This window comes from Malus domestica, chromosome 15, assembly GCF_042453785.1.
Source record: "Malus domestica chromosome 15, GDT2T_hap1".
NCBI classification, from domain to species: domain Eukaryota; kingdom Viridiplantae; phylum Streptophyta; class Magnoliopsida; order Rosales; family Rosaceae; genus Malus; species Malus domestica.
The window spans coordinates 50,445,810-50,517,674 of NC_091675.1; the positions used below are offsets into that span (position 1 = coordinate 50,445,810).

The following is a 71,865-nucleotide window of genomic DNA, read 5'->3' on the forward strand; positions in this document are numbered from 1 at the left end:
TGATTTAAGTTGATTACTTGCGCCCTAAGTTACTTAAATTTCTTGTGATCAAAAGATTTTTCACAGATGGGTTAAGTCTGCATTAAAGTTCTTTTTCTTACCTTGTAAACGAGGACTTTTAGCTCATAATCTTGTATGTTCAAAACAAAGGGAGTCCAAGGCCCTTTAAACCATTTCCTTATTTCCAGTTTATCTTAATGAGATCAAGTTCATTAACTTAACCAGATTAGAATGCAAATGGACCTTCTTAAGTGAAAAACAGATGGAAATAACTTGAACATATACTAAAAAGTACATTAACTGATAGATTTACTAATTTAAAGTGCAAGCAAAGAGACTCAGGCAAGATTTCACCTTGTTAGACAAGGTTGAACCCATGGAAGAAAATATCGATAATATCGGCGATATATCGCCGATATTATCGAATTTTCGTTAACCCGATATTCTAAGTGGTATCCAAGGGGTTTTCGTCATAATTTCGCGATAATATCGATAATATCGCGATATTATCGATATTATCGCGATATTATCGATATTATCGCTAAATTATCGGAACTGTGGAAGTCGGAGACGAACGCCCGAGCTTCTACAGCTCCGGCCGACTGTAAAACAACCCCTAGACTCCGATCTAGGTATGAACATGAAATAGAAGACGAGAGGAACATTTTTATAACGTCCGTTTGCCGTGAAACGGCCGGAGGTGTTCGGAAAGTACGACGACACCGACGGCCTCGCCGGAGATGGGTGTGCCTATCCCGAGTCGATTTCATCCCAAAAACCTTGCAAAAAGACGAGATATAACTTCAATTTCACATCTAAGCTTCGATCTAGAACATAAAAAGAAAAACCCGAAGCTTACCTAACCGGAGAAATTGAAGGAACTCGCCGGAGCAGGTGCGATGGTGTGCATGTAGGTCTCGGTACAGAGAGAAAGGAGAGGTGTAGGTGGGTCTCGATGCAGAGAGAAAGGAGAGGTCTCGGTGCAGAGAGAAAGGAGAGGTGTAGGTGGGTCTCGGTGCAGAGAGAAAGGAGAGGTGTAAGGGAAAAGTTGATGGTTTTAATTGTCAAAACCATGGGCACTGATGGTTTTGATGGACTGGGAAGGATCTCAAATATATATTTTATATTGAAGCTTTTGTCCAAAATATATATATATATATATATATATATATATATATATATATATATTATATTGAAGCCATGGACCCAAAAGGGGTGGACGGGTGATGTGGTTTTGATGGACTGGAATCTCAAATATATATTTTATGTTGAAGCCATGGACCCAAGGTGGTGGACGGGTGAGGTGTGATGGTTTTAATAATGAAGATCACCCATTATGTGGGTTTTTTATATTATTAAAAGTTTAAGATATATATTATATATATATAAATGTTATATACATTATAAATTATTTAGATAATATTTTGTTTTTTTTTTTCAAGGCAAGCATATTATATATGTACATAAAACATTCTTCTATAAGAAATAACATATTAGTCAATAATTATTTACATTTGATATAGTAAATTTAATTAATTCATCAAAATATATAAGAAATTTACGTAAATTCATCTAGGCCGCCTAGGCGCTAGCCCGCCGCCCGACAAGCGTCTAGCGTTTTTTAGAACCTTGGTACTAAGTCACTCATGTATCTTACCATGCAATGTATACAGTGTAAAATATTGTACTAATTCATTATATATAAATGATTATGGTGTGTTTAAACTTCTTTCATTAATTACTACATATTTTCTACACTCACAATGTTTGCCAGCTCGCTATATAATCAACTTAAATCAGTTAAATCCATCATGCAATGCATTTCCTTCCAATTTTTTGTGATAAACTAATAGATAATTGACTAAATAAACATCCTGCAAAGTTTCAATAAAAATTTCCAAGTTTTTCTTACAATTTCCGTGGTTTCCATGTAATTTTTATCAATATCGATATTATCCCGATATTTCCATCGATATTTCCGTGTTAAAATTCGGACTACCGATATTACCGATATTTTCTTCCTTGGTCGAACCTCATGCAGCCACTTTCTTATGCTAAAATGGATGGATGGTAAATAAGTTTTACATGAGGCAACCAATACTACAACACTAGGGATGGTAGCAGAGCTTTTAAACTAGATAAAATATAGCTTTTCTAAGGAAACTCCTGTTAAAATGACTGAATCTAGGTTGATTTCAGCTTTCTAGATGCAAATATGGCTTGAAAGCAAAGTTTGTATGTTGTTTGTTTGATTGGTTGAGTGTCTTTGTCTATTTCTCCTTTTATAGGTGATTTGGCCCGATTGTCTGGGCTTTGTCCTGGCCTAGGGCTTTCAAAGGCAGTGAGTCATCATGTAAGTACACCTTTGTGCCATCAGAAAGTGTGTTTTAGCTAGTAGTGAACTGGTCTTTATCAGTTGTCACTTCGGTCCAAGGCACATGGCCTATGTCTTAGCTGAGAAGGCTTCAGTTTGTCTCTAGGCTTCAATGCTGGGCTTCGGGTAAATTCAATTTGTTTTGGCGCCTTCGGACTTTTCCTTATACAAGGCCTAATGTTTAAATATCAACCCAAATAGTGCCCATTTTAATCATTGTTAAGTCTGCAAACCGAGACATTAATAATGATTAAACATCAGCGGCATGCTTTTACTCTGGACTTGCACCACTTAATTAGTCGTTTCGAATAAACCTTTGCCCTAACCCATGATTTCTAACGTTAACTAACTGCTTACTATATAACCTTCACTTAAACCTCTCGGCCAAATACCTTAGCAATTCTTATTCTCCGAGCTTCTAGAATTCCCAGATTTTCCAGAATTCTCTTGCTCTTTGTTCTTTCTTGCTTTCTGCCTTCAACTATCTTCTACTTTCTTTTCAAAAACCATCCAATGGCACCCAAAACTGTTCATCCTAAATGCGAGTTTGGCGAAGGGATCGTCAACATGCGTTGCTTACACAATGGCCTTCTTCGTCATTGGGCAGGCCTGAACACCTCAATTTTCTTTGAAGATGGAGGAATAAACTCCTTCAACTTTCAAGAGTTATGGGACGTCATTCACGGGTTTTATCTCATTTGCTAAGAGTACCTTCAGCCCACTTTTAGCCACTACCAATGGAGATCAAGAGCATATGTACTTTCTTCTGTACTGGCTCAACAAGCATATCTTCCCTAATAAATCTAAAAGAGTGAAGTTGGAGTGGATCCCCTTGGTAGAAACCCACAATTCCTTTGACGACATGGCCACGGGGCATTTCCTTATCGTCCACCTCTAGCACCTCATTTTTTAGATGACCAGAGACAAGCCCTTTGAGACCAACCTCAACAAGCCAACCTAGATGGTCCAGTTGTGGCTGCAGTGGTACTTCCCCAAGCTTCGGGTACCCAACCTGGAGTTCCCCGAGGGAGTAGCTTTAGCTCGTATCTTGGCCGAGGTATCCCCAACCAATCACTTAACATTCTCCTGCCTTTATTTCTTCAGAGTTTGCCAGACTCGGGCAGACTTGGAGTGGGGTGCTTCTGTTTTGCAAAGATATCCATGGTTCTCAGACCAAATTTTCCAGGACGACTTTGGGGAAGATGCCAGCCCGCTATATAAGGAAACGTTTGTAGTGAGATCTAGTTTGGGGAGTATGCAGTGACCGCATAGGCTACAAGCGCGAGTTGGATGTCTACTACCCAAACTTTTGTGGTAGGCCATTTGGGTTCAGACAAGCCATCCCAATGCATTTCTTTGATTCTATGCACTATGGAACCTCCTACTGCCTCCGCTCTTCCTTAAAAGTCAAATTTTGGGCAGCCTGGCGCAGTCTTGAAGTGATGAGAAAGATCGCCTACAAGCCCATGACATTAAACTTTGAATGCACTGATTCCTTTGCCACTTGGTGGGAGGCCAAGTGGTCCAAGAAGTATAGAAGGGACATTAGGGAAGCCTATGACCGTCTTTTTGGATAAGTCTTCATCAAGTCTTACCCTAAATGAGCTTGAGAGCTGGAAGGAAATGGTTCATTAAAAGAACCAGCTTCTTCTAATAGGTATATCACATCGCCCTATCTTTCCATCTTATGATGATTTTATAATCTATTTTCCATTATCTTTTCCTTGGTTAACTTGATCTTACAGCCCAAGGTAACACTAAAGAAGTGGATGTCGGGCTGGATGAAGAAGTTGCAGATGTTTTGGTCGTCTAAGAGGCTGCGAGACAAGGTGTTGGGTCTAGTCATGCATCTGGAGATGGTGGGGATATCTCTGAGCTTTTGGAGATTCAAAGGCCGAGGCAGAGCTTGAAGTGGAGACTCGGGCGTCCCGGTGGGTAAGAATAATTGTGGTGGAAACTTCAGAGTCTGAACCTTAGGAGTAGCCTCAACCTCGACTTGCCTTGCCTGGTCCTTGGGCAACCCCCATAAGGAAGAGGACTAAAGCCCAAACCTCCAAAGCTTCTAAATCCTCCACTGCCCTTTCAATTGAGGAGGGCAGAAAGAAGCAAAAGTCTTCCAGTAAGTGACTTCAGCTTTTAATATTCTTTTAGACTTCAATTTTCATTTCTTAGTTGCAGTTTCAATTTATCTTAGGGCACGAGCTAAAACCTTTTTCTTTCTTGTAACTAGGACCTCCAGCAACCAAGAAACCTGCCCCTACTCCCAAAGAAGGACAGTCAGCTGAAGAAATGCAACTAGTGAACAGAGAAGTCCTTAATAAGATTCTCAATGATGTGAAGGTATAATTCTCATTCTCTAAGCCCGTAGTTATTCTCCAAAATCACTTTCTTCAATACTTGTACTGACCCTCTATTTGTTTTCTTCAAATAGTCTACTAGAGGTGAAGGGACCATCCAGCCCGAGACTTCTTCCCATCCTGCCCGAGTAGCGCAACTTTCTCCTCATCAGGCCAAGCCTACAAAGGTATACTTTTATTTTACTTCTGGCTAAGTTGGTAATCCTCCAAAATTCTGACAAACTTCTTAATCTTTTTTCTAAGCAAAGGTTGGGGCACCAGCTTCTCAAGTCGGGCAAAGCTTTACCTCCACTTCTTCTGCTCCTCCTATGGTGGTGATACCAACTTCTAAGTTCAACCTAATAACTAGGGAGATGTTTCATTATATTGAGGATGATAATGCCTCAGTCCGTATTTTCCCTTCTAAACTTTCTAAATTTCTCTTTAAAGTTCCCTTTACTTGTTACGTGTATTTTATTTTGCCTTTTTCCAGTCATCTCCAGTGCATGAGGCCGATCAACCACCACCAACCACTTTTGGGGAGCCAATAGTCCCTATGGTCTCAGAAGTGACTAGCCCGAGGGTTCCCTAGGTTGTTTCTCGGGCCAGCCAATTGGCTTCTTCCAAGACCACTATAACCACAAATGTCCCTCCTCCTTCTTCTTAGGGTACAGCTCAGGTATACAAGTCTTTTACCTTTGTCATTCACTTTATACAATGTGATTGGCTAACCCTTGTGTTTTTCTTTTGACTTGGTAGGTTTCTGGTGAAAGTTCGGGCAAGTTTCCTCCACCCTTAGTGAGCAAAGCTGATCTTCCTCGGCCTTCTAATGTAACAACACCACCTCCATCTCCTTTCCAAAACTCCAAGCTTAACTCAGGTATCCCAACTTTTCTTCTTCTGATTTTAGTTTTCTTCAATTTCAATTGCAGACCATCCTCCTAATTCATTTTTCCTTGGTTTGCAACAGGGTTCTGGCGAGGGCTCAAGCCAATCTCCTCCGCCCATGGTGCGCAAAGCAGCTCTTCCTAGGCCTTCCAAGGCTTCTGGGGTCACAGGGGATTTCCATCCCTCAGCCAAAGAAAATTGTTGTTGCTGCTACTTCTACCTCTAGGCCTTCTCCTTCGATTCCATTTGAAGCTGCTTCATTGTTGTTGCCTCTGGAGGTGTTGGAGTAATGCCTCCACCTCTAACATCTATTCCTGCAATAGCCTCTTTGCCCGAGCTCGGGAAAATCAGGACTAAGTTAAGGTCTCTGAGGCATCCCTACAAGCCCCATCTTCTCCAAAATGCACGCCAAGTCTTCAAGGAGGGGATGATGAGAGATTTCACAGCTTTCTTCAGCCTAAAGCCTCTCCAAGATGTTGAAAAGGCTTTAACTGAGCTCTACAAGCCTCAGTTAATGTCGAAGGTCCAATACGAGTCTTTTCTCAATTTCTTTGAGAACCTATGAGCATTGAGGGATCAATATCAGCAAGCGGAGTGGGCATACAATAGAGTGAAGTGTTATAAAGAAAAAAACACTTGGACTTCGGCCACACTTCAACAACTGGTAGAGGAAGGATCAGCCATGAAAGATAGGATCGTGGTGGTAGAGTCCGAGATTCAAAAGTTGGAGAAGTATCTTTCTACTTTAAAGGTTGAGAAGATGACCCTAGCAAGTTAACTTTACAAGAAAATTGAAGAAGTAAAGAAAGTGAACCAGGAAGTTGAAGACTCTGAAGCCCAACTAGCCAACAACAACATGTATTTTGAAGAACCTGGCAGGATTTTTACAATTATGCAAACATATCATTGTAGAATAGCTGCTCTGGCAAAAGATGTAAAACTGTTAGGCTAAGACTTTGTAACTTCCATTCTTGATGAAATGAAATGACTTTCTTTTTCATATCAACTTGTTATTTTGTTCTTTGAAGCTTAACTATGGTAAATGCATGAACTCACTTAAGCTTTCCTCAAAAGGTTTTAAACATCTTCAATATAGCAGTCTCTAACATCCCACAGGGTTGAGCGATATCTTTTAAAAAACTTAGCATTGATTGGATGTCTTTGCAAATTTCCTTCTAAATCTGCCACGTAATATCCTCCGTTATCCAACACTTGGTTGATGATGAAATGACCCTCCCAAGTAGGGCTCCATTTCCCAAAACCTCTAACTTAAGTTCCCAAGGGCAGAATTGCCTTCCACACTAACTCTCATTCCTTGACACATAGCTTGAATGTTTTCAGCTTTACTTTCTTATTATAAGCTCGGGCAACAACTTTCTTCCCTTCTTAAATCTTGTTCAAGGCTTCAATTCGGGCTACATCCAAATCTTCAACCCTTTGACACATAGCTTAAATGTATTCCTCACTATGTAGACCAAACTGGTTTTGAAGTTTGACCAAACTCACATTGATTTCCATAGGAAGCAAAGCATCTTGCCCGAAGGTTAAGGCATAAAGAGTAGTTCTAGTTCCTGCCCTTTTGGAAATTCTATAAGCCCACAAAGTGTCTCTTAACTTTTCATGCCATCTCTCTGGACTATCTGCCACCATCCTCTTAATAATATTCACCGAGACCTTATTGCTGGCCTATGCTTGACCATTTGATTGGGGGTAATAAAGACTTGACTAGATCATCTTTAACTTGAACTTGTTTGCAAATTCCTCTACTTCTTTCGAGATAAAAGATCGCTCACAGTCTGTCAATTGTCTTGGGCGCCCCATATATGTGTAAGATCTTGGTTTCAATGAACTTTTTAATAACAGCTGAAGTGATGGTATTCATAGTTGAAGCTTCTACCCATTTGGTGAAATAGTCTGTTGCCACAATTATGAAAGTGTGCCCCTTGCTAGAAGCTGGGTAAATTTGCCCGATGAAATCCATTGCCCATCATCTGAAAGGCCAAGGCGTCACTACTGGATTTAAAGGTACTGAGGATACATGTTGGACATGTCCATGCCTTTGGTATTCTTCACAACCTCAGGCATAAGCTTTACAATCTTTTTCCATGTGGGGCCAAAAGTAGCCATATCTTCTTAGAAACCACTTCATCTTGGTTCCAGCTTGGTGTGCTCCATAAATGCCTTCATGTATTTCGACCATCACTCTCATTGATTCTTCTAGGCCTAAGCACTTCAGCAGAAGTCTATCTGGAGTCTTTCTTAGTAGAGTTTTATCCCACATGACAAACTTAATTGCTTGTTGCCTAATCTTCTTACTTGTGGGGAAAGAATGATCATTCAAGTATTGGATGATAGGTGTTTTCCAATCTTCTATCTCAGGTTCTTTGGTTATACATCTAGGCTGAACCCTTTTTCAAAGATAGAAGAGATATTTCTCCTTTATACTTCCACATCCACCTCGAACCTTCATTCTTGGATTGGTGCACCAGAAGCCAACTGTTCCATCTCATTGGCAATTGAATTTGATTATTTGAGAATATGATTGACTGAAATCTTAGTGCCCCAATAACCAAATAGCTGAGTTGCTGCCAAATAATAACTTGCCATGGTGATGTGTCTGCACTTGTGGTCTCTATTTAGCTGATTGATCACCAACTCTGAATTGCCAAACACCTCAACTTCACTTGCCCCCAACTTTACCAAGATTTCCAAACCAATTATCAGTGCCTTATATTCTGCCCGATTGTAAGTAGTATCTTGATAATCCATAAGGAATGAATAATAATGTTGAACACCCTTGGGATCAATAATAATAATCCCGGCCCCAGTAGTATGTTGAGTACAAGATCCATTAAAATAAAACCTCCAATAAGTGATCCAAAGGCTGGTTATTCTTTTTACCTCTTGCTGAATCCATTTATCCTTGGCCGATGAGGCTTTGCTTGGTGAGATCCAAAGACTGGCCACTTCTAAAGTTCCTGGGATATTGACAGGTTCATCCTGTGATTCTTGGTGTTCAGCCAGGAAATCTGCGATCGCTTGCTTCTTTATTGCTCTCTAAGGCACATATTGAAAATTGAATTCTAAAAGTGCTAGAATCTATTTTCCAATTCTTCCTGTTAGCATTGGCTTTGATAACATATATTTGATTACATCAGTCTTGGCAATGATCCTCAACTTGCAGGTAGTGAAGTACAGAGCCAAACATAGCTTCTCAATTGGGGAATATCTTGTCTCTACCTCAGTAAGGATTCTACTGAGGTAGTATATTGCTTGCTCTTTCCCATCGTCATTGTTTTGAGCTAGCAAGCTTCATATTGATTTCTCAGAGGCAGAAATATAAAGCTTTAAAGGCTTCCCTCTCTGAGGTAGCATGAGCACTGGTGGAGAGGCCAAGTCTTTACTTTGTCAAGGCTTCCTGGTATTGTGGGCCCCACTCGAATTCTTCCTGGTTTTTCAACCTTAATAAAGGAGTCAAGGGCTGAATCTTGCCAGCCAAGTTAGCACTGAATCTCCTTAAGAAGTTGATATTTCCCAATAACCTTTGCAACTGCACTTTATTGGTAGGGGATGGTGACTCCATTATTGCCCGAACTTTATTTTTGTCTACCTCCACCCCCATTTGATGAATAAGGAATCCCACAAAGTTGCCCAATCTTACCCCAAATGCACATTTCTTAGGATTCATTTTCAACTTATGGGTCCTCATTCTTGCTAAGGCTTGTCTGAGATCTTCTAAGTATTTATCTTCAATTTTAGATTTCACCATAATATCATCAATGTACACTTTCATGCTATAGCCGATTAAGTCATGAAAAATGGCATTCATTGCTCTTTGATAGGTTGCACCAGCATTTTTGAGCCCGAATGGCATGACTACATATTCATAAGCTCTTATATGTCCTGGGCACCTAAAGGTTGTTTTATGAATATCTTTTTAGCCATTTTTATTTGATTAAAACCAGCATTCCCATCCATGAAAGATAGAACTTTGTGTTTTGTAATTGCATCTATGGATAGTCAGCCATGGGCATAAGGTATTTATCTTTAGGCGTGGCCTCATTAATGTTTCTATAGTCAACACAACATCAAACTGCATTAATTAGAGCTTTTAATACGGGTACAATGTTGGTCAACCATTCGACATTCTTTGACCTTTTCTTCTATCTCCTTTGACAATATTTTGGGAGCTTGATTCATAAGTTTTTATCCATCCTTAATAGGCATTCTGTGTTCTACTAAGGTAGAATCCAAACCTAGCATCTCAGTGCAATGCCAACCAAAACAATCTTTAAATTCATGTAAAATGCTCACTATCTTTGCCCGATCACCAGCTTCCAACAAGCCACTGAGTTGTATGGGCCTTGGATCCTCCTCAGTTCCCAAATTCATGGTTTCTAAGGGGTTTTGTACCTCTGGCGCTAGCTTAGGCTTGATGTACAAATTCAACTGACTATGGACTCTCAAGCACATCATCTGGCCAATCCAAGTCATATATACACTTAGCCATATGTATGGCTGCCTCTATCTCTTCTCCAAAAAACTCTTCTTCTTCTCTGCTCTGGCTACTTGAAGCTTCCCACTTTGCTTCATCTTTGGTCAAGCTCTCTCTTGCTTCTTTCTTTCTTTCCTATACACCAAGAATATTTTAATTAAGGACCTGACTATAACTACTTGGTCCTTCCTCTTTTGTTCTGACATCATTGGTGTTGGGGAGTTGGGACACTATGGGGTTTTTCCCGTGTCCTATTGATCCCTAGTGAGAGGCAATCCTTGTTCTAGAAGCTTTTGGGCCGTCACCTTAGTCATGCGGCTGTTCTCATCATCTCCTAGGCACTGCAAAATCCCAACATTGGGGTTGTAGAAGTTTACCTCTGCAACATTGGTTGTGGGGAGAAATGGCCATGACTCGACCTCCACCATCTCCCAAAATCCTGGTTCTTCACCTCTGAACTCATAGTAGATAGCAACTTGTTGGTGTAGAGTGGATGACACAAAAAGACTTTGGTGAATCCAATCTCTGCCAAACAATGCTCTATAAGTAGAACTTCTATTCACCACAAAGAAAGCAAACATGATTTGCTTGGACCCCAAGTCAACCTTTAAGGGCAATATCCTATGTGTTTTGGTAATGGATTTACAGAAACTGGAGATTGTCAGACCAGTGGGAATAAAATCTTCCTCATTTATACCCAATCTCTTCATTTGTTTAAATAGAATAATGTTGACCGCAACACCACCATTAATCAATACCCTTTTGAATGGTACTCTCTCCCGATGAGCAATCACATATATGGGTTTAAGATGGCTGGCTAGGGTCAAACTCAGGCTGCTGAAGACCATTATGTCTGAATATATCCTCTCGGGCTTTCTCCTTATGGGTTCGGGAAAACCTGTCATGCCTGACTCTCATTTCCCAACTTCTTCAACATTAACAAGTGCCATCATTAGTTCCGTCACCAAGTAATCATCCTCCATCGTGGTAGGCTAATCAAGTTCGGTGCAAAACATGGCATATAGAACATAAGTCATGTTTATGTGGAAGTTGCTAGGTCTAAATGAATCTTCCTTCTTTCCTCCAATTTGACATACAAACTCATCCATCCATGCTTGTGCATGTTCTGGCAACATTAACTCGGGCACCTCTTCCTCTACTGTTATGTCAAAATTGAGTAATTGTCCAGGTATTTGACAAGGTATATCTTCTAATAGAGGTGGGGGTATCCCAATCTTAGGGGAGATGGTCCCAAAACAAAGAGGTTCTGGCCTCCAACTTGGTGTATGCATCATCACTACACTTTCCTGAGCTCTCCTCAACACTTTGTATTTTCCTAGATGAAGATTATGGGGTACATGATCTCATTCTACCTCCATCTTACTATTAGCCGTCTCTATCTCATTCTTACTCTTCCATTAGAGTTGTCCTCATTGCGTAGCTTTTTCAAACTTGACATTCCTAGAGGCTTCTGAAATTGTGGGAATCTTTAATGAGTTCATGTGAGCCCTATGCTTCCTTTGGACCTTCTTGATCATAGATGGTCCCATTTCTCTAACAGGCTTGCCATCCCTCCCAACTATGTATCATTTACGACCTAGTCGAGTTAAATCCTTCTTAGTAACTTGGGGAATTGAATTCCTGGACTTTTATCTCCATCCTTATCTTGAACTACTATGATAACTCGGCTGGGGTGGTCTCACTTCTACCCATTTTGGCATCTTGACTTCTTTATCTTCATCTTCTTTAAAGACTTCGTAGTTTCTGAATACTTTGGACAAGCCTTTAGGTTCAGAGTCTCCACCCAACCTTTGAAATACATTCTTAGAGGTTTCCTTCTTTGTTGCCTTCATAAAACTTATGCGGGCATCTTGTTCCTCTTTTTGTCTTCTTTTGATTAACTCTCGATCAATGATTACTTTTAATGTTGGCACCTCTAACTCGCACTCACACTGGCACTCGCTACATAACATTACTCCTTAAACCACAACTATTTGTGGTCTGTTGGCCAACCTCCTAGCACCTTCAGATGGCCTAACTGCTTGCTTTCTTTCACTCATCTCTTCCCATGCAGCTTTTGCTATTCCTTTCTCTAACCAGTTAAAGTTGATCATATTAAATGGGGCTTCTGGGAAAAGATCTGTGTCAATCATCATATTCCCTTAGGGTTTCTCCAGCAACAACTTTCCTTTAACTATCAGGTCTTGGGTCCAATCCCTAAAATGTACACAGTTGGTGATAGAGTGATTAAAAGTGTAATGAAGCTTGCAATGTTTCCTTCCTCTCAATTCTTCTGGTTTATACATCTTTTTGGTGTTGTCGGGCACAATTACTCTTGCTCGCACCAACTCCTCATAGATCTCTGCTACCTTAGTTAAGTTAAATGAATAAGCCTTGTACTTAGGAGGCTTCATAGGCACGAATCATCCATCATTCATCACTACTTTTTGACCTTTAACTGACTCGACCAAACCCTTCACCATTAAAGGTTTGAAATGAGTGGTCATCTCGGCCGCACACAGCTCTATTCCCACTCCTCTATCATTTTCACTTTCTTCGATTTCAAGCCCTTCAAATTCCAACTGATGAATTGCAGCTTTGTTCTTATATAAGGGAGGCACCTTGGATGAGTGTTTCACTTTTTGTTCCTCAATCAACAATTTTTCATATTTTGTGGCCGTGATTACCAACTATTGTAGCTCATTGAATTACACATCATAAAACTTCTTTCTTAAAGGCATTCTTAATGTCTTCTGAGTAATGGATATAAGTTAGGCATGGTTGATAGGGAACTGGAATCTCATTATTATCCTTCTAAACCTTATCATGAAGTCTTCTGTAGACTCATGCTCATATCGCTTCACCTTAATTAGATCATTGATAGTCATCTCGGGCTCCACCCTATAAAACTGTTCATGGAAAGCCATCTCAATTTGCCCCTAGTTGGCAACGGAATTAGGGGGTAAAAGAAAGTACCATTGGGATGCTAAGCCAACCAACGAATTCCCAAACAACCTTAACTCGTAGTTAGGATTGTCTTCAAAGGCCACACAGTAGTTGGAAAACCTAAAGATGTGATCTCTAGAGAACACATTACAGTCATCTCCACTGAAAGTTGGGAACATGGGCATCTTGAAGTTGAGGGCAAAAGGGTTATGTTCATCAATATACTCGGGGTGGGCTTCTGGTAGGTGATCATGAACAACAAGCGAGCCTATGGTTGGGCATTCTGGACCACCATTTTCTCAGCTCAGCTAACTCATTTCTAAGTTGTTGATTAGCTGCATTGTTGTGTGGAGTGTAATGAAGTCTCCACTTCGTGCTACGATCATTGCCCGAGAAAGTCTTATTCTTTGGTTCAGGTTGTCTCTATCTGGCCTCTCCTCCCTTATTAGCCGATGGTGGTGGCCTATAAGGAAGGGGTTTGTCTGCAGTTGTGGGCTCGCTTTTCCTACTGGACTCTCCAACATGTTGATTAATTTCATACTTCCTCTTATCTTGCACAATCTGCCCCTTACTATCTAGTGAAAATAATAAAGGGTCGGGCAAATCTGTTTCCAGGATCTCTTCCACTTCTGGCTGACTGGTTCCAGGTTCCACCTTCTTTTTCCCCATATCTTTATTTTCCTTGAGCAAAGGAAATAAGGGAATAAGTTGTTCTTTCTAAGGACTTGCCTTTCTCATCATCTCCTTAGGATAACCATCTTTTGGGGTAGAGTGCTCTAGATCTAATCTCCTCTACAAGCTCTCTGTGAAAGAACAAAGTGTACTCACTTCTCCTCTGGTTTTCAAAGAAATCTTCTCCATACTTTTCAAACTTGCACCATGGTGGCTTGCAAGTCTTCGTTGGTCACCTTTTTCTCCTGACTTTTCAGATGAAGTCGGGCTTTCCAGAATAGGTGGTCCTCGTAAGGAGGGAAAATATTTTGGGTGATCTGTCATGTCTAATTTTTGTAAAAAGTAGGGTGGCCCATACTCTGTGTTCCACCTGAAGGTTCTCTCATTCCTTCTTCTTCTTGGCATACAAGAAAATGGATGGCGTGCCAAAACTAAGTTCGGGGCAAAGGTGGATGGCCACTTCGCATAGCTCCCCAGGGTGGATAACACTTGGTATGTTGTAGTCGGGCTCTTGCTATTTGGTGTGATACAAGAGAAGTTCACAGTTAGTTTGAAAGGTGCCTTTGTAGGGCCTTGAGGCTCGCAATCAAAACTAACAAAGTGCTAGGCGTGCCACTGTTATCTCAGTATAACAAATGTTGACATAGGTGTGATTTAAGTTCATTAATTATGCCCCAAGTTACTCAAACTTCGTGTTATTAAAGAATTACCACATATGGGTTAAATCTGCATTAAATTCTTTTTCTTGCCTTATAAATAAGAACTTTTAGTTCATAATCTTGTATGTTCGAAACGAAGGGAGTCCAAATCCCTTTAAACCATTTCCTCCTTTCCAATTTATTTTAATGAGATCAAGTTCATAACTTAACTAGATTTAAATGCAAATGGACCTTCTTAAGTGGAAAACAGATGGAACTAACTTGAACATATACTGAAAAGTACATTAAGCGACAGATCCACTAATTTAAAGTGCAAGCTAAGAGACTTGGGCAATATTTCACCTTGTCGGGTAAGGTCGAACCTCTTGCAACCACTTCTCTTTGAGTTTACAGGCGTTGTATGCTAAAAAGGATGGATGGTAAACAAGTTTTATATGAGGGAATTGATACTACAACATTAGGGAGGGTAGCAAAGCTTTTAATCTAGATAAAAGATAGCTTTTCTAAGGAAACTACTGTTAAAATGACTGAATCTAAGTTGATTTCAGCTTTCTAGATGCAAATCTGACTTAAGAACAGAGTTTGTATGTTGTTTGTTTGATTGGTTAAGTGTTTTTGTCTCTATTGTCTCTTCCTCCTTTTATAGGCGATTTGGCCTAACTGTCTGGGCTTTGTTCTTGGCCGAGGGCTCTTAGTGGCAGTGAGTCATCATGTAATTACACCTTTGTGCCATCAGAAAATGTTTTTTGGCTGGTAGTGAGTTGGTCTCTGTCAGTTGTCACTTTGGTCGTAGGCACATGGCCTATGTCTTAGCTGATAAGGCTTCAATTTGTCTCTGGGCTTCAATGCTGGGCTTCGGGTAAATTCAATTTGTTTTGGCGCCTTTGGGTTTTCCTTATACAAGGCCCAATGTTAAAATATCAACACAAACAATATGGTTTTGGTCTATGTGTGTTTTAGCAATGTTAGCATAAAGTTATAACTAAAATTATACACATGCGTCTGTATATAGGGGTAGATTTTGTAGAATATATATGTAGCAATCTATCACACACATGTAAAAATCTTATTCGGAGTCAACTGGTTATGATAAAGGTGAACTAATGTGTTGCAAATACAATTCATTTGGAGTTTGCATATGTGTAAAATCTACATCCTATAAATACGCAGAACTGCTCCAACACAATCGGGATTTGGTGCAATAGGTGAACAACCAACCCTCCAAGATAGATGGAAGTTGGCTACCATTGCATCCATATAAATGAATTTCCTGTCACAAAGAAAGTGTTCTACTTTTTGGGTCTATCAACATTGGAATATAAAGATCTCTAAGTGAGTAAAAGAGTTCTTTTGACAACCACGATGGTTCGAGAGGTAAGTCTATATCACATTGTGATTTTCTTTTTCTTTTTTTTTTGTCAAACAATAGATTTTGTCAAATTAGATGTTAGATTAATCACCAGCAGAAGTTTGAACCCACGCCGTCATGTAAGGGCTCAACATCTTTCCACCACTGTGGTAAAAGACCACTTGCATCACATTGTGATTTAGGGTAAAATGTTAATTCTTAGGTTAGTTCCAACAACTCATTGTAAGACTCTAAGAGTGCGTTTGTTGCACCCAACTATCTCAAATTAGACTAGTTTCAGGAACTAAGCTGGACTGGCTTAGACTAGACTAAGATGGACTAAATTAGTGAAGCATTTGGTGCAGTGTTGGACTAAGAAACTGGATAATTAACACTTAGGGTTAAATGTTAATTCTTAGGTTAGTTCCAACAACTCACTCTAAGACTGTAAGGGAGCGTTTGTTGCATGTTATCAAGTGCGATTGGCTTAAGTAGGATTACAACCCCATGTTTGATTCGTGTTTGAATTAGAGAAAATGAGATAGTCCCGTCTCTCCTGCATCGTCTGCAACTACGCGCTTCGTCACCCAAATCAACCTCATCGCCAACTCCGACACCTCGCCGACGCCTTGTGATAGAAAATTTTCTGCCTGCCAATCTCGAATGTGTAGAGAAAAAACCCGGAGATTACCATATTGAAATATAAAATATGAACAGAATATGAACAGACAGAAATCGCAGCCCAACATATCTTGAAGAGATTAAAGACGGTGGATATAAAGCATCTTGAAGACATTGGGGCGTTTACAATTGAATTCATCACTTCAAAAAGATGTTCAGCTGTGGCTCTATCAACAACTCGTTCCAGCCTTCTCCATATCCTTATCTGAACCATGCCTCGACATTGACCATACCTATCTTGCACAACAACTACAAACAAATTAATAACACATCTTCAAGAGATTGGAGTGTTTGCAATTGAATCGCGATAGATGGTTGGATTCCATTCAAGAGATTGGAGCGGTGGTTGGTATTTTTTAGAAGCAGACAAAGTAATTATTTTCGAAATACGGAGCAGAGAATAGCTTTTGTGTTAATGGAATGAAATAAAATGATATCTGAAAATGAGTAATTCCATTAACGCTATTCTCTATGCATTTTATGTCAACTATTTTTGTGTTGATTCCCTGCACGACAGCGTTGGTTCAAATTCCGTCGATGATTAATTTAACAAAATTTATCGTTTGACGAAAAAAAATTGTAAAAGTGAATAAAAAATAGAAAAATATTTTAATTTGCAATTTTAGTTCAATGTCGACACTAAAGTTAACAGACTGGTAATGATTTAAAATACCACTTTGACCTCCCAAAAACAGGAGTTTAAGTTTCATTATTATACTTTATGATATTGAAAAAAACATAAGTTGGATTTGAGACCTCACGTAGGTGTGAATACAAAAAATCGAGCATCAATCTAAGAAAGGAAAAGAAGGTAAACCGCGATTTTTTATGTTTTGATACAAAAGATAAAAGGGAAAAGAAAAAAAAAACAAATTCAAAATCTCGTGTGCAGAGCGGAAGCCAATTGAATTTACAACTAATGAGCAAATGACGGTTCACATACTTTGTTTGAATTCAACGATCCTCCATGGGAAAAAGGCGAGTCTTCTATGATGATTTCGAGCCCAATTAACACTTCATCAACATATTTTAATATGCATTTCTAAACCACGTCTTGGTACTGCAAATTGAACATATATATTAGATCCAACTGCAACCCCAGAAAAATGGAGCGATTCTCTATGCAACCAGTGACACCATGTGACAACTATTTAACGGACGGACGATGTACTATTTAAATTCATTACAATTAACGGATGGACATGTTTGAATCGATGTTTGGCCGGAACATAGCTTCAAGATTTGTTTCTCGATCTGCTGATTTCCTTCAACATCCAGCTCCCGAGTTCGGAGGATCGGTTGCTGGAAATCTCTTCAGCTTTTAAGGAAAAGGCAGAGCATAGATGTACTTGTTTGCACCGACTTCCATTTTATGTTGGTCGTATACGGTTTGATTACAATCATCTATGCATTTTATGTGTTAGTGTTTGCATTTTCAGGTATGCACACAAAAGGCGTAATTCCGCCGAAGACGCTTGACACTCATGGAATCTGTTCTTCCATACTTACAATCATGACCCAAAGGGAAACCAAAAATGAAATCTCAAAGAACTAGTCAAGAGAAACCAACTTACCCGCTTGTTTATCGAGTTTGAACTCCGCCAGTTTTTGTAACAAATCTTGTTTGAAATAATCAAGGAAGAAAAGCCAGTGCCAAAACTTGAATTTTTCTTCTGAGCTGAATCAAAACTTAAAAATTGAAAACAAAACGGCATCCCTCACCACCCTACAAGTAGGAGTTTCAGGAGAGCCATCCTTATATATAGGCCGTTCTTTGCTTGTCTGAAATAGGCAGCTCGTGAATCCCCATCAACATCCACGGTAATCTGCACGACATTCAGAGAAAATGGAAATTAAGAATACTGAAATTGATAAAAGGAGGTCTGCTAAAGGGTTTGAAATCATTTCATTATCACGTGATTACCTCGTCAAGTCTAGGCAGAGGGTGCATGACCACAGCGTGCGTCTGCATCACCTCTAACACACGACTATCCACAATGTATTTGCCTCGAGCTTCTTCATAGAGGTCAATTCTCTCTCCAAATCGTTCACGCTGAATGCGAGTTTGATACACAACATCACACTTAGAAGCAACTTCCATTAAGTCCGCACTTTCTTCCCACTGGATGTTCCTTGATGTCAAATAATCTTTTATATCATTCTGGAACAGGAAATATAAAAAAGATGAGACTCCAATATCTTAGATTCCTCATAGTCCCCCACACTTCCTGAATTACTAAGGTTTATATAAATCAAAAAAAGGAAAATACGCAAAATAATGCAAGAACGATTTTGGACTTTACCTTCATCTTTACCACGTCAGGAGAGACAAAGTAGATCTTCACATCGTTATACCTGGCGAGCAAGTATGCAAGTGAGCGCACTGTCCTTCCGTTAGCAAGATCTCCAACAAGTGCAACTTTAATGCCATCCAGTTTTCCTATCTCTCTTTCAATAGTATAGACATCTAAAAGAGCCTGTGGAAGCAAGAACAGAGCTTTTAACTCAACAGATTGTAGAACTTCTAACAGACAAACATAAAACTGACATTACAAAACCTCAGCATTTACGTTATAAAACCATAGTTCTGTACTTTTTATTTTTTAAATTCACAGTTTTCAGTTGGGAAGACTAAAAACAACGGCACAGAGTTCGCTAGTACGGGATAATGTACAAATGGAACAAACATCTGAGCAAGTCAATTATAAACGAATATCCCTCCCGAGGCTGGCCCACAAGAATCCATCTCAGGATTAGAACTTTGGTGTTTTAAGTTTTAACAATCCCTTATCTATCTTTTCGATAGTACGATTCCCTCTTCTGTAGTAAAAACTTGTCCGATACCTGAGTTGGGTGTTGTCCAGGACCATCTCCTGCGTTGATGACAGGAATGCCAGCAGTTGCAGCAGCTCTTTTGGCTGCACCGCTCTCAAAGTGCCGCATCACAATTATATCCGAGTAACCCTCAACAGTTCTTATAGTATCTGTAAGTCAATCAATCAATCAATCAATCAATCAATCCCCCATTACATCACGATTCACGACCAAATTGTAGCAAGTAAAAACCATCTCTAGTACGTGAACGGAAATGGAAGGAGATACGCAAACCTTCAAGGGTTTCTCCTTTAGCTGCCGAAGAGAACTCTCTTGCATTTTCAGTTGTCAAGACCTCGCCCCCTAACCGCCTCATTGCAGACTCAAAGGAAAGCCTAGTCCTCGTGGACGGCTCGTAGAAGAGAGTAGCCATAAGATAACCTTTCAGAATTTGGCTTCCTGGTGACTTCTTCTCAATCTTCTCCATCTCTCGTGCAACATCAAATATCGCTCCGAGAAGATCTCTGTCGAATTGCTGAGCCTCAATCACATCAGTAACTTGAAATTTCTTCCCCACCGAATAGGAGGAAGATGATTTGTCAACTTCCAATGCCCGGCACGAAACCGTCCCATTATTTTGTGACGATCTCTTGAGGTGCATTGGTTGTTTGTAGACAAAGTTGGAATAACTAGCGCATAACTTTGTGTTCTGAAACGACATGACCCCTTGGAACGAAGACGATGAAAATAGTGACGATGAAGCAGCCATCTCAATATCTACAAAATTTCAAGCCTCTGTAACAAGAAGAAACTGGAAAATTAACTTCCAATCATAAAGTATTCATTTTTTCTTCAGTGTTACTTAGCACTCAATGATACGAAAAATAAATGTACTTTTGAAGATCAAATCTAACCCCTAACTCTGAATGCTACGTACCATTAAAGCCGGACCCTAAATTAATAGAAAAAACAAAGACCCAACAAACCCAAAATTTACAGCGCGAAGAAATTTAAATAGGAAAAAGCACAATCTAAATACTCAAGAAAATGTTCATCATATGGTTATTACAATGAACAACGGATGAGAGTTTGGTACCTTATCCGAGGAGGCCCGTTAAACTGAAGATGAAATGAGAGGGGACAGTGGGTGGATTCTGGGGAGGAGGTTGGTGGAGTTGGCGTCGACCTCTGATCTGAGATTGTGGTGGCGGCGGCGGCACTGCTGCAGAGCTAAATAATGAGAGAGGGAGAGAGGGAGAGAGGGAGTTGGAGGAAGAGTGGTGCGTTTTGGGCTTTCTTACTTTAATTGAAACGCTGGGCTTCGATTTCGGTCTCCTCGTCTTGTGCTTGTGGTATTTTTTCGTGCGCCCTTTTCTTGTGGAGAAATAAAAAACTACTAAAATCAAGACACAAAATCTTGTAATTTATGAAGCCACTCAATTTATCGTCTTTTCACAAAATTCTCTGGTATTTTAAAATTTTCTTTAACATTTCTCATGTTTTACTTACATGATTTATAAGTAACTTAGACCATTCATTATATTGTTAATTAGTTTTATAGTAGAATACCAACTTATCCTAAAATTTTATTTTCTGCATCACACACACACAAAAATTCCCTACCGCCTTATTTTTCCTTGCATCTTCCTAATGTTCTCTGTAGTTAATGGAACATCATACCAATTTTATTGTAGATTCCTATCACATATGAATTTTCTCAAACCCTCTATATTGTAAACAGTATACACGAGTAATTCAAATAATCGTATTTTTACATAATATCAGACCACGTTGTACCTATACGAAGCCCAACAACCATATGTGCTTTATTCATGCATGTTGCAAATGGTACCATCGAATTGGAGTCCAACCTCCTCATTATTTGTCTTACTTCATGTAATCCTTATTGAAGAATTCAAATGAATGAAAGTCGTTAGGAGAAATTTTTTTAGTATGTCGATACACTATCTGCTATACTAAGTACAATAATATATTAGTTAAAAACTTCAAAAAAAATTTACAACTAATTGTAATATGACATCTTGAATACAAGATTATGTTTCTGACGTACTAAGAATATCTCAGTCGTTAGGACTTCAGCTTTTAAGTTTAATTGCAATTCCTATATTTATATTTTAGAGAAGCTAATTTTGTTGAAAATCAACTGACAGACGGACTTTCTTCGAATTGCGTTTGGCTTATTTCTCTTCCTCTGGTGTAAGGAATGCCTTGCACTTTGATAACCTTTGTGATGGTTGCCCTAGGGCATGGTCTAAAATATCTATAATATCCCGATATTTCCATCGAAATTTCCGCATTTTTGGAGTACCGATATTTTTTTGGACTACCGATATTTCCGATATCATCGATATTTTAGACCTTGCTAAGTCACTCATGTATCTTACCATGCAATGTATAAAGTGTAAAATATTGTACTAATTCATTATATATAAATGATTATGATGTGTTTAAGCTTCTTTCATTAATTACTACATATTTTCTACACTCACAATGTTTGCCAGCTCGCTATATAATCAACTTAAATCAGTTATATCTATCATGCAATGCATTTCTTTCCAATTTTTTATGATAAACTAATAGATAATTGACTAAATAAACATCCTGCAAAGTTTCAATAAAAATTTCCAAGTTTTTCTTACAATTTCCGTGGTTTTTATTTAATTTTTATTGATATCGATAATATTCCGATATTTCCATTGAAATTTCCATGTTTTTGGACTACCGATATTTCCGATATCATCGATATTTTATACCTTGCCCTAGGGCAGTCTATTTTATTTATTTTAATCTTTAAGAAGGAAAGATAACCAAGTGAAGAGAACAGGTGTCCTGACCATGGTGCTACATCTGAGCAAATGGCAAGTTGGAGCAGCACGCTAACTCATGCAGGAAGTTCCAAAAACCCTTCCATTCGTCACTACAAGAGCTTGCCATCAACACGTGACGTGCCCTCCTTGCATGTAATGATATTGTGAGTTGAAGTTGATCATCTCTGCCACTACCACTGCCCACTTTTTTATTTATTTCAAACTCATCAACTCCTCTCTCTCGATTTTATCTATTCCCATCTGAATTTGATCGACCACATTTCGGACCATCATCAGTTACCCAAAAACAAAAAAAGCAAAGCTGTTGTGTGTTTAATTAGGGTTAGTTAACGCTTTTTGCGAACCGAACCGATGGATTTGTTTAACTCGGTGTTGAATTGGGTGGTGCCACCGGCAAGTTTAGTGATGCTGGCGTTTGCTTGGCCAGCGTTGACCTTCGTCACTGGTTGTGAGTGGCTTTACAATTTGTTCAACAGTGAAATTGTCGAAGATAAGGTTGTTATAATTACAGGAGCTTCTTCTGGCATAGGAGAGGTAATTATAAGTCCCCTATTTCCAAATATAATTTTATCCATTAATTTTGAAGTTCATCTTGTTTCAAGCAAGGTTTTAAATATCGGCAGTGATATTTAAAATTGATACCGTTACATGAAAATGATGGAAAATTGCCCAAAACATAAATTTGTTTACTACTTTAGAAAATGTCTAATTACTTAACAATGCATGTATATTACATATTAATTTTCTAAAACACAATTCAGATTGTGTAAGTATATGATAGGTAAGAGGATACAATACAGGAACATAATCACCGATACGTTGATAGTTTGATAAAAGTGGTTATATATGTATGTGTGTGTGTGTGTGTGTGTGTGATGTAGCATGAGGGTTGTGATTGCAGCAAATTGCATATGAATATGCGAAGAGAAGAGCAAATCTTGTACTAGTGGCACGAAGACAGAACAGACTGCGAGTGATCAGTGAGAATGCAAGGCGTATGGGTGCAAAGCATGTCATGAATATAGCCGCCGACGTTGTCAAGGAAGAGGAATGTAGGCGTTTCATCAGTGAAACGATAAGCTTCTATGGCCGAGGTATGCGCCAGAGACAAATTTGATTATTTAGAAAGCCATAGTTTTAAAAACAAAAGTTGTACACTTGAAAGGTCATAATTAAGCATGACAGAGACGGACTAGTGGACTGCAGATTTATTCAATTAAGTAGAGTATTTATGCACATTTGAACATTTTTCACAGTAACCTACAACTATGAAAGCTACAGACACATGCCGAGGAGTTAAGATCGAATTTTAGCTAGTATAGAATCAGATGTGAAGCCTTATAGGATATACCAGTACTCCAACCCTAATTTGGTCGTGGACTTGTAATTTCTTAGATATATTTGTTTGTCTAGAGAGTGCAACTGTTTGACATCTGAATTTCCATTTTGGCTAAGAAGTCTATTGATAAACCTCATGGGTTAATTAAGCACATATATATGAAGGAGTTGTATTAATTAGTAGCAGTTGCTGGAATATGCTTGTTTTAAGTTGATTTCCTACTAAACCAAAAAAGAGAAAAATGTTATAGTTGCACTCCGCATGATTTTGCAAGTAGGAATGCAAGTGAATGAATCCCATCCCCTAGCGAGTGAAGTGCTTACACCCCCTTTCTCTAAAGGGGCGTGCTAGCGCTTTAATAATATAATGGAAAGGTTAGGGAGAAGAGCTTGCTGTCGCGAGCCTTCACTGTCCCGTTCTGTAACTTCCCTTCTTTTGTTTAATACTAACTTAGTAGCAATTTCTTACATAGTCTCTCCATGAGAAGAATTTTGTGCCTTCACTGCCGCCATGATGTTAATTCTGAAACTAAAGTAGTTATTTTGATTTGTCTCTAATTTTGCAGTGGATCACCTTGTAAATACAGTAAGTCTAGGACATACATTCTACTTCGAGGAAGTTACAGACACGTCTGTCTTTCCCCAATTGTTGGTAAGGATTGCAAAGTTGCATGAGCAGAAGTCCAAAAGTTTGCACTACATTTTTAATACAAACTGCTATTTCTTATGAGGCAAATTCGCTATCAATGAGGTATTGCGGTTCTGAATATCTTTGTTCTCAGGATATAAATTTCTGGGGGAATGTTTATCCAACATATGTTGCTCTTCCTTACCTACGTCAAACTAATGGAAGGATCATTGTCAATGCATCAGTTGAGAGCTGGTTACCTCTGCCGAGAATGAGTTTATATGCTGTGAGTATATATTATTTAATCCTTTCATATTATTATGGGAATATTGATCAAGTATATTCAACATTTTAGAAGGAGAAATAAACATGGAACTAGAATCGTATACCTCATCATCAAATTAGAATTACCCAGTGGTTAGGATGCATTCCATGACCTGTCAAACTTTCTTGTAAAACTTATTTAGGACCAGCTTTTGTAGTCGAAGTTAACTATATCAAAGAGCTAGCACGCATCAATTTATTACTATCCTTTTGTTGTGTTTGAATTACTAGGCGGCAAAGGCAGCTCTGGTTAACTTTTATGAGACCTTGAGATTAGAAGTAAACCATGAGGTAGGGATAACAATTGCAACTCACGGGTGGATTGGAAGTGAAATGACAGGAGGCAAGTTCATGCTAGAGGAGGGGGCTGAAATGCAGTGGAAAGAAGAAAGGGAGGTAAGAGCTACTGATTGATCGATGGTATTGCTTTTCATTAAGTTGGCCCAATGAAGCATTGCACTAATGCTGGTTGGAATGATTTTTCGTACCCGGAGCAGACAAATTAAGTGCTTAATTTTTTTATTAAGAAACAGTACTTCAAATGTGATATATATATATGTATATATATATATTCCAATCAGTGGGACATTTATATTGTCGTAGGTACATGTGACCGGTGGGTCTGTGGAGGATTTTGCAAGGTTGATTGTAGCTGGGGCTTGTCGAGGAGATTCATACGTTAAGTATCCAAGTTGGTATGACATATTCCTGCTGTACAGGGTGTTTGCGCCTAAGGTCCTGAATTGGACATTCCGCCTCATTCTTCCAACGCAAGGTGGAAGGAGGACTTCCCTTGTGGGCACCGGAAGGCCTATTTCTGAAGGCTATGGGAGGCCTATTTCTGAAGGCTATGGGAGGCCTATTTCAGAAGGCTATGGAAGGCCTTTGTTGGAAGGCACTCCTCCAAGGAGACTTATTGGTCCCAACACAGTTTCCCAACAGAGTCCCCCGCGTCAGATAAAAATGGAATGAAATATTTAGCATTTCTGTGGAAGTAGCTATTTTAGTAACATGTTCTAAGAAGTTATGGTTGTTGAACTTGTGTTTTTTATCTCCGTCACGGAGATTTTGAACTGTTAAACAAAGTTATTGCATTCAATATGTGTTGTTCATGTAATAAGCTCCCTTCAGTATTAATAAATTTCGTAGCAGACCCCCTGTGAACATGTGACCTAAAGACATTCTGGACAATTTTCGTTACTTTTTCACGTTGTGAAATTGATAGGTCATGTGGTGTTTGAAAAGAGTCATTGGTTGGAGATATTTTTCAATGTGACTGTCACACAAGACAGTACATCACGTGTTTCTATATAAATGGTGGAATATGTGTGTTAAAAGGTTAATAATTTAAAAATTAAAAAATTTCATCATTTACATAAAAACACGTGGTGTATCATCCGTGTTTCAGTTACAACTAAAAATTTCTCCATTGGTTGATCACTCGACAGTAATCGAACTGTACAGTTCCATTACCATACTGAGCGATCCACGGCATTTTGATTTTGTGTGGTAAAAGTAGTCGCATTAATTACCTTACTAAGGTAGAGCCCGGAAATTGAGTTTGATTCTAATGTTAATTGAACTAAGAACATTTTAACGACAAGAAGCAATAGATTCTTCTTTTTTCTCGTGTTTCTAAAGAGGAACACTTAATGATTCATTGAAAATTACGTCTTCAAACGTAACCAAAGAAAAAAAATTCCTATCTTTGTATTCTCTCTTTAGCAAAGATCAGTGATTGCTAATACTTAGGAATTCCACAAATATGAGTGCAGTATGTCATGGCTATCCAAACTAAGCAGAAGAAGTGGATAGCCTATTCAGTTTGAGAATAAAAGCAATACAGTATTCTCGATATCAATACTCTTGATCACATTATTTGGTTGATTGTTTATTCATGTTTACTACTTAATATGATTCTCTTGTGTATATGATTACTTTGAATGTGATTTGAAACGTACTTCCTAAATCTCATTCATATGCTATGGCTAGAGACTCTTAACACATCATAAACAATTCTCCCTAAACGGTTTGAAGGTTAGAGATCCATTGTTGTACACTTACATGTCTTCACAAATAAATCAACGACCCTAACAATACTAGGAACATGCCCAAGATGAGGCATGCTCTGTGTTACATCGTCAAATGATCAAAGACATACTCATAAGGCAACTGTGGTGTCTCAGGTTAAATGACTACTTTGTATATCCCAACTAGTGAGTTTACATATGACATAAGTATGCGAACTCATGGTTGATCGCGTTCAATGTACTTACCCTCTATTGAGCACTTACATACTTGCGTTGGTCTCTTTCACACCAATGGCTCGAGACCAGTCACTCGCCAGGGAGAAGACATAGTATATGCAGATCTAGCCGAATTGTCAATGACCAATTGGCAATTCTAAGGTCTCATGAATTTAACATCTTTATATCACATTCTCTTTATTACATAAGGAGCATGAGTCATATATTTTGCAGAATGTCGTTCTTGCCAAGGTTGTATTATTATTTTTTTAGCCTATTCAAGTCCAAACCATTATTACTCCTTAAGGCCTTGTTTGGTACCTCGAATTGTAATGACTATTTCAATCGGTTAGGATAAATAGTCATTGGATAGTACTGACTAAATTAGTCGGCCGTTTGGTGCAATACTGGATTAATGATTTTATTTATTTGAAATAAAAAAGTCTTAGGTTCGAATATGAATTAAGAGTTTGTAACCAATTTATTCTCCTCACTCCTTAGTGTAAATATAACAAGGAATTCAAAAAGTACAAAAGAAAAAGGTGTAAATATAACAAATTTATTCTCTCCACCCTTTGTGTAAACTTGTAACACTAAGGCCTCATTTGGTATTGATTTTTTCACAAAAAGCTGTTTCAATTTAAAGTTAAACAATAAAAATGTGCATGGTAAAAAAATATATATTCTACCTTTTTCTTGCGCAATGGCCTCTAGACGGCAACTTTTAAAAATCTAATAGTATTCATCTTCACTTGTAAGTGAAGATTTAACATTATGAATTAGCTTCGTTCATGACTCAATGGATAAGGGGAGTTGTTCCTCAAGGTACTTAGTTTTTTATTCACGAAATTTTGTATTAATGATCAAAACCGTTCAAATACTTTGTAAAGATCATATCCAAAAAAAATTAATTAAATATGAAATTATTTAGTCATTCAACTATATAAAAACAAACGAATAAAATTATTGTAAATTGTCTATTTATTTGCTACAACTAATTGATTAAATGATCTTATAGATTTTGTCCAACTTTATGCATGCACTACAAGTAAATCACACACATGCCAAAGGGCTAAGGCAAAAAACATTTAAAACGGATACTAAGTATTAGATTTTATCCAACGTTATGAATGCACTTCAGGTCAACAAATATTGTATGTTCTGAACTAATAATTCCAAGTACCAGACTTTAAATTATTAAAGTCAATCCATTCCCACTTGAATTGTGGAAACTGTAATTCCTATATAATTAAAGATGTGGTTATATTTTGGTCACCTGTTAAATTACTTCAGATAATTACTTGTAGGCCCACCTTTGCCTGTAGCCTGTTTGAAATGAAATGGAAAATGCATTGGAGAAGGAGAACTATTGGTTATTTTATTGTACAAAGACTTCCACAAGTATTTAATAGTCTATTTTCAATCTTGTCCACTTATTTCGTATAATTTATTACTACGTACTATTGAAGAATTTTCTCATTTGTGGTATTCTCTTTTTAAAATTTTGTTTTCAATCCCATGGCTTAAAACTCCCCCACCCAAATATACCGTGTCATAGTTTGTCAGTGATATTTTTCGGTTTTACCAAAGAAAGAATAGTGCAATGGCCTTCAGATTGTAGCTTTTAAAAGTTTAGTGCTATTCCTTTTCACTTGTAAGTGAATATTTAATATTATGAATTAACTTCATTGATTTGTTGGTGACATTTATCGGTTTTACCAAAGAAAGAATAATGCAGTGGCCTTCAGATTGTAGCTTTTAAAAGTTTAGTGATATTTTTTTTCACTTGTAAGTGATTATTTAATATTATGAATTAACTTCATTCATGACTCAATGAATGAGGGGAGTTCTTGTGACAGCCCTTCCCGAATTTGTATATTATTTTATCCTTGAAAGCGTGGAAATTTCTATTATGCCCTTTAATCGTTAAGTTGTGTGTGTGTGTATAGGCTAAGGTTTTGGACCACTTAGTTATTGTAACATCCCACATCGCCCAGGGGAGTGGATCATGTAAGCATTATATGTATATTATCATTTCTACCTAGCACGAGGCCTTTTGGGAGCTCACTGGCTTCGAGTTCCATCGGAACTCCGAAGTTAAGTGAGTTCGCGCGAGAGCAATCCTAAGATGGGTGATCCACTGGGAAGTTCTTATGTGAGTTCCCAGAAATAAAACCGTGAGGACATGGTTAGGGCCCAAAGCGGACGATATCGTGCTACGATTGAGTGACAATTTGGTATTAGAGCCAATCCCTGGTCGAGTGTGTCGACGAAGACGTTGGGCCCCTAAGGGGGATGGATTGTAACATCCCACATCGCCTAGGGGAGTGGATCATGTAAGCCTTATATGTATATTCCCATCTCTACCTTGCACGAGGCCTTTTGGGAGCTCACTGGCTTCGGGTTCCATCGGAACTCCGAAGTTAAGCGAGTTCGCGCGAGAGCAATCCTAGGATGGGTGACCCATTAAGAAGTTCTCATGTGAGTTCCCAAAAACAAAACCGTGAGGGCGTGGTTGGGGCCTAAAACGAACAATATCGTGCTACGGTGGAGTCGAGTCCGAGATGTGGTGGGGGCCTAGGTGGGGATGTGACAGTTCTTCTTCAAGATATTTTGTTTTTAATTCACGAAATTTCATATTAATGATTGAAACCATTCAAATACTTTGTAAAGATCATATCTAACAAAATTAATAAAATATGAAATCATTTAGTCATTCAACTATATAAAAACAAATGAGTAAAAGCATTATGAACTGTCTATTTATTTGCCACAATTGATTGACTATATTGACACGTGGTGCCAAATCACTGTTCATAGGGCTGGAAAAAAATCCCAAAAATCCCAAAAATCCCAAACCAAACCGAAAAAATCCCGATCCCAAACCAAAATTCCCGAAATTTTCGGGATATAATCCGAAACCAAACTGAAAGTTTCGGTATGGGATTCGGTTTTGCATTTCATTTTTTCGGTATTCCCAACCGAACCGAAAAAAAAATTATATATATATATTATTTTTTAATTATAAGAAAATTATTTGAACCGTTCATTATTTTAGATTTAATCTATGTCGTTGATTTGTTTTAGGTCAGATCCCATTTCACAGTTCTGTTCCATTTCCATCCATCTAACTCCAAGCACAGCACAGCCCAGCCCCTGGGCGTCTCTCACCGAGCCCTCATCTCTCATCTGTCTATGTCGAATTCCGGCCAACCACCGGCCCACCACCACACCACACAACGTTCCTTCACCACACAGCCACCGCTCTCTCTCACAATCTCTCTCTCGGGCGATTTTCTCTCACGATCTCTCTCACCACCATACCGAGTCCGAGTCTCACTCTCACCCCAAATTAGGTAATTAATTAAGTGTTTTGAAATTTCTGTTGGTAGATTCTGCTTTGAAGTTTTCAAATGGTTTTAAGATTTAATTTTGGTTTTGTTATTCCGTAACCTGACTATTGTTGTTTTCTTGTTTGATTTTATTAGATGGTTATCTTAATTCTGGCTCTATATCCTTCGTTGGTGCTTTGATCTCTTTATTGCTCATATCTTCCTTCATGTTGCAGCTTTATTATTGCTCATATCTTATTTCATGTTTGAGGGTTCCTTTGCATATGGACCGGGATATTAGTTTTGCTACAAGGTCCTTTATTCTTTGTTGATCGCTATTGAAACGTACACACATAAAAAGGATGGGTGAACCGAGATCACTCAGTTTCAATTCTTTTTGGTTAACAGCGTAACATTTTAGACAAAAGTGAATAGAAATTTTTTCATGAAACGATTAGTTGAGGGAGCAGCATCCTTGAAATTGACGAATATATGAGAGTCCATTGAGTTACTGCCAGTGACCAAATGTAGATGTTATGCAAATGGATGGGAATGGCATTTACAGTAAAACGTTTAGATCCTCGTCCTCGTTTAAACATTAAGCTTAATGATAATGATTTGTAGATTTACTTGTTTATCACATATTTGTGCACAGATGGGCAGTAGGCAGTACGCAGATTGGTTATATACTATGAAAGTATGAAACTATGTCAAATTGGGATTATTGTGGCAGTGGGCAGATTGGTTATATATTAGCAGCATGCATGCATATGAAACCATTTCGGGATTCAAATGGGCATTATTGTGGCAGTGGGCAGATTGTTACTTTGGTTATATATTAGCAGCATGCATGCATATGAAACTATGTCAAATTGGGTCCAAAAGCCCAAAACCATTTCGGGATTCCCAATTTGTCCAGAAATCCCGAAATTATTTCGAGATTCCCGAAAATTGGGATTCCCAAAAATTTCGGTTTGGGAATCGGGACAAGGGTTTCGGTATGGGATCCCATACCGAACCACCCCTAACTGTTTATGTGAGCACCACGTCACTGGTCAACAATTGATTTAACATTAACCTTAACAGATGTATGAAAGTGTCCATGAATTATAACTTCAGGTACTATTCTGGGATGAAAAAAATTTGATGTACCAAATGTTGAAAACCAAGAAACTTGAGGGTAGTAAACTGAGATTAGGTATTATGAACTGTCTATTTATTTGCTACAATTGATTGATTAAAATACCATATAGATTTTATCCAACTTTATGCATGCACAAGTGAACAAATATTGTATTTTATGAACTAATAATTCCAAGGACAAAGACTTTAAATTACTAAGTCATGAAGTCAATAGGGAACTTTAATTCCTGTATAATTAAATATGTGGCTACGTTTTGGTCACCTGTTGAATTGTCTTTGATAGCTACTTGTAAGCCTACCTTTATGTGTAGCGTGTTTGAGATGAAATGGAAAATGCATTTGAGAATGAGAAGTATTGGTTATTTTATTGTACAAAGATTTCCACAAGTATTGAATAGTCTATTTTCAATTTTGTCCATTCATTTCGTATCATTCGTTGTTCAACTCTATGTATTCCTCTATTCGTAAAGTACATTGAATGTACGGAAATGGCCATAACAAACTTTCTTCTAGAAGCTAAAAAAGGGTATCCTGTAAAACCCATCCCCAAAATTATTATGTAATTTTACTTTTTCCCTAAAAGTATTTGAAGTTTTCATTTTGGTCCCTTTATTCCTATCTAATCCGGACCCTCCATCTTGTTTTTTCTCCTCCCTTACGTTGCCACATGGCAGCCTACTAACTCACTTATCTCTCTCTCTCTCTTTCCCCGATCTCTCTCTCAAATCTCTCACTCTCTCATCTCTCTATCCATCTCACCTCTATCTCAGACCCTTCCTTTTTCCCTTTTCCTGATCGACACCCACTGTCACACCCGAGCCACTCCAAGGACGGCGTCGTACCATCACCACCCTTCTAGACTTCCTCTCTCACTTTCCATCATCTCTGTGGAGCTCGGTGAGGCCCAGAAACCCAGGAAAAGCCTCCAACGAACCCCGTGGGTTTCGAGCAAGATCTCGGCCGTCTCTGGCCACTTTAGGGTTCGTCATAGGTAGAAATTCTTTTCCCCTCTCTTGTACCTTCATGTTCGTAGGTAGATCGGAGGGTAGATCGGCGTCTTGTCGTCAATCAGAGTTGGGGAAGCTCTGGTCTCCTCTTCCCTATCGAAACTAAGCCGTTAGGTCGGTTCACCCAAAACCCAGTCAAACCAGGCCCCTTTGGGCCATATATAGAACCCAGGCCTTAGGCCCATTTAAAACCCAACCCAACCATTTTGTTTTATTTATTTATTTTAATTATTAAATTTTAAAACCTAAAGGCCCTTAGGCCATTTCCATTAGGGCCTTAGGCCTGTAAACCCTTTCAACCCTAAACCCTGGGCCAGGCTTCCAAGCCCAGGCTCGTGTGTTATAACCCAAAGAAACCGACCATAGGGTTGAATGGAACTTGGGCCTCCAGCCCGTTTACCCTAAACCTTAAAACCCATTGGACCCAAACCCTTTAGGCCCAACCCGGTTCCAACCCAAGCCTAACCAGATTGATTCGACCTAGACCGTTAACTTTGACCTGACCCGGTCTAACCATTGACCCGATCAACGATCATCGTTGACTTTGATCGGTCAACGGACAACATTGACCCTTTTTACTTTTTTCGGGTTTTCGTCCGGGACCTCTTATAGGCTAATTTCGATGTCTTGGACCTGTTTTTTAAGTCCGTTTTCCCAAATTAAATCGTTTCAGTATAGTTTTATTAATTGTACCCTTTATGTGCTTAGGTGTAATTATTAGCGGCGAATCAGTCATTCCTATTTCGTACGGCTCTTCTACAACGGAGTATATGTGAGTGGACCCCTTCTAAAATGCATGTTTTAATAGTACAAATGCATACACGAAAAACATGATTTAATGGTTACGTTTTATTGAGATATCATGCTTACTTAGAATATTTTGAAATACCATATTTTCTATTGAACCCATGTTCTTTGTAGAATATCTGATGGATGACAATATACTATTTAGAACATGTTTTTGCACACTTTTTTATAGTATAGATGAATGATGATTTATACTTTAAAGATGTTTTTCAGATATATGTACCTATGTTTGGAAAGATTATATTCAATGGTTTGTGTGTAGCTAGTGGACACATATTGCCTTTGGGTGTGTGTTGTAGGAGCCTTCGGGCGATTGATACTAAACATGCCTTTGGGTGGGTGCTGTAAGAGCATCCGGGCGATTGATATTTATGAAGGAAGTGTCTGAAGGAAGAGTTCTATATGCCTTCGGGCAACACTAATACCACTAGTTAGCACACTGTATACGAGATATATTTTACGAAGGTTTTATGGCATGCTAGAGTTTTCGAAAAAACTTATTACTTATTATGCTATTAGTTTTCATACAACTTTGGGGGTTAGTATGTTGAATAACTGTTTTATTATTATGTATATCAATTTGGTCCACTCATGCTTGTTTTGTGCCCCCTCAGGACTTAGAATCAAGGCGTACGATCCCAGCGTCAATGCACTTCTGCATCAGCAGCCCTCTTGGTGTAGGACCCATTCCTTTGCTCATTCAATTTTATACTATTTCTTTTTAATGTTCTAGTTAGTTGTATGCTCTGAACACGTTCCTCAATTGCATATTAATCATATTTAAATTTATAAGTTCTATTTATTTCTTGTTCTCATGCATTCTAAATGGCCTGCGTCACGTTCAGGTGTTGGCCAGCACGTGGCCATCCTGATGTCCCAAGGACATCGGGATCAGGGTGTGCCATATCCTGAGCAATTGGGGGCACCCATTTTCCCGAAGTTACGGGGCTATTTTGCCGAGTACGAGATGACCGGGAATGACGCACCTCTGGTGTACCAGTTATCATGCCCACGTTAAACACTGGGTAGCCAAGTGCAGAGCTGATAACTAGTAAACAGTGTTCTAAAAATTGGCCTAGGCGTCGCCTAGGCAGTGAGCGATGGCTAGACCTGGCATTCGTGTCATGTTTTCCGTGTTCGTGTCATTTTTGTATCGTACCCGATATCTTATCGGGTGGTGTCGCGTAATACTCGGTAAAATAAACAGGTAAAATGACCCGACCTGAAATCAACCCGATAATATTAATAGGTAATATGACCCGACCCGTTACCCGTTAAAGAAAATATATTTTAAACCAATAAATAATCAAATGAAAAATATAAAACTAAATAAGTATATACATATCATATTGTCACATCTAAAACATAAAAACGCAATTTTCTTTTAAGTATATTCCACTTACCTAAAGTCTTTAATAATTTTTTAATTAATGTAGAAGTGTAAAAAAATATAGAACAAACATATAAACGCTCGTAATGACAAGCTTTACAACTTTCATGAAGAGCTTAACTTCGAAATTCACCACTATAATCATATAAATCATAGATCAAAATTTAACCGTTGATTGTTGTTTACATTTACGCTTCATTGTTCTCATCAAGTTTTGTTTTTTTTTTTCAGATTTTATTTTTTGAAAACTTGATCTATTAGAGGATGCAGGAAGATGAACGGTTTAGATCGTTGATATTATATTTAGAGTTACGGTTAGTGAAAATATTGCTTGATGTTTATAAAGTTTCTACAAACTATATGACATCGACTCATATTTCAATTAACCGTAAATATCAAAGATCTGAACTGTTCATCTTTTTACATCCGCCAGATGATTATGTTTTCAAAAATGAAAATTTTAAAAATGAAATTCAGTAAGAAGAATAAAGTGTAATTGGCAATCGACGGTTAAATATAAATTTAAGGTTTATGAATTATAGTGTTGGATTTCGAAGCTGACCCCGTCATGAAAGTTGTAAAGTTTGTCACTATAAGTGATTGTATATTTTTTTACATTTTTTACACTTCTACAATAATTATTATTTCCTCAAATAAAAACATTATTCGTGAAGGTTTGGAGGATTTTAAAAATCTAAACGATAATGTAAGTGTAACCATTATCTACTCATGGAGGAATAATGATGAATCACGAGTGTTTATATATTATTTCACATTTTTCATACTTGTATGTATATCTTTTTGGTTCTTGCCTATACAAATACTATATTAGTTCATTTTAATTTTGGACAACAAAATGTTAAGTAAAATTTATCCTAGTAATGATAATAAAGAATTCCCATAATAAAAATAAATAATGACTAAAACTTTTTTTTAAAACTTATATAGAATAATAATACAAAACTATATATTTAATATAGAATATATTGTATATATTAATATGGCTATTGTATTTTATAACAAATCTCTTAGTAATTAAACTTTAAAATTATCAAAATAAATTTTTTCGTAACGGGTCGAAACGGGTTACCTACGTGTTGCCCGCGTGTGTACCCGTTAAGAACCCGTTATTAACAGGTTCTTAACGGGTCACCTGATAATGACCTGATAAATTATCGTATTGACCCGAAACTCGTTATTTTCGTATCATTTTCATATCGTGTCAGAGACTGCCAGGTCTAGCGATGCCACCCATTCTGATTAAGGTCAAATCCTTTGATAAGTCAGAAAACCCATTCGGCGGCGCCTAAGCAAGGGCCTAGGTGGAGCAGGCGGGACTAGGTGGCTAGAAGATCTACATGGGCTATCTTGTTTATCTGAAAAAGAATTGCATCCAGAACGAAAAGCGTGAAGTTTGGTGGCCACCGATAAGAAGATGCATTAGCAAGAGCAGTGGGTGAGAAGATGAAGACGATGAATAGTTTAAATGACATGTACTATACGTCATCGTTTGCTATAGCCTATTTAAGTTTATCCACAACTTTTCGTTTTCCAAAGCTAAATGAACTTTAAAATTTAATGGCCTTCTTAACCCAACCAAAAATGCTATAAGCCTATTTAAGTAGATCCGCAACTTTCTGTTTTCCAAAGCTAAATGGACCTTAAAATTTAATGGCCTTCTTGACCCAACCAAAAATGTCCAAAACAACAATATAACAAAAGAAAGTTAATGGGCTTTTTCATTTCTAGTTTTTTATTAGACTTAGTGGACCTACATTAAGGTTTTAATATTTGAAAATTTCAAGTATAAGAACGTAAGTATTCATATGTTTTATAGTAACTTTAATAAAAACAAAGAAATATATATATATATATATATAAATGTAATGTCATCCAATACTAGTCTAGGTTTTTTTCTAAGTAAAAATAGACACTATTTATATGAGATATAATAATTTACTTAAATCTGCCTAGCTCGTCTAGGCGCTCACCTAATTCCCGCCTAACCGCCTAGGCGCTAGGTCCCAGCTCACCGCCCGACTAGTGCCTAACGTCTTTTAGAACCTTGATGTTGAAAGCATCTAAGTAGTAACCCCACCCCAAGATGAGTGCTCTCTTATTCCGACTTCCCTAGAGCCTTTACTACGTACTAGGGCTGAGCATTAAAATAAAAAAAATAAAAATGACTGAACCGTCCGAACCACACCAAGGGGTTGGTTTGGTTTGGTTTTTTGTTTTAATTTTCGGTGGTTAAACCGAATCGCACCGATCTTAATCGGTTTGGCAAGCAATTTCAAAATTCTTCGGATGTGGTTAACCGAACCGACCCTCGTATACTTATTTTTATTTTTTTAACCATAATTAATACGTGTAGTAATATAAATAATTAGTTATTTACGAGTTACCGTGGATACACCACATGAAAATAAAACATAATTAGTTTAAAAGTCCCCTTTCCTTTCATTCAAAAAGCAAATAGCAAAAAGAAAAGGCAACCTTTATGTGCCTAAAAAACAGAGAGGAATGAAATTATGAAAGGAAAACAGGGTCACCATTTGGAGAAGGTAGTAGTTTTTCTATGGTTGTGTTTTCCTTTGAGCAATCACTCATATTGGTGCTACATTCTATAGCTTTTGGGAAATGAATTTGTTATGTATTTTCGTCTTCACACAAACCGAAAACTGACCCAAACCAACCTGCCACTGTCGGTTAACCGACTTTATCAGTTTTATACCTAGCTTGGTCAGTTTCGATTTGCAATTTGGCCCAACTGACTAGGTCGGTTTGGTTTCAGTTTTGGCCCAAAACTAACCCAAACCAACCCATGTCCACCCCTACCACGTACTATTGAAGAATTTTCTCATTTTGTGGTATTCTCTTTTTATAATTTGGTTTTTAGTCCCATGGCTTGAAAATCCCCCACCCAAATATACCGTGTCATAGTTTGTCAGTTACATTTATCGATTTTACCAAAGAAAGAATAGAGCAGTGGCCTTCAGATTGTAGCTTTTAAAAGTCTAGTGGTATTCATTTTCACTTGTAAGTGAATATTTAATATTATGAATTAACTTTGTTCATGACTCAATAGATGAGGGAGTTCTTCCTCATGATATTTAGTTTTTAATTCACGAAATTTCGTATTAATGATCGAAACTATTCAGATACTTTGTAAAGATCATATCTTACAAAATTAATAACATATGAAATCATTCAGTCATTCAACTATATGAAAACAAATGAGTAAAAGCATTATGAACTGTCTATTTATTTGCCACATTTGATTGGCTATATTGATATATGGCGCCCAATCATTGTCCATGTAGGCGCCACATCACTAGTCAACGGCTGATTTAACATTAAACTTAACAGATGTATGAAAGTGTCCCTGAATTATGACTTCATGTACCATTCTGGGATAAAAAAAATTTGATGTACCAAATGTTGAAAACCAAGAAACTTGAGGGTAGTAAACTGAGATTAGGTATTATGAACTGTCTATTTATCTGCTACAGCTGATTGATTAAAAGACCATATAGATTTTATCCAACTTTATGCATGCACTACAAGTCAACAAATATTGTATTTTATGAACTAATAATTTCCAAGGACCAAGACTTTAAATTACTAAGTCATGAAGTCAATAGGAAACTTTAATTCTTGTAAAATTAAAGATGTGGCTACGTTTTGGTCACCTGTTGAATTGCCTTTGATAGTTACTTGTAGGTCCACCTTTGTTTGTAACGTGTTTGAGATGAAATGAAAAACGCATTAGAGAAGGAGAACTATTGGTTATTTTATTGTACAAAGATTTCCACAAGTATTGAATAGTCTATTTTCAATCTTGTCCATTCATTTCTTATCATTCATGACTGCGTACTATTGAAGAATTTCTCATTTTGTGGTATTCTCTTTTTAGAATTTGGTTTTCAGTCATGGCTTGAAAATCCTCCATCCAAATATACTGTGTCATAGATTGTCGGTAACATTTATCAGTTTTACCAAAGAAAGAATACGAAGGAACATGAGAAAGGGGCAAAGGATAGACATTTTGCTGCGCGTGGAAAATAAATGGAAAAAGTTCAAATTTATATGGCTGCAAGATCTATTTCTAATGGCTGATATTGTCCGCAAATGTGTTATGAAAGTTTGCATGAGCATACACAGGTAAATGGCTGATATTTGATAGACGCATATTTATGCGACTTAGTTAACTAGTTTTCTTGCATTTACGTTATTAGTTCTTAGTTATTTTAGTACTTTAAGCCATTTTCGTGTGTTTGTAGGTCCAAAGGGCTAAGGTAGCAAGAAAGTGCATTTTGGTGCATTTTGGAGCAGTTTTGAGCTTGGAATGGATTACATATGATATGAGCAAGATGGATGGACGAATTTGAAGACAAAAGAGGCTAAGAACATGCTAAAAATTTGGTGAAACAAATACAAGTTGCAAGAAGGGATAAATTTCTAGAAGGATTGGCCAAAACTTCACTCAAAACACATCAATGCCGTGGCTTTTACTTCCACCTCCACCAGAAATTTGAGTAATGATGCAATGCTTAACTCACCATGACATGTGAGTGGATGATGCAATGCTTAGCTCACCATGACATGTGAGTGGATGATGCAATGCTTAGCTAACCATGACATGTGAGTGGATGATGCAATGCTTAGCTAACCATGACATGTGAGTGGATGACTCAATACCTAACCCACCAACAATTCCCACTCTTTGCCATGCTCACCTACTCAATTCCACCAACATTTTGTGTTAAACAAGTCCATCCTCTTCCTATAAATACCATGGCATCAACCTCATTCAAATCATCCACAAATTAACCATTCTCCAAGCCTTTCCTTGCCTCTCCTACATATCTAAACCCCTTCCCATCCATTCCTCCAAATAACCAACCCTTCAACATCATTCCAACCTTGTTGTTGCGGCAAAGAGAAGGAGAAAAGTCCTTAGACGCACTTGCTATCCAACATGGATCGTTGGAACGTTTAGGTGCTTTCTTTCCTTTGTTTTTCAATGTTTAAATTTGTTTATCTTTGTTTTGTAATAATGAGGAACTAAACCCCCCTTGGCTAGGGGGGATTCGAAACCATGTTAATGCTTGCAATATGATTTGATTACTTTTAATTGCGTTTCATAAGTTATGAATTCGATTTACTTATCTATTTGATTGATAACATGTTTATGTATGTTGATTAGGGATGCATACTTAGTTTGCATGCATAAATATGATGCTAGAGTATAAGGGAATTTCACCTAATCGTTATGAACTTATATTCATGAGTAGTAAAAGTCGCTAGTCACGATTGTGTTAAGTAAATCCTTGGCATAAGTTTCATGCAAATCATAGTAACGAGTGCCTCGTCAATGCTTATGTTTTTCATAGAACTTAATGATTCTTGCTTGTATCTCTATTATGCAATTCATGTAGGGAACTTGTAGGGAATGTTTTGGGTTGTCGTATGCAATCATCCAACCCAATAACTTGTGGAAAAACTGAGGGTTAATTAGTGCAATTCATGGTTAATTTGGGGCGTTGAGAATTAATAAGTTATTGAAATGCAATTGGAAATCATTTTGTATGCAAGCAAGACATGTGTGGAGAAGAACCCCTTAGCTAGCCTTCCATTATCCATTCAACCCAAATTTGTTTAAAATCTATTTAAGTTTTTAGTTTATTCGTTTTTACTTTCAACTTCACCAAACTCAAATCCCCCTTTTACTTTCTTGTTTTAAAATCTTTTGTTTACATTTTTAACTTTGTTTTTATGTTTTTAAATTAGTTTTCAAGTGATTTAGCAATCCCTCCTAATCCCCGGTTTAGAACGATCCCTACTTACATCTATACTACAATTGTCAAAAAGAGGGTTAAATTTGTGTGCTTATATATTTCGCATCAATATTGTCTACACATGTGTTACGAAAGTTTGCATGAGCAAACATAGGTACAGTTAACAAACTTATTACATGTGAAAAGACTATGCGATAGCACCACCATTCGAAATTTCAACCCACTTGTATGGGTGGGTTCAAAAAATCGAAAATCGAAAAAAAAATCGAACCAAATGAAGCCCAACCCACTTTTACCCACTTGCATGGTTGAACTAAAAAACTCTGCATATTGACTTTTCAAAACTAGACTTAACAGGGGGCAAAGGGAATGCACTCTTGATTAATTGTGTTTCTGCCTCTTTATCTTGATTGTAGTTGTTTTTAAGATGGGGAAATTATTGTGCTTTTGGCATTTTACTATTAATCATCATCCTACATTTGAATTTTTTTACACCGGGATACTAACATGACGATGAGGTGCACAAAGGACAAAATTGCAAGCCAACTGGAGGAGTAGAACCCAGATTCCACTGGAATAATTAAGTCAACTTCTCTTTTGTACGTGTTTGAGACGAAATGACATCCCAATTTGGCTAAGATGACTAAGAACCCAAAGAAATTCGCCATCATATAAAATTGATATGACTGTGACGCTAATGGTGCAAATACAAGTCCACCATACCTTGTAGCAGATATTTTTGCTCCTCATTTTTTGTCTCTTTAAATTTGCAAAGGCATTTTCTAGTCTATAAATCTGATGCAAGTTTGTATTTTGAGATGTAAACTACTTCCACGTGCATGCTTTGGTTGTGCTCCAACTTAGGCATTGAGTACTCTGTGAATTAGAAATTCAAAAGCTAGCAAGGAAAACTGTACATGGCAAAATTGTCGAGATCACCTTTGACACATGCATTCAAGATAACTCATACTTATGGGAAGGGAATCAATCATCCAATGGATTGTGTTTATATCATACTTAGGGCCTCCGTATTTAGATCTCGTATAAATACTCGGAGGACTCAAATGTAATTATGTAATAAATGGAGGGGCAAATATGTAATAAGTGAGGAGCCCTTATTCTATAAAAGGACCCCTCACCATCACAATTAGGAGAGGCCAATTCTTAGGCCTAACCCCTCACTCTCTCAGAGCCTCACATCCCATCTCATATTCAAAGAAGCTCATCCTCACATAAGGAAGTTCTCTCTCCTTCAGAAATACAATATATCAGTGTGGACGTAGCCCAAACATTGGGGTGAACCATGATACATCTTGTGTTATTTACATTTCTTACAGATTCAAGATCGGATTTACATTGTTCCAAGACCTCCGGTTTTGTGCATCAACATTTGGCACCGTCTGTGAGAATCAACACGAAAACTATGTCGGTTGTTTTTCATTTTTCCATCTCATCACCGTGAGATCTCACCACAACCTCCACCGAGAATCTGCAAAACCCGTTTCAAATCTCCAAACACCACCACCGACTCAACACGTCAGCAGCAAATTTCAAGAGAGAAAAATGAAGACCAGCTTTCTCTCTCTTTCTCCTCCTTCTTTCCCTCTTTAAAATCTGCATCTCACTATTTCCGAGCAGATTCCTCTTCTCTAATCTATAAATCCACGATTTATTTCACTTCGGGGGAAGTAGCAAGCTTTTCCCGAGCTTTTCAATGGCTATCAACGAGAACGTGGAGAGCTGCGGCAGCCGAACGGTGCTGTTGTCGCAGGCACAGCCTCGCCACCACTGGCAGAAGCCAGAGATCAACAACGAGGTGCTTCGACGAATCCAAGAGTCCAATTTTGAGGAGGCGAATCTTCCTGGATTTGATGATCAGCTATGGCTTTATTTCAATCAGTTGCCTGCTCGTTACGCGTTGGATGTGAATGTGGAGAGGGCAGAAGATGTTCTAGCACATAAGAGAGTAAAGGTCCCAGAGGTTCTCCAATCTCTACGATTCACTCCCAGGACGATCCCGAGTTTCATCTCCCCTCCCACTGCAACATGGACGACAACAACGCAACAAAGACCATGACTTCTGCCATAAACTGCGTCGAATCCCGCGTCAGCTTCCCCACCGAGTTCCCTTGAGAGTTCGACTCGTTCGACTCCAACTCGGCCCTGAACTCCCCTGACGAGTATGTGGTGCATCACTTCTCTTTCTCTCTCTTTCTACTTTCTCTCTCATCTGCATACCTGTAACGAGTAAGCTTGTTAATGGAGTCTCAGATCTAATCTAAACGACGTCGTCTCCCTCTCTCTCCCTCTCTCTCATCTGAGCTTACTCAAATCCAGAATGGCTTGAAGTTTTGTAATCTGCAAGACGAAAATGGAAGAAACACAATCACAATCAGATAATTATAGGTTTTCCACGTCTTCAACAAGTAGTCCAGCGAGTCGGGTACCCTCAAGTAACTTTTTCTACTTGCGCAAAACTAGCTCACTTAGACAACCCATCTCATTTGAGGATTCACCCGAATGGGATGATACAGATATTGATGTTAGGGTGGAGGAATGAGGTGACTCCATCAACATTGCAACCACTCCGGTCTCCGCATCTCTTTCGAAGCTTAATAGTGGGTCCTTGTCGTCCCCACCATTACCAGAGGGTGCAAATGTAGTAAGAAAGATTGCACAGGCTTCACTTGTGTGGAAAGATTTGACAGTTACAATTAAGGAAAAGAAAGTACTCTGAGAAGGTTATGAAGAGTTCAAATGGTTATACTTTGCCAGGAACTATAACAGTAATTATGGGTCCTGCTAAGTCGGGGAAGTCGACGCTACTAAGAGCTCTTGCAGGAAGATTGCCTCACTCAGCCAGAATGTATGATGAGGTTTTTGTGAATGGCTTAAAGTCGCCCATGCCGTATGGTTCATACTTGGGGTCGTGCTTCTCTCCTCAATCTGCCCTGCCCATTACCTTAAGAAGTTGTCCCCGTCGCGGAGCGAGAGCGCCACTTCCGTCCCCAGTCGGTTTTTCTGCGGACCTTTTCCGCCTCCGTTGCCAACGAAGCACATCAAGGCCGGACTTCCTCCTCCAAACCTTAAGCAGATGCTAATGGAGATACCAAGAAAAACAAAAGATAAGATCACCGTCCGCTGCCAATGATGAAAGTAGAGATACAGATAAGCTGTCTTACAACAATACCATTATTATTTCACTTTGGCGTTGTCTGCCATCTGCCAAAAGAGAAAAGAGAAAGAACAGGAATGGGAGAAACAAAAACAGAAAAGAAAGGAGAAAACGAAAGCAAAAACAAAAGCAGAAAAGAAAAGAGAAAGCAAAAGAGAAAGCAAAAGTGAGAAATAAACACCCCACCAGAATGATGTGATTTACTTTTCTTGTTTCTGAATGATGTAAATTATTTTTCTTATCTTTCGGAGACATCTGTATAAACCCCATCAGAGGGTAATAATAATAAAAATAAAAATAAAAAAAAGGGCAAAGCCCAAAATAAATGGGCTGGAATGTTGTGTGAAGGGTGAAGGCCCATAAGCCCAAAATAGCACTAACCAAGTGATCAGAAGTACGTCCAGTACTACAAAAAATTATTCGGCATCCTGCCTCTATTATCACCAACTAGGTGACCAAAAGTACGCCCAGTACTCCAAAATTATTCGGCAACCTGCCGCTATTTCCACCAACCAGGTGATCAAAAGTACATCCAGTACTCCAAAATTATTCGGCAACCTACTGCTATTACCACCAACCAGGTGATCAAAAGTACGCCCAATACTTCAAATTATACATGAGCATTACTTATGTCAATCATACATAAACATTCATGAGCATTACTCATATCAATCATACATAAACATTCATGAGCATTACTCATGTCAATCATACATAAACATTCATGACCATCATTCATGTCAATATACATGAGCATCACTCATGTCAACATTCATGAGCATCACTCATGTCAACATCCATGAGCATCACTCATGTCAATCAGCATAAACATTCATGAGCATCACTCATGTCAATCAGCTTCAAAAGCTTCATTTACAAAAGCTCTAACATTAAAAGCTTCATTTATAGAGCTCCAGCTTCCAAAGCTTCATTTACAAAAGCTCTAACTTCAAAAGCTTCATTTATAGAACTCCAGCTTCAAAAGCTTCATCTACAAAAGCTCTAACTTCAAAAGCTTCATTTACAGAGCTATAGCTTCAAAGCTTCACTTGCAAAGCTTCACCTACAAAGCTTCAGTGCAGGGTATACAAATACCGCCTCCGAACAAACCGCCATTTCGGCCCATACATGGATTGAATTTGAAGTCTTCAGCCAATAGCCTCTATTGACCGAAGACTTGAGGGACTACATTATGTACCATATATTGGGCCTCAACTGGGCCTCATGAAAAAGACTTGGGGGACTACATTATGCACCATATATTGGGCCTCAACTGGGCCTCATGAAAAAGACTTGGGGGACTACATTATGCACCATATATTGGGCTTCAACTGGGCCTCATGAAAAATACTTGGGGGACTTAACCCATTATTTATGTACTGAGGAGCGAGCCCTTATTCTATAAAATGGACTCCCTCACTTTCATTAGAAAGCACCAATCACTTATGTATTGAGGAGCGAGCCCTTATTCTATAAAAGGGACTCCCTCACCATCATTAGAGAGCATCAACTCTAGCCCATCATTCATGTATTAAGGAGCGAGCCCTTATTCTATAAAAGGGACTCCCTCACCTTCAACACCACAAGCCGAGCCAACCAAGGCAACATAAGCCACGAGCCGAGCAACCTCGCAGCATGTGCTACTTCTAGTTGAGCATCATTTCAGATTGAGCACCGCCTCCTATCGAGCATCAGTTCAAGACAATATCTAGTTACTTCGACTCACACATGGACTGAATTTCAAATCTCCAGCTAAAAGACTCTCTTGACTGAAGACTTGGAGGACTACTGTTTATACCATACTTAGGGCCTCCATATTTAGATCTCGTATAAATACTCGGATGACTCAAATGTAATTATGTAATAAATGGAGGGGCAAATATGTAATAAGTGAGGAGCCCTTATTCTATAAAAGGACTCATCACCCTCACAATTAGGAGAGGCCAATTCTTAGGCCTAACCCCTCACTCTTTCAGAGCCTCACATCCCATCTCATATTCAGAGAAGCTCATCCTCACATAAGGAAGCTCTCTCTCCCTCAGAAATACAATATATCAGTGTGGACGTAACTCAAACATTGGGGTGAACCACGATACATCTTGTGTTATTTACATTTCTTGCAGATTCATGGTCGGATTTACGTTGTTTCAAGACCTCCGGTTTTGTGCATCAACATATTGTATAAATGTAGAGGCTCGGAATCCGCTTTTTTTTATTTTTTTTATTTTATCAATAGTTAGGTGGGTTCTGACAGAGTAGGGAGAAAAAGGGTGGAGAAGCTTCGAACCTGAGTGAGAAGGGTCACATGAGTGCTTAATTTTCACTATAACACTAGCCCTCATTGTCTTGTTGTTCTTTTTGAAATGACATATTATGAACCCAAATAGGAATCTGTAACGTAAATCCAACAACTATATATGCGAAACTTGACAAAACAAGATTAGAAATCTATTATTGCCTAAAGTCAAAGTTTTTTTGGGCTTAAATGTTCTAAAAAAAACTAAGAAAATGTCGACAAAATAAGCACAAAATTTTCTAATGAAAATAAAGTTTTGTCACTTAGTACTATAATCTAGTCGTATTTCTCTTCACTTGTAAGAAAAACCTTTCACTCAAAATAGAGTTTTTCCACTTAATATTACGGTCTTGTTGTATATGACAATTGAAGACCAAGGTGCTGACTATCCCCAATCATGTACAACTGTGACCGAGATTAGCATGAGACCGTTAGCAAGGGCCTCTTTAAGTTGTGCATCATTTCTGAATAATTATCTCCTTTTGAGTTTTGAGTATGGCCTCCTTGGAGTGTTGTTTAATTGTGTCCTGCACTTACTTGAAGCAAATGAAGGATTAGGACTAAAATCACACACATGCCAAAGGGCTAAGGCAAACAACATTTAAAAAGAACAAAAACTGCGAAAACAAATATAATGTGTTCTGAACTTATAATTCCAAGAGCCAACAAAGGTTGGGTCAGTTGGTAAGGTCTCTGCTTTGTGTGTTGCCCCACCAAGGTTCAAGTTTCATTGCCAGCAGTCCTCATTGGTGCGCGATTGGTAAATTTTTATGTAAATTCATACTGGTAGCAACTGACAGTTAGGTGTCACGCGTAAGCCCTTCTAGCTCGAGATTGCGGGTATGTTCTAATGTTGGTGGTGAGAGTAACTAATCTCCTCTAAATTTTTCACGATCGAATAATTCCAAGGACCAAGACTTTAAATTACTAACTCAAGTCAATACATTCCCACTTGAATTTTGGCAACTTTATCCTGGATAAAGATGTGGCTATGTTTTAGTTCAAGAAAGTTGATGCTCCACCATAAAACCAATTGGTAATATGGGGAGTAGCCAACCTCTTATAAGCCCTTACTAGGTTTCTCATTTTACCAATTGGTAGATGAATTGGAGAAAGGGAACCAAAATTTAGGGACTCTCTCAATTTTAATAATAGTAAAAAAAAATTTATTTTCTTTTTACTTTATATAAAATGTTGAGTTGGAAATTTGAGAAATGTTATAGATAAAGGTGGAAGCACATTAATCAAAATTTGAAGTGTTAAAAAAATATAAAATTTGAGTGCTTAAATTTAATTTTCTTGTGAATATATATCGTTGTAAGAAAAATAAAAAACATTATTTCAAAAATAAAAATACAAATAAAAATAAAAATAAAAAACATAGAAACAATTTCCCATTAAAGATAAGTCAGTCTCGTGGAAAAGAAAGTAATAATATTAACACTTATGCACTCCACTCTCAAGCATTGATCCTTCCAATTCCAAATTACCACAAGTAACCTCCCAAATTCAACGAAATTCCTATTTGCATTGAAAAACAATTCCACAAGTAATCTCTACAATTCAATGAAGTTCTTATTTGCACTGAAAGAAACAAAAAAAAAGTGAAAATTTTGAAATAATAAAAACCCAGATGAAATATTGCCCAGTTTTGAGTTTAATCACCACACATCAACAAAATCAAGGAACAGTTAAGCCAAAAACTCAGATAATGTCTCATGGCGTGATTTGAGTTCGATCTGCCACCTCTGGTTTTCCGTTTGAAATCTGCTTGATACTGATCGCAGGTAAGGATGGAGAAAAAGGGAGAGAAAAAATACCATTTGAAATATGCTGGATACTGATTGGAGGTGGGGATGGAGAAAGAGGGAGGGAAATAATACCTTGAGAAGTTAGTGATGTGCAGAGCAAATGGCGAGATGGCTTGGAAAAAAGTTGTGTGTTTTTGTTTCCGTGAACCCAACTAAATAATACCAAGGTTTTGAACAAGATAAACAAGTGGGTGTAAGGGAGACAAAATGGGTGGGGCCGGATTAATAATCTGCAGCTTATTTAGCACGAAAACTCACCAAAAACTTGTTTTGTATTATATAATATTATCCGGTATCTTATACGGTGTGCCAAACGAGGTCTAAGGGTCTAACCAGGGAGCGACTTACTGTTTAAGTGTATAACACTTATGGCGCGTTTATGTAACCGTTATGAAAATAAGAGGAATTGAATTGAGGAGTTGGAATGAGGAGAAGTTAGAATCAGATTCCTGTCGAAGCTGTTTACTTAAATGTTCTGGAATCAAAATAGAAACGACACTAATTCCATAAAGCTGCTTATTAATTCAGCAGAATCGAAATATAAACCAGTATGATTACTAAAATGCCCTTATCCCAATTCAAATATTTTATATACTTTTTTTAATAAAATTTGATATAATATATAGGGTTAGTCTTAGTTTACTATCCTGAAGTTTCTTAGTTTTCAACATTTGGTACATGAAGTTTTTTTTGTCTCAGTCTGGTACCTAAAGTCACAATTCTGTGACACTTTCATACATCCGTTAAGTTTTTCGTTAGAACCTTCGTTAATTGATGACATGGCGCCCACATGGACAATGACTGGGCGCCACGTGTCATTAAGGGGTCCACGTGATCATTAAAAATTAAAAAAAAAAACATTTTTTTATCACAAAAAAAAATTTAGAAAAAAATAAATAATCCTTTTTGTTACTCGTCTTCCTCCCAAAGGAAGTTCGATTCGCCCATCTATCCCCAATCCCCTCATCCCTTCTCTCCTCTGCGTCCCACCCAACCTTCATCTCCTACCTCACCCTCCGGCCACCTCTTCTTCCAGATTAGCCGGACCCACATTTCCTCATCAAATCACCACCGTGAGCATCCAATTAGCCTTCCCCCTTGTCAAATCACTGCGAGCATCCAATCGCGGAACTCACATTTCCTCATCGCTAACGCTGATGGATATGCGGACGCATTTAAGGGCAAGCTTGGTGACGATGCAGCAGAGCACACGATCGTCGCAGCAGAACTCTAGACTAAATAGGGGTGCCCAGAGAAGTGGCGGTGTCCTCTGCTGTGCTGACGGGATAACGTTGTGCTAGGCTTGCAACGAGAAGGTTCACAAAGTGAACAAGCTAACGAGTTCTTCTGTCCTCCCACATGCCCAATTTTAAGTTTATGATTTGCAGAAGTTGTTGGGTAATTGAATTTTGTTTGAATTTTTTAGTTTGATTTGCAGGTGGCAGTTGGGTAATTGGGTTTTGCTTGAATTTTTCAGTTTGAAGTAGGATTTACAGGAGGTAGTTATGCAACCTAGAAGATTTAGCTTTTGGTAATTTTAATTTTGGATTCCGGCAATTAGGTTTTGCTTTTGTAATCAAATTATTGGATGTTCTTGAAGGAGATCCAGAATTTGTGTAAGAACTCTTCGTGGTCTCCGTCGGTTTTGAGGTATTTGCAGAGAAAGGCTGAGACATTTGCAAGAAATTTAAGTACCCAAACGGGACGAAAAAACCTGAGAAAACAGATATGTTAACGGCTGGATGTATTGCGGCGGTGGTGAAGCCTCTACATGTTTGCATTTCAAGAAACCATTGCTCAATTTTTTGAAAATTGAAAGATTTCGGTGATTAAGGTGGGTGGAGTCGGAGATGGAAGGGGAAGGGTGGATGTATGACGAGTTGAAGAGGAGAGGAGATGAGGGTTTGGTGGGTTGGTGCAGAGGAGAAAATGGAGGGATAAGAGAGGAAGGGAAGGTCGGGGGAGCTAGAAAACGACCAAAAAATTTTTTGTTCGAAATCTTAATTTCCACGTGGACCCTTAATGACACGTGGTGCTCAGTTATTGTCTACATTGGTGCCACATCACCAGTTAACAAGAGACTTAACAGGCAGACTAATGGATGTATGAGACTGTCCCAAAATTAACACTTTAGGTATGATTTTGGGACGAAAAAAAACTTCATATACCAAATGTTGAAAACCAAGAAACTTGAGGGTAGTAAATTAAGATTTATCCAAATTTAAAAATTTCTGGGCTTTCTCCTGAATTTAAAAAGATTAATTCATCATAGTCTCCACCTTGTCACAACAATCCAATAGCTTACAGGACTTCCTCTCTCGATGCTCTTCGTCATCTTCAAGTCTAACTTCTTCTTCATCGTCATCCGTGTTACCAACATTTGCACCCACAACACGATCTTTTGCATAAATCTCTCCCAAACTGTGGTAATGCAGAAAATGCTTATCGTACAATCCACTTACATCCTTTTTACCCTACAAACAAAAAACACAAAATACAAGGCACGTAAGAAAACTATAAAACAAAACACAATAAAATAAAACACAAAATACAATCAGATATATGTGCAGCAAGATTCACCAATTTGATTTTATAAAGATACATATGTGCATCAAGATATATGTGCAGGAAGAGTCACCAATTAGCCGATTGGCTTTTATAAAGATTGATACCAATTTGAATTGATATCATCTACTGATTAGCTGATTGGCATTTATATAGATTGATACCAATTTGCATTTATTCATTCAAATGTCCTTATAGGATAAATATTATTTTTGTCCAGTACTGATAAATATTAAAGTTTTCTTAAATTAGCAAGGGCATATATATGCATACCTTCATAGTCTCATCATACACACTTTTCTCACAAGCCAACATCATTTTCTCTTCATTCCACTCAAACCCACTAAGAGCTAGCAATTCAGTTAAGGCAAAATATTTTGCCTTCAACGTCTTGATGCGTGATTCAATGTGGGGAGACACCTTTAATCTGCACCCTAGGAGTTTGGCTTCCATCATAGCTTCTATCTTCCCTAAATAACCATTCTTGAAACCAGCGTCAACTCGCCAAGTCTGGTCACTATGCAACTCAAAATTCAACCAATATTGTATCCTCAGTAGTTCCCCAAATAAACATTCGTTGCTATTTCATTTTCCTTGTTATGTACTTTGATTTATCACATTCTGGTACATGCACCTTAACCGATGTTCCATCTAGTGCACTTAAGCAATTCTACAATATATAGGACACTAAATTAACAAACTAAACTATGAAATAAAATACTAGTAATTACTGAGTAGTGTAGGCACGTAGATACCACAAACCTTAAACCATTTCCACTTTGGGTTGGTTGAGTTCTCAAGGATAGGCTTAGGTGTTTTCCAAAAATCATTTTGGCATCGAATCATTGCTTTAATACACTCATGAAAATACTTACTAATTGTTCGACTAGACCTTCTAAAGTGGTGGTTAACTGTGCGATTCTTAAGATGGTGTGCAAGAATGTATAGAAACAGTGCAACAATCTCCTCTATAGACACATTTCGAGTAGCTCGTAGTTGTCCTCTAGTCACAAGAACTTGACATAATCTATGAAAGGATCGTCTATCCCTTCGTAGTTCAGCAATACATGTCACATCCCTCTCATAAATTAAACCATGTAAGTATTCTAATTGCTTGTAAACTCTTATAACTGTTTAAGAATGTGAGGGATTTCTAAGGCGCTTTTCGAAACAATACCAAGAATAGAAACAAGAAGTGGCACATACAACAAATATAGTTCGAAGATAGACAATCAACACATTAGAGATTATTTAACCAGAAAGAATTCAGTTCAGATGTAGGATACCTATCTAGAAGTTTTTGCAACTCAATCATGTATGATGGAATCATCAAAGATTTGACCCTTTCGAACTATGTTTGTAACTCAGTATAGGCTCGAGAAACAAAGAGAAGATGTGTACAAGCGAGATATCCAGCAACAAGAAGAAGGAAAATGATTGAATAGAGGAACTCCCGAACATTTGGTGATCTCAGATGTGTCGATATCAATGGTGACTCATTATTTCGATGAATCATTTCTTTGGACAAAAGAAGATTATGTAAACACTTACTCGAAATCTCACTTATTAGATTCCATTGTGGAAGACACAATTTTTTTCTCAAGAATTCACCACGATATATCTGATCTATGCATAATATCATGAAAAATGGATACAAATTTTTTGCTGCTACTTAGTATCGGCAATCAGTCTGAAAAAAGTATCTAAAAATTCAACGTAGCATGTAATTTCTTCTTTGTGAACAAACTTAGGCGAGCCATTAGTCTACAAGATATAATGAAGAAAAAAAATGTCATGAAGGACTTCAATTAACAAGTTAATAAACATATCGGCAAACTGAAATAAATTAACAGTACAGAACACAATCAGTCACAAAAATTTATATATTTTTTCCTCCATACCTAGTCTCGCGATTAATGGAAAAATAACAACATAAATCATAGTATACCTGCAATCGATGAAGAGAGCTCAATCCACAACCTTGTCCTCATTCTTCCTAATTTCAAAAAAATGACGAATTAATAATCATATGTGAGCATAAAGAATTAGGGATAAAGTACTTCTTAAACAATACAACATTCAAATGAAAAATGAATAAAAAAAAAAGGAAAACTAATAAAAATGGCTTGAAAACTTTGAGTTTTAACGATAAGGACAAAATAAAGGATAAAGTGAATAGTATCATGATTGACTTTTTAGTGTAAAAATATGGTTTTTCGTTAAAATGAATAGTATCAGGAGCTTTCTGTTAAAGTTCCTACTAAAAAATGCAACTTGCTGGACATTGTTAGGGATGTGGGCAAAAAGGATGAGGTTGGAGTTTATAAAGTGGTTGAGGTTGGTTCTTTATGCTCAGTGCCGACATGGAAGACAATACAAAGGATTGGGCTTAGTGCTTATCAGGGATGTGGCAAGGCTAAAAGCTAAAAATTCAAATGAATCCAATTACTCCATCATGAACTCCTTTCCACGAAGAATTGAAAACAAAAAATTCAACATAGAGATAAAAACACAGAAGAAGTAGGGACTTACCTGTCCGTAATTGTGACGAGAGTTACGGTGAAAAGAGAAATGACAATCTAGGGTTAATGAGTTTATAAAGGATAGTCTTGAAAATAATAAAAAGTAAGTGAGGGTATAAAGAGAACAAAAGTGTCATTCCAATTGCCCAAGCATTCAGGAATCTAAATATCATTTTAATATAAGGAATCTAAATATCATTTTAATCTAAGGAATCTAAATATCATTTTAATTTTGTGTGGGTCTCACCTTTTCTTTTACTCCCCAAATTTAATAAATAAAGATATATTCCGTAATCGGAATTCAATTTCGTGTTTTGATTTCGATTATGATTACGTAAACGCGTCCTTAATAAGACGACGGCGTGGGAAAAAACGGCATGGCCAACAAATCTGAGTGAGATTAAAGGAATCTCTTGGTTCGTCCACTGGTTGGTGACCAACACCTTTGAGGCAACAATATCATCGTCAGAGGTGGTCGAGATTGCAACCAGGTCTGCATAACAGTGAGATGGCGGCCGCCGGGCTGTGGAAGACGACCACGTCGAAAAACGACATGTCGTTTCTGGTCTGGGCTTGGAGCCTTGGGCTTAGAAGACATGCATGCATATGGCGTCTGGGTTTGCTGTTCGCGGCTCGGAGCGACGTGGCTCAAAGACACGGCTTGCACACAATTTTTGCTTTTCTTTTTTTTTTTCTTTTTCTTTTTCTTTCTTTCCTTTGTTTCCACACAAAGATATGTAATTGAGCAATCCAATTTTAAATAATCCATCACAAACATAGCAAGATAGGATTCAGTTTCCAAAAAAAAAAAAAATTGAAAATAGGATTCATGCTTCATGGATAGTGATCATGCATAACTTTGACAAAGATAATTTTAGATGTGGTTACTTGGATAGTAATTGCTTGAACACCATTCTTGACTTGATCTTCCTATAGAGAGACAATTCGTGATGATAACGTGTTAAAGGAAATTTAGAGAGTGAGGGCAGAAAAAAAACAACAAGAGTGTGAAGTCTAGAATTATTGTTTAGCTTTCTTGTAAAATCTTGTTTGTACCACACATGCTCTATATAGGTTTATGGTTAAAATGCTTCTTTTGGGATTATGCTGCTGGAAATATTCATCTCAAGAGCTTAACTTTCTCACATCAAAGGTTTGTTCTTACATGTGCATTTCATGCTAATATTTCCAATTCATTTTGTCTAGTGGTTCTGTCTTGCCAAATGTTTTCCAGTTTGCTGGGCACACACTTTAAGACAACCCACATGGGTCAACTAACACCTTTTTCCCGATAGTTATTCTTAACCCTAGATCTTTCTTGATTATTTGTGGACTTGACACGTGTCTCTTGCTTCCTTTATCTGAAATATCCATGTCTTTCTTGAAAAGGGTTACTAGGGTTCATTTGGTTTTTGGGGCTGAGATTGGAAAAGTTTTTTAGAGCTTTATTTTTCATCTCTATCTCAGATCTTCTAGGAGCATCAAGCATATTTTATGGGTAATGTTCTTCATCAAATATTTCTAAATCTATCTTTGAAATTGCTGGCTTAAATTCATTTATATGCTGATTTCTTTTGGCTAGGAGTTTCACATTTTCATAAAAGAGTTGTTTTAGATTTAAGCTAGCTCTTTGTGTTCCTCATCAGAAACCCTAGCCACAAAATTACACTCATCACTAAACACCCAAATCGTTGCATATTAGGATTGCATTGTCATTTTGATTTTGTTTTAAATTTGTGGTCAAGTTTTTCAAGTTTCAAATCTTCATGCTGATCTCTTTTTGGATTCTCGTCAGTTTGTTCCTTCAACAGTTTGACTGAAGAAACTGACTAGATATTTGAATCTAGGTATGCATATCATTGTGATATCATCATATGCATAGTTTGTGTGTTGGTCTCGGTGCCACAAGGTAAAGAGTTCAGGAAGAGCTGTCATTTTTTGAAGACTATAGACATCACATTTTCGATGTCATAAGTTGAAGAGCTTAGGAGGAGCTGCCACTTCGTGAAGACCGAAGGAATCCATCTTGTGTAAGGCAAGGTTACACAAAGACAAAGTTGCTTCGTAGACTAGGTCTAGGAATTGGGCTTTGTGTGGTACTTTGTAAGAATTTTAATTATACTAGTGGATTGGACTTAGTGGATAGTCCCCAGTTTTTTAACCCAGAGGTGGGTTTTTCCGGCCAAAAACTTCTTGCGTTCTTTGTCTCTTAAGTTTGTCTACATATCTTATTTTCTTGTATATGTTTCATGCATCCTATGAATTGTTATTTGATATGTGTTAGAGGCTAATCTTACAATGTATGTTATGAACAATGAATTGAATTGTTGTTGACTAGGATAACTTGTAGTGAATTACGTTTGATGCTTAGATTTACGTTTGATTAATTGACGAATCTGTACTTAGTTGACTGGTGAGCTTGACTAGTCAATCCAACATACTTTAATTCATAATTATTTTGTCATTGTTGTTTGCATAATGAACTTATATGTAAATGTTTTCAAGCTTAGGAATTATTGTTGTGAAACTAATCTGGGTAGACTCTGATTAGTTGAACTATTGGTCAGCTAGGTTTTGTTCTTGTAACTGCACTTTATATCACTAACTAACTTGTAACTAGTTTACTAGCTCATTTGATTAGTCTACTGTGCAAAGTTAATTTTTATTTGTAGGATATTCCGCCTAGTATCCAATTTCAAAGAGAGACAGAAAGAAAGAGCTCAGTGGTAGTGCATGCCATTGCATCTTTATGCCTTTATTTATACTAGTTAGGTAGACTCTACTTGCCTTAGAAGTAATACAAGTCATAAAGAAACTACATATCCAAAATCCTATTGGAATCCTATTTCTAGATTGAATAATGCTAGAGAAACTAAATTTGTAGACAAAATTTTGTAAACTAAATGACATGAAAGTTGACGATTAGATTAGGACTTAAGCATTGATAAACATGTTCATTCTTATTGATGATACATCATTTAGATTGCACATTTTGTCTACAAATTTAATTTCCATAGCATTATCCTTATAAATTTACAGAATCACACTCCTAAATGACATTAACTACAACCAAGGAAGAAAATATCAGTAATATCGGAAATATCGGTAGTCCGAAAACACGGAAATATCGATGGAAATATCGGGATAATATCGATATCAATAAAAATTACATGGAAACCATGGAAATTGTAAGAAAAACTTGGAAATTTTTATTGAAACTTTGCAGGATGTTTATTTAGTCAATTATCTATTAGTTTATCACAAAAAATTGGAAGGAAATGCATTGCATGATGGATTTAACATTATCAAGTTGATTATATAGCGAGCTGACAAACATTGTGAGTGTAGAAAATATGTAGAAATTAATGAAAGAAGTCTAAACACACCATAATCATTTATATATAATGAATTAGTACAATATTTTACACTTTATACATTGCATGGTAAGATACATGAGTGGCTTAGTACCGCATAGAGTTCCTATGAGGTTCAAAATTTTCACTATCTTCATCATCTCTATGTGTAGAGTGAGTGTATTTTGAAGAGTAGTTAGCAACCATGACAATGGTTTTCAAGAACCAAAACCCAAAAGTCAATAGGAAACCGAATACTTCGGTATTTTTCGGGATTACCAAACAAATAGGATTTGGAAACCAATCCCATATTGAAAATTTCGGTATTTTTCGGGATGGGATTCCCGAACTTCAGGATGGTTTTGGTTTGGGATTTTTCGGTTTGGGTTTGGGACTTTTTCGGTTTGGTTTGGGATTTTCCGGAATTTTTTCCAGCCCTACCATGTAAGTGACCAAATAAAAAATAGAAAAATTAAAAACCACATGCCATTGACTAAGTAATTAATTGACACAATTTAAAATATAATACCACAAAAAATTTGGAATATGTGCAAATTTGTTTCTTGTAAAAAGAATTCAAAACAAAACCATATATATAAATATTGTAGCTTAATATCACAACAACATAAGTGGTACAGTGGTTAAGGCGTTAAGGAGTTAAGTGGGAGGGGTTCGAACCCTATGCTCAAAATTGAGACTTTTCCAAATTTTCAGGAATTTTTGGACTAATATCGCGATATTATAGCTAATATCGCGATATTATAAGTAATATCGAGAAATATCGCGATATTATCGATAATATCGCAATATTTTGACGAAAACTCATTAGATACTCATTAAAATATCGGTAAGTAAAAAAAAACGAAAATATCGACGATATATCGGCGATATTTTCTTCCATGACTACAACAAATGACAGATTTTTAATTCTATTAAATTTGTTTAAAACAATATGTGGCATAGTTTTTATTTTTATTTTTTCATACAATAGATTTTGTTAGATTAAATGTTATATTAGCCATCAAAGGGATTTGAACCCACGTCGTTATGCAAGAGAGATTTTTCAGTATGACTAGAACACGGGATGGTACACCACGTGTCACTATACCAATGATGGAATATGTGTGCTAAAAAGTTAATAACTTAAAAAATACAATTTTCCACCACTTATATAAAAACATGTGGTGTACCGCACATGTTCCTGTCACAATAAAAAATTTCTCGTTATGAAGAGCTTAACATTTTTTCCACTAGGATAGTAAATGGTCACTTTCATAATACGTGGCAAAGTAAAATAATAATAATAATGCTGAGTAGGGCAAGAACCGCATAACATTATGCGACGCACGTCCTCATCATGGATTAGTGCATGCAATGCAGTCAGTAATCGTAGACCAAAATCCACTCGCTCATCCATCTTCCACTCTCTCTCTCCTCTCTTTCTCTCTCTACACATCTTCCTTCTGTACCTGTGAATCGATGCTTCTTGCACATCTCTCTCTCTACAAAAGCTCTCTCTCTCTACAACAGCTCAGCTGGAGAGGGGGGGAGAGAGAATCAGAGTCGGACCCTCCTTCCTTCCTGTCAAAGCCCCCAAAAACCTTCGGTCCCTCGCGTTTCTCGGGGCCATGTCCGCACGCAAATCTCTATCTCTCTCTACCCACCTCCAAATCACAACTCACGTCCTCCCCCTACCCTCATTTTTTTTCCTCTCTTTTTTTTTTCTTGTTTTTTTTTGGGCGGGATTTTCCATCAATGTCCTCCTCTCCTCTCTCCCCTCCCTACTTTCTGGTTTCTCAATCAACACACCAAAAGCAATTTAATTATTATTATTATAGGGAATTAATTGATAATTGAAATTCAGAAAATCTGCCTGCCAGCCAGCCAGAACTCCTCTGCATTCCACCGGCACTTCATTTCTTCATTTTCTGGTGCAGGGATTTCTGGTCTGGCTTTTTGGGTTTCCCATTCCTAAAGCTCCAATCTTTTGTGTACATTAATTCATTCTTCCTCCTCCACAGCAACGTCCAAGTATTGTTGATCAAGTTTTGGCATTTGGGATTGGATAATTTCTCTCACCTTCCAGTTTTCTGCTTCTTTTTTTTTTCTTTTTTTTTTTATAGAGAAAGAGACAGCTTTCCTTCCCCATTTCCTGGATTTTGAGGTTTTGTGGAATTTGGGTATCTGGGTAGGGGTCAAATGCTTACGGATATGTGAATTCAGGTTACTTTTGGCTGGAAAGAGAGATACCCAGATTGAGAATTTAAGGAGAAATGATGGATTGAGGAGGGAAACTCTTGGGTTTCCCAGGAAATGCAGGTAACCTATTTGATAAAAGCTCTCACTCAAATAATTTGCGAAAGGGGTGATTAGTTTGGAAGAAATAGGAAACAGGGGATTTAGGAGGTGACAAAAATATGGGCTGCCTTTGCTCAAAAGCTACATCGCAAGAGGAAATGGCGAAGGAATCCGATACAGTAGAACGCCCATTGAAGGATTATTCGGTTCAGTTGATTGCTCCTACTCCCTCATTGAGAGATGACATTGTAGCAGAAGTAGGTGGTGGCGGTGGTGGGGCCGACGGGTCAGTGCGCAGGTTATCAAGAACAGCCTCAAAAGCAAATGTGGGGAACAATGCTGGTAAAGATGATCATAATAAAACCAAAGTCATCTCAAGGCTAGGGATTTTGAATCATCAAAGAGGGGCAACCCTGGATTTAGGAGCAAGTGAAAGGGAAACTGTGATGTCTAGGATAGTAAGCATGCCACATGGGGCAAAAGGAGAACAAACTGCTGCTGGATGGCCGTCGTGGCTAACTTCGGTTGCAGGAGATGCCATCAAAGGGTGGGTGCCTCGACGGGCAGACTCCTTTGAAAAGTTAGACAAAGTTAGTTCTAATTGTTGCTTCCCTACTGCCTCTTACGTAGTGCTTTAAATGCTTGCATCAGTTCTCTTATTGTCTGGTTGCTTCCTTACTGAGTTTTGGTATTATTTCCTGTTAATGAATTTTGAAATGTGCTTTTGCCTAAATCTAAAAACAGTAATTTTGTCGTTGACCCAAAAAAGAAACGGTAATTCTGTATGATGTTTACAGAAAGCTGCATCTGTATTGGGAGATCGTTTTAAGTTGAATTCTTTTGCTCTGTTTCGTGCATATTATTTACTTCCAAACGGATATCAGATTCATGTGAAATTAAGATAGAATAGCATGTTTTGAATTTGTGGATTGTACATTTGATATGAAAAACTATAGACTGAAATTGGCGCTATATGTACTTGGTCGCTATGTAATCATTTGCGTTAGATGGGGATTGTAGGTGCGCTCTAGACAAGAGTTTTTCCTTAGGGTGAAGTATTTTAAACATCAATGGATGTTTTCTTTGCAGATTGGACAAGGAACTTATAGCAGTGTATACAAAGCTCGCGACCTGGAAACTGGTAAAATCGTTGCATTGAAGAAAGTACGATTTGTAAATATGGACCCAGAAAGTGTTCGCTTTATGGCAAGAGAAATCTTAATTTTACGCAGACTTAATCACCCAAATGTTATGAAGCTCGAGGGTCTAGTCACTTCAAGAATGTCATGCAACTTATACCTTGTCTTTGAGTATATGGAACATGACCTTGCTGGTCTAGCAGCAACACGTGGCATCAAGTTTACTGAACCACAGGTACACACTCTTCTTTTTCCTTTTTCAATAACTTTTGAGCTGAATGTACTTGTTGCACTGCAACAAAATATGCTATGATTATAATTGTGTGATTGAATAGCAGATAAAATGTTATATGCAACAATTGCTTCGTGGACTAGAACACTGTCATAGTCAAGGTGTCCTGCACCGAGATATCAAGGGTTCAAATCTTTTGCTTGACAACAACGGAACTCTCAAGATAGGCGACTTTGGTCTGGCGACCTTTTATGAGCCTGATCAAAAGCAGCCATTAACAAGTCGTGTTGTGACACTGTGGTATAGGGCACCTGAACTTTTGCTTGGTTCTACTGAGTATGGAGTTTCTATAGATCTATGGAGCACTGGCTGTATCCTAGCGGAAATGTTTGCTGGAAAGCCTATCATGCCTGGCAGAACAGAGGTAAATTGGTTATTCCTATAACTATATTGACAATTTGTAAAATAACTAATTTTTTTCATTCCTAGTTTCATGAATTTCTTCATGCTTGCTGTAACCAAGTGACCGCTGGGTCCGGTAAGTGCATGATACCCGACTAGAATAATTAGTCCTTTTTGTCTGCCTGCTTTATGATAAAAATTGTTGAAAATTATACGAGCGGTCACTTTGTTCTGCCAGGTTTTTCTTCCAAAATAAGTAAGGAATGAGTCTAATCTTCTAGTTTTATATATTTATTCATACAAATTTTCCGTAAATACAGTAATTGTTCTACAATTGTCTTCAATGTTATCATTGGCAACTAATATTGCTGCTATTCAGGTGGAACAAATGCATAAAATTTTTAAGCTTTGTGGTTCACCATCCGAGGAATTCTGGAAGAAAACAAAGTTACCCCTCGCAACTAGTTTCAAACCTCAACAACCTTACAAGCGTCGTATTGCAGATACTTTCAAGGACTTCCCTCCTTCAGCTTTGGGGCTTATTGAAAAACTCCTTGCAATAGAACCAGAGACTCGGGGATCGGCTGCTTCAGCGCTTACTAGTGAGGTAAATTTGAGCTTCTCCTTTAATACCATAATCATGTGCCTTCATGATGGTGTTTAATACTATCTCCCGGTTTTGCGTTAGTTTCACCAGTTTGCAACTAATTAGATCATGCAATTGTAGAGATAGCTTCCAGAAATATCATTACCGACTGTGTCTTTATAGAACACTGGTCTTTAGTTTCCTTTGCTAATAAATATTGCTCATGTATCTTTTATCTGGCTCTGTTCATTGCAGTTCTTCAGTACACATCCTCTACCTTGTGATCCAGCAGATCTACCAAAATATCCTCCAAGCAAAGAGTTTGATGCAAAGCTTCGGGATGAGGAAAAACGGTACTTCTCTAAAAGGCTTTCATTTCTTTTACTTTCTGTCTTGTACATATTGAAGAGATATGTACAAGAAAGAGAATATTAACAATTCGATTCATTTTCTGTCGGTTTCTGTTATGATATTGCACTTGTCCTGATATAAATCCTTTCCCTAAAACAATAAATTTGTATAGTACGTTCAGAGGTATAAGCATCTTAAAAATGTACTTGAGGTAGGCTGTGATAGGCACTTAGAAATATATGTTATGTTCTAGGAATGCTGACGCAGGTTAGTTTTTGGACAGTTTGATCAACTTGTTTCGTTACATTAGTATATGTTGATGACATGGTGCCCGCTAACAGAAAATAATATCAGATAAGCTGTAACTAAAGATAAATAAGTCTGCAGAATGATCTGAGCCTCGATTAAAAAATCCATCTTCTTTCAGATTGGATGGAAAAAAACTACTGAAACATTCCAGGAGGCGATGCTGTCAAATGTTCTCTTGAGCTCATATTTGTCTTTTCTTAAATTTCAGGCGAAAAGCCGATGCGTTTAAAGGGGGTTCAAGAGATACCAAGGGGCCATCACCAGAATTTAATGTTCAGGGAGATGTATCTTTGCAGGTATAAAAATGAATTTGACACATCTACCATTTATTCAATCGTCGATACTTTATATTTTGAGCTTCACTCTTTTGGCTAACATAAACTTAGCAGGGACAGAGAAACCTGAAAACGACAGGTCACAAGTACACGCCCCAGCGAGATAGTGTCTCTGGCTTTGCAATGGAACCACCTGGAGGAGCGAGACCAAATGGGTACTCTCTTTGTAGTTCAATGGTACACCCTAGTGCAGTTGGATCATCATTGAATAAGACAGCAGGTTATACAAGTAGGCCAGAGTTAAAGTCGCAGAGATCTCACATGCCTCAAGCTGCAGCAGACTTATCAAGTTCTTCCAGTAAGAAAGATGAAACAGTGGCTAGCAAAGAATCCAGAAGGGTAAGGAATTGTTTTTCAGCACTCATCTCACCTTCTTAAGCTTTTTCTTCTTTCAAAGTTGCTGGCTAATCAAGGATTGTAGTGTTGGCTAATGATCTCTTAATCTTTGTTCCGCTTGTTAAAATAAGTTTAGACGTGACTTTTTAGCACAATGGAGCGTATTTTACGAAAGACTGCACACGCTTTTAGTGATACTGATCATACGCGCTTTTTTCGTTCCTCTTTTCAGATTCTTTTCTGATTGTTGTCTTATTTTCTTGTACGATAGTAGTCATGAACAATGAACTAACTTATTTGTATGGTTTCAGTGCTATGTACCTAAGAACAGAATCCATTACTCTGGACCATTGGTGCCTCCGGGGGGAAATCTTGAGGACATGCTCAAAGAGCACGAAAGACAAATCCAGCATGCTGTACGTAAAGCACGAGCACGTTGACAAAGGCCAGGACCAATGAAGACCTTTGATGATGACCATAAAAGACATACCTCGGTGATCCTGAACGATTGACATTCTGCTGCCTCTTCTATAACCATGCTGATCTGCTCAGTGCTCACCAGAAACAGCTGCTTGCACCCGCCAAGTTTGCTAGTTAACTACGAAAACCAATGAGAAATGTCAGCATGGAGGTCTAGCGAAGATGAAGGTACCGCGCAAAAGAGAACCGAGAAGGAACTTTTGGTTTTTTGTTGGTTCCTGGACAATTTATAGGTTTGGAGCTTTCGCCTTGTACAGTACAGAGAAGGATGTTGTTTATGTACATTGTAAGATAACAATTTTCTTCTCTTAATGATTCATTTTTCTTGTAAGATAGGAACACGCTCGATATCATGTTACGTTCATTAACGTCTTAATCAATCTGTGGTTGTCTCGCAATCGATCCCCGAGTACTGAACTTTAGACTCAACTGGAAAATTTCTAAATAATTTGCAGACAAAGAACTTCTGCAGTGCATGTCTTCAGCTGAGTTAAGATGACATTTTGCATACAAAAACCATAAATAGCATAACTTTATTGAAAAAGTACAACAAGAAAGAAAGAACGAAATAACAAGGAAGAAATGAAACAAGACGAGATGTACTAATTGAAAAGCCAGCAAACTTTCTGTACAACTGGCTTAAACATATACATCGACTGCACGATTTGCTTAAACTCTAGAACTAGGTTCTGTTTAGTGAGCACGAATAGGCTCATAAATTAAGCTACATATCCTGCTTCGGCTTTCGACTCACTTCAGAATACTGGCCACCCATTTCCTGCAAAATTTCTTCCCACAAACTTTCTTGTGAGGACTCCGATGAAGCCCCAAAAATCAAATTTGCGCTGCAGGCAGCCACGTACCAATAATCCGATTCAATCTCCTCTGCCAACTGATCCAGCTGCCACCCAGCATAGCCAACAAAGAATCTGAAATCTTGAGGCTTAAGAACACCCTTCTTTACTAACCCTGCAGCTTCATCCAGGCTGTTACGAGCACCAAAACAAAGGCCAGGGATCACCTCTTCAAACCCAGGGAGCTTTGACTTGCCCCCGCTTTTTAACAAAAACATGCTTGCCTCAAGAGGCCCACCAAAATGCAACGAACAATCAGAAAATGTGGTTGCAAGATCAGGATTCGTGGGCTTCATGTGTTTAATCTTTTTATGGAGTGGCCTGTTGATAACAACTCCAAATGGTCCCTCTTCTGGGTGTCTGGTTCCTGATCTGAGGAGGAGAACAACAGTTCTTTCAAAGGTACGAACCCCGTCAAGCTTTTCTGTGGCAACAAGGACACAGCCTGTCTCTGGTACGGAAATAGGATGAGCCCACTTCAGGCCAAGAGGTTTCGACTGGTGGGGTGCCCCACCTTGGTTCTGAGCATCAGACTCAGCATTTTCTTCCTGTTGAAAGTTTCCAATTAAACTTGGAAATTAATGGAGGATCATCATTAGAAATTGTTATGTTAGGGCCATGTGAGGACCAACAAACTTACAAGGGCACTTATTTGCTCCAGCCATTAGATTTGATCAATGCAACACTTGGGATGCATAGGATCAAAATAAGGTGGAAGAAAACTCACTAACTATTTATGGACTGAGTCACTCATAACCAAAAGGCCACAGACCAGTACCCGATGTGAAGAAGTCTACAGTAGGGTATCAAAACTTCTACAAAGCTGTCTGTAACAATCAACTTAGAACACTAAAGAAAATAAAATGCACAAAAGGGAGACAAGACAAATATATATTTGTGATTTGCTTTGTGTATTCTTGTCATATGATATTTGAGATGAGGTTGGCTGTCGTATGATATTTGTGATATGGTTGGTTTGTGTGGGTGAGTTTTCTTTGCCTAAACATGGGTGTATGTGAGGGTCGCATGGTCCGTTTGGGTGTTAAGTGCCATTTAATTTTCGACCTAGAGAAACCAATTGTATCAGCAACCCGACCGATCACCTACAAACTGAAAGGGTCAATAACACGTGAACTAATCCATAACAAGATGATTCGAAATTCAGTAAGTCTTATTATCACCTTGGAAGAAAAAACGATTAACTAAATAAGGGAAGAGTAGTATATTGATGAGTATTGTGTAGAACATGATTATTATGCATTTTAGTTTCAGAGGACATTAGCCCTTCAGGAAAGTAAAACTTCACCTGCTCTATAGTATACAGCCTTGCTCTGACCTCTCTCCAGTCAGAGGATGAAGCGTCACTGAAGTTTTCAGAAGAATAGTTTTCTTGTTCACTATCACCTTCTGGAATAGAGCGGTCACCATTTCCTGTAAACCCAATGGCAAAAATTATTTTTGATGCAAGTAGTTATAAGTCGTAACAAATAAAAAAGAGAAATTTACAAGTAAATCACTCTTACCATGCTCAATTTAAGAATTATGTGAAAGCTGAAAACCTCCATTCATGTGTGCATACAGACATAAAGACATGATGCGCATACGATAAGTGTACACACACACACACACACACACACACACACACCCATAGATAGATAACTATGAACTAACACATAACATTTTGATTACTGCTTTTTCACTTTTTACCGAAAAGTGAATTAAATGGAGGACGAAAGTTTTATACCCAAAGTCATTTGAAAAACAGACCCAATAAAGAATCATTTGAAAAGAGTCTCGATTACAACTCTGGCTTCGAAAGAATTCTTTTTCTGAAATAATCACCATAGCATATGGACAATGTATAGACTCCAATAGAGTTTCTATTACCATCGTTGTCAAAATAAAATCTCTCAATAGAAGAAAACTAAATTGAGTACCTATTGTTCCTACAATTTCTTCTCGTTATGTAAATTATTAACAGCTCCCTTGGCATTGATTACATGAACGCTTTATTTAGCTATCATGAAGGGTTTAAGAATTGACATGTAATGCGGAGGGCATACCGACAGAGCTCATGAGTGTGGGAGAAGAAAACAACTGGATTCAAAAAGTAATATTCATTTGGTCATATTTGTAGTGTACTCATAAGTAAAATAGCAATAATTATTCAGGACAGAAATAAGCAAAGCAAATACAATAGTTTGGGACTGATGGAAACTTTTAGGAATGAAAGAAAGAACCATGTAGATAATGACATAGAAAAAGCATAATACAACTATTAGCACTAAAGAAAAGCAATCTATTTATATTACAGCACAAGGCAAGAATATACTCAGATTCTCTTTTGAAAAGAACATACTCTCTAATTCTCAATAGAGCAAAACGACATAGAATAGACCATTCGCGTCCTCAAAGAAGTGAGGATAGGACTTCGACGATTTTATGTGATGCAGTGGGTTACAATGTTTTAACATGCACTAGTATGTGGGTGATCATGCCGTAATCACTCTACAACAACAACAACAAAGCCTTTTCCCACTAAGTGAGGTCGGCTATATGAATCCTAGAACGCCATTGCACTCGGTTTTGTATCATGTCCTCCGTTAGATCCAAGTACTCTAAGTCTTTTCTTAGGGTCTCTTCCAAAGTTTTCCTAGGTCTTCCTCTACCCCTTCGGCCCTGAACCTCTACCCGTAGTCACATCTTCGAACCGGAGCGTCAGTAGGCCTTCTTTGCACATGTCCAAACCCATTTTGTGTATGTGTTGATGCTTCACCGCCCAACATTGTGCCATACAGCATCGTCGGCCTTATTGCCGTCCTATAAAATTTTCCCTTGAGCTTTAATGGCCTACGACGGTCACACAACACGCCGGATGCACTCTTTCACTTCATTCATCCAGCTTGTATTCTATGGTTGAGATCTCCATCTAATTCTCCGTTCTTTTGCAAGATAGATCCTAGGTAGCGAAAACGGTCGCTTTTTGGTATTTCCTGATCTCCGATCTTCACCCCTAACTCATTTTGGCCTCCATTTGCACTGAACTTGCACTCCATATATTCTGTCTTTAATCGGCTTAGGCGAAGACCTTTAGATTCCAACACTTCTCTCCAAAGGTTAAGCTTCGCATTTACCCCTCCCGAGTTTCATCCATCAACACTATATCGTTTGCGAAAAGCATACACCAAGGAATATCATCTTGAATATGTCCTGTTAACTCATCCATTACCAACGCAAAAAGGTAAGGACTTAAGGATTGTTGATGCACAAAATCAGTGAGGACTTTGGTACAACAGAAAGTATTAAGTTTGTGATCTTCGCTAGATTGCTCTGGTCATTAGTGTGGATAAGTATGTAAATGGATAGAGACAGGAAAGCAAACACAAGATGTACGTGGTTCACCCAGGTTTGCTACGTCCACGGAGTAGAGGAGTTCTCATTAATTGTGAAGGGTTTACACAAGTACATAGGTTCAAGCTCTCCTTTAGTGAGTACAAGTGAATTATTTAGTACAAATGACATAGGTTCAAGCTCTCATCTTCACTTGCCTTATCTGTCTCATAGGTAGATGTGGCATCTTCTCTGGAAGTACTCTTCCTCCATCCAGGGGTGTTATCTTTAACTAGTGGAGATGCACAAGGTAATGTATCAATTTCACTTGAAGCTTACTTGTAGTTTCAGGCTTGGTCAAGCGCAATACAAACCATATAGTAGGAGTCCCCCAAGTCGCCGAGCTAGGGGATCTGCTGAAAGAGACGACAGACAAGGTAAGCAAACAAAGCTCCAAGCAATCAGTCCCAGATCAGAATTTTGATTTCGAGTTCCGGCTGATTGTTCTCATTCTCCCTATCTTGCAGGCAGCATGAAGGATAAAGAGAAGAAAAGGAGAACAGATGATATGAGATACTTTTGCTTTTGAAGAAGTAACTTTCCACAGGCTTATTCTTGAACTGGGCTGGAGGATTTTCTGGTTTTCTCCAGAGTATAAGGCCGACTGAAGAATTTGAGTCAAAACAAGTCCATCAAATCTAGAGTACGTTCGACCCTGCTGATATGGGATACTTTTGTTGTTGACAAAATAATGGATGTATCGGCACGTGTTCTGTTACGCTTGTCTCCACATGCTTCCTTGTATCCTTCTCACTTTCCCTATCTGTTCCTCAGGCAGATGTGGTATCTTCTCTGGAAGCATAAGATGTTGAAGATGAGTACTCGAGAGCAATGCCAGGTAAGTAATCAGGTAAGGGGTTCCAGGCAGTCAATTCCTAACTAGAAGCTTGATTTCAAGTGCTGACTGATTGCTCTCTTTCTCCTTGTCTTGCAGGTAAGAACAAGGCCAAAGGAAAAGACAGGGAAAAAGCATGATATGGGATACTCTTGCTTTTAACCCTGATGATATGAGATATTCTTGCTCTGGTGTAGCTTGTTTGCAGAGGGATTATCGGGGGGAAAGAAAGTTGAGTATTTCGAGAGGCTTCGTTGGGAATGCCCTCTCAGATATGAGGAAGGGTTGAGCATTTTTGCACGTCTGCCTGTCCGTTGAGGATGGAGGTCGACATATATAGGAGTTTCCCTAACAAGTAGTAATGCTATTCCTTTACCTTGCTTGGTCATAGCACGGTAGTGGAAGCTGCCAGCTTCACGTGTCAGAGCACTTTGAAAAAATGGTCTATGGTATCTGGAAAGCTGATGTTGCGTGTGAAGATTACAGACAAGCTTTATCCAAGGAGATCTGGCTCTCGAAGTTGAGAAAGCGGTGCCTCTTCGGTTTTCGAACAAGCAATCTTGTCGGGGATCTAGCTCTTGAGATTCGGAGAACTCCTCTTCGATTTTTGAGAGAGCAATCCTGCTGGGAGTCTGGCTCTCGAGATTCGAAGAGCGGTGTCTCTTTGATTTTTGAGAAAGTAATCATGTTGGAAGTCTGGCTCTTGAGATTCGGAGGACGGTGCCTCTTTGATTTTGGAGCAAGCAATTTTGTTAGGAGTGTTTTTTCGAATGTGAGTAAAGGTTGGGCATGTTTGCTAATTTACCTTGCCATGGAGCACAGAGGTTGACACATAGGGACTTTCCAATTATCCAGCAGTGGTGCTGTTCCTTTACCCTTATGGGTAATAATATGGTAGCTAGACCTTCAAAATTTATGTGTCTAAACTTTGTTAGTGTTGTTTCTTTGCTATTCTTTTACCCTTCTTAGTCATAGCGATGTAGTGGGAGCTGCAAGCTTCACGTGTCTAAACTTTGTCAGAGATCTTTTGCAAAGTTATCTGTGGTACCCATGAGCTGATGGTGCGTGTGGAAAGTGGATGATTGAACAATAAGATTCACGTGCTTTCTACTTCACCAGAAATCTTCAACAGAATGCCCGTAATTTCAGCAAAGCTGAGTGTGCATGTGACAGGTGCTGACAAGGCTGAGAAAAGCAGGTGCCTCTTCGATTTCTGAGATCGGCCCTCGTGGTCTCTGAGCAGCCTAGCTTTTGAGAAAGCAAGCGCCTCTTCGATTTCTGAGATCGGCCTTCGTGGTCTTTGAGCAGCCCAGCTTTTGAGAAAGCAAACGCCTCTTCGATTTCTGAGATCGGCCCTCGTGGTCTCTGAGCAGCCCAGTTTTTGAGAAAGCAAACACCTCTTCGATTTCTGGGCAGGCGCCTCTTCGATTTTTGAAGCTCCGTCGAGTGCAAATTTTTATAGAGGCTGGCATTAAGTTCCAAAGCACACTTGAATCTTCACCAGTAGAAGCTCCCTTTTTGCACTTCTAAGATCTTGATTTGTCCGACCTTTTCTCTCTTCAACACCTTTGAAAATGTCTGGCCCCTCCGACCGTCGTTTTGACTTGAACCTTGTTGAAGAGGCAGCCACGCCTTCTCCAGACAACATATGACGCCCATCCTTCTTATCCCCTACTGGTCCTCTTACCGTTGGGATTCCGTGATGAAGAATGATATGACTGCTGCGGTGATGGCCAGGAACATTCTCACTCCCAAAGATAACAGACTACTTTCCAAACGGTCTGATGAGTTGGCTATTAAGGATTCTCTGGCTCTAAGTGTTCAGTGTGCAGGTTCTGTGTCTAATATGGTCCAACACCTATTTGCTCGAACCCGTCAAGTTGAATCATTGGCGGCTGAAGTGATGAGTCTCAAACAGGAGATTAGAGGGCTCAAGCATGAGAATAAACAGTTGCACCGGCTTGCACATGACTATGCTACAAACATGAAGAGGAAGCTTGACCAGATAAAGGAATCTGATGGTCAGGTTTTACTTGATCATCAGCGGTTTGTGGGTTTGTTCCAAAGGCATTTATTGCCTTCGTCTTCTGGGGCTGTACCGCGTAATGAAGCTCCAAATGATCAACCTCTGATGCCTCCTCCTTCTAGGGTTCTGTCCAGTACTGAGGCTCCGAATGATCCCCCTCTGGTGCCATTTCTTTCTAGGGCTCTACCGACTGCTGAGACTTCTCCTAAGCAACCTTTGTGAAGGCTCCCTCTTGTTTGTTTATTTTGACTCATGTATATGTACATATTTGTAACTTATCGGAGATATCAATAAATAAGCTTTGCTTCATTTCAACGTATTGTGTTAAATACACCAAAGCCTTCTTCACTGAGTGGGGTCGGCTATATGAATCTTAGAATGCCATTGTGTTCGGTCCTGTGTCATGTCCTCCGCATTGCTTCTAAAGTGTGTCTTTGTGTCCTTTTGAGTGTTGTAATATTTTGTGTGTGTAATACAAGTAATTTGTTTACTTGTGTACTCTTAAGTTTTTCCTCAACCTAATTAATTTAAATTAATTACCTTTTACCCCTGTGGTCATGTTACACCAGACTATTGGAAATTGGAGATAAAAAAAATTCTAGTCAACTATTAACAAACATGGGATGAAAACAAATCAATGAACCTTAAGCGTGAAATGTAAAGCTAGGGCAGATATACTTGGTGGGCTAAACCGAAAGATTCAAGTACCAAAAGGAAAAAGAAACTCAAATTCAGGTTTCTGGAGTTTACATCCATTTGCTATGGTTGGACATAACATAGCAAATGGATGTGCATCCTGGTATATAAGTTAGTAGTTGCATCCATTGCCAAGAAATCTACATATCAACTCTGCTTTGCAGGAATGCAGTATCTACAGAAACCCTGCTACTACAATGTGCAATACACTACGGTATGTACAAATTCCCTTTTTTTATCTTATACAAGCTTTTATAAAGATAGGTCTCAATTTATTGACATCTGTAGATCCAATTTAAAGAGTAAAATTTAAATTCATTCCTTGTACCAGAGTGTCAATTCAGGGATGAATTCTATATTTTACTCCCAATTAAAAGCTTCATGAGCAAGAATTGATTTTAAAGCCACATAATGCACCAGACAGTCACTGTCTATCACATGTGGGGATGCTTACATGGCATACTCTAATTGGAGTATTATGTTGTAAGAGTAGGAACTATAACATTCATAATTAAAAACACATATTATATCTCCACCTCGGATGCTAAAATATACATGCAGAATAGCATCATAAGTAGGGAGCCAAAAGAAATAAACTCTACATTCTTCAGGAGTAAACAATTGTCACTATCTTGTAATGAAAGAAATGAGGTCAGCAGTTTAGCTAGTCTTAACATATTTAACTACCTCAAACATCCAAAATAACCTGGAATATTATTAGTATAAAATTTTCTTCAAATTACTGAGAACTGTACAGTGGTCTGAGATGAAATACAATAAGGCTTCAGCCCCAATTTATATAGATAATCTTCACAATCGTGAATCATTTCATTATATATAACTAAGTATTTCATGTACATAAACTTTGCATCCCCTTTGCCATTCTAATTTGGTACCAAGTATATTAGTTATACACAATCTCATGTTCCAAACCTCAAAGGCTTTATTTGGTCACAACGAGGAAATGAAGAAAAAGAAAATGCAAACAATTAAGTATTTTAAGAAGATCTTTCTTTTTGCTGTTTGACTTTTTGAAACCATAAAACCCAAGTTGCTATAAACATGTTACATTTCCTTTCTGAGAGAACATAGAGTTTCAACCTAAAGAAAACACGTCATTGACACTGATGACCTACAGAGTACTCGGTTCAAGTTAACTCATGATCCGCTATCAAGTTCTTAGCCTTGACAACTGACAAATTCCTGCTTGGAAGTTTGTGGGTAAAATGCAACTATCTAGCCAGGAGACGAAACTTCTCAATCACATAAGAGAAAGAACAAAGACCATTATAGCCTAAGCACACTTTTGTCTAAACCGAGCCAATTAAACACGATCAAACTACAGACTCAAACACATAGGAGCTGGGTTCACAGATGACTATCCTAGTTTTACCGACTTACTGGCTCAGACCACAACATCTGCCAAAGTCGTACCTTGAGAAATCGGTAAACTACGGCTTTCAGACCACAAATTTATCTTGTCCGTCCAATCCATATAAAGGTTTGCAAGGAACCTACCAAGTCTGATTGCCCAAGTGAAACCATATGGCCTATGGACAACAGAGTCCCTCTGTCCTATATGGGAGTGGGACATTCTGCTTTCTATGACTGAAGATTTCCACATCTACACTCTCCACACTCTCCAGCTCACCGGAAACCAAACAGACCAGAAAGTCAAACTTCAAAACTATAAAATTTCAAAAGTCAAACAGTAGTACATCACCGCGATCGCAACCCACACACCCAAACCAAAGCAAAACAAAATCAAACCCATCAAAATCAAAGAAGTCAAATTC

The 71,865-nt window shown here is 38.1% G+C and overlaps 4 protein-coding genes across 6 annotated transcripts in view; 2 read left to right on the forward strand and 2 right to left on the reverse strand.

The window, feature by feature from the left end:
- Positions 1-17,841: 17,841 nt before the first annotated feature.
- LOC103425297 (aspartate carbamoyltransferase 2, chloroplastic) lies at positions 17,842-20,618 on the reverse strand. Of its 2 annotated transcripts, XM_070813763.1 has the most exons (7): positions 20,310-20,544; positions 19,922-20,008; positions 19,508-19,888; positions 19,244-19,383; positions 18,703-18,876; positions 18,324-18,560; positions 17,842-18,225 (listed from the first exon to the last, which is right to left on the reverse strand). In XM_070813763.1, exons 2-7 carry the CDS (start codon positions 19,980-19,982, stop codon positions 18,118-18,120), a joined length of 1,101 nt encoding a protein of 366 aa, XP_070669864.1. In that variant the 5' UTR covers positions 19,983-20,008; positions 20,310-20,544; the 3' UTR covers positions 17,842-18,117. The 2 variants fall into 2 exon arrangements, with proteins under 2 accessions (XP_070669864.1, XP_008361607.1); XM_008363385.4 differs by having other exon boundaries at positions 19,508-20,008; positions 20,310-20,618.
- Positions 20,619-22,190: 1,572 nt separating this feature from the next.
- Positions 22,191-25,451, forward strand: LOC103416663 (11-beta-hydroxysteroid dehydrogenase B). The gene is made up of 7 exons (XM_070814702.1): positions 22,191-22,596; positions 22,964-23,156; positions 23,967-24,052; positions 24,183-24,314; positions 24,584-24,748; positions 24,956-25,161; positions 25,234-25,451. The coding sequence occupies exons 1-7, from the start codon at positions 22,414-22,416 to the stop codon at positions 25,322-25,324; spliced, it is 1,056 nt and encodes a 351-aa protein (XP_070670803.1). The 5' UTR covers positions 22,191-22,413; the 3' UTR covers positions 25,325-25,451.
- Positions 25,452-57,164: 31,713 nt separating this feature from the next.
- On the forward strand, positions 57,165-62,603 carry LOC103416282 (probable serine/threonine-protein kinase At1g09600). Of its 2 annotated transcripts, none has more exons than XM_008354536.4 (8): positions 57,165-58,688; positions 59,188-59,472; positions 59,576-59,893; positions 60,251-60,478; positions 60,713-60,810; positions 61,326-61,413; positions 61,507-61,791; positions 62,100-62,603. In XM_008354536.4, the coding sequence occupies exons 1-8, from the start codon at positions 58,218-58,220 to the stop codon at positions 62,226-62,228; spliced, it is 1,902 nt and encodes a 633-aa protein (XP_008352758.2). In that variant the 5' UTR covers positions 57,165-58,217; the 3' UTR covers positions 62,229-62,603. The 2 variants fall into 2 exon arrangements, with proteins under 2 accessions (XP_008352758.2, XP_028951014.1); XM_029095181.2 differs by having other exon boundaries at positions 58,455-58,645.
- Positions 62,604-62,769: 166 nt separating this feature from the next.
- The window catches only part of LOC103416289 (uncharacterized), a 9,708-nt gene continuing 612 nt past the window's right edge, over positions 62,770-71,865 (reverse strand). The window contains exons 2-3 of the mRNA XM_029095182.2: positions 64,429-64,553; positions 62,770-63,670 (exon numbers count right to left, since the gene is read on the reverse strand). Of these exons, the coding sequence (XP_028951015.1) occupies positions 62,993-63,670; positions 64,429-64,553 (803 nt within the window). The 3' untranslated portion in view covers positions 62,770-62,992. The remainder of the gene's footprint in view (positions 63,671-64,428; positions 64,554-71,865) is intronic.

What these genes read in the sequence shown, in the direction of transcription:
- LOC103416663 (XM_070814702.1), top strand. Translation starts at nt 22,414, where the DNA reads ATGGATTTGTTTAACTCGGTGTTGAATTGGGTGGTGCCACCGGCAAGT. An exon ending in CTGTCTTTCCCCAATTGTTG is followed by an intron (nt 24,053 to 24,182) that starts GTAAGGATTGCA and finishes CTTTGTTCTCAG; the next exon opens with GATATAAATTTCTGGGGGAA. An exon ending in AGTGGAAAGAAGAAAGGGAG is followed by an intron (nt 24,749 to 24,955) that starts GTAAGAGCTACT and finishes ATATTGTCGTAG; the next exon opens with GTACATGTGACCGGTGGGTC.
- LOC103416282 (XM_008354536.4), top strand. Translation starts at nt 58,218, where the DNA reads ATGGGCTGCCTTTGCTCAAAAGCTACATCGCAAGAGGAAATGGCGAAG. An exon ending in CTTCAGCGCTTACTAGTGAG is followed by an intron (nt 60,479 to 60,712) that starts GTAAATTTGAGC and finishes TGTTCATTGCAG; the next exon opens with TTCTTCAGTACACATCCTCT. An exon ending in AGGGAGATGTATCTTTGCAG is followed by an intron (nt 61,414 to 61,506) that starts GTATAAAAATGA and finishes TAAACTTAGCAG; the next exon opens with GGACAGAGAAACCTGAAAAC.
- LOC103425297 (XM_008363385.4), bottom strand. Translation starts at nt 19,982, where the DNA reads ATGGCTGCTTCATCGTCACTATTTTCATCGTCTTCGTTCCAAGGGGTC. An exon ending in CTGACGTGGTAAAGATGAAG is followed by an intron (nt 18,561 to 18,702) that starts GTAAAGTCCAAA and finishes TTCCTGTTCCAG; the next exon opens with AATGATATAAAAGATTATTT. An exon ending in CTCTGCCTAGACTTGACGAG is followed by an intron (nt 18,226 to 18,323) that starts GTAATCACGTGA and finishes AATGTCGTGCAG; the next exon opens with ATTACCGTGGATGTTGATGG.